This window comes from Canis lupus, chromosome 13, assembly GCF_003254725.2.
Source record: "Canis lupus dingo isolate Sandy chromosome 13, ASM325472v2, whole genome shotgun sequence".
In the NCBI taxonomy this organism is placed as follows: domain Eukaryota; kingdom Metazoa; phylum Chordata; class Mammalia; order Carnivora; family Canidae; genus Canis; species Canis lupus.
This window is the reverse complement of record NC_064255.1, coordinates 37,150,413-37,204,965: the sequence shown is the minus strand read 5'-3', so window position 1 is coordinate 37,204,965 and position 54,553 is coordinate 37,150,413. Positions and strand designations below refer to the sequence as shown.

At 60.1% G+C, this 54,553-nt stretch overlaps 5 protein-coding genes and 1 long non-coding RNA gene across 9 annotated transcripts; 3 read left to right on the top strand and 3 right to left on the bottom strand.

Moving 5' to 3' along the window:
* Positions 1-7,891: 7,891 nt before the first annotated feature.
* Positions 7,892-12,773, bottom strand: LOC125752366 (glycosyl-phosphatidylinositol-anchored molecule-like protein). Its single transcript, XM_049093070.1, has 4 exons — positions 12,413-12,773; positions 10,436-10,521; positions 9,858-9,965; positions 7,892-8,259 (listed from the first exon to the last, which is right to left on the bottom strand). Exons 2-4 carry the CDS (start codon positions 10,497-10,499, stop codon positions 7,892-7,894), a joined length of 540 nt encoding a protein of 179 aa, XP_048949027.1. The 5' UTR covers positions 10,500-10,521; positions 12,413-12,773.
* Positions 12,562-19,052, top strand: LOC112662114 (lymphocyte antigen 6K-like). Of its 4 annotated transcripts, none has more exons than XM_025450477.3 (4): positions 12,562-12,699; positions 15,170-15,266; positions 16,130-16,231; positions 18,666-19,052. In XM_025450477.3, the coding sequence occupies exons 2-4, from the start codon at positions 15,188-15,190 to the stop codon at positions 18,944-18,946; spliced, it is 462 nt and encodes a 153-aa protein (XP_025306262.3). In that variant the 5' UTR covers positions 12,562-12,699; positions 15,170-15,187; the 3' UTR covers positions 18,947-19,052. The 4 variants fall into 4 exon arrangements, with proteins under 4 accessions (XP_025306262.3, XP_025306263.3, XP_025306264.3 ...); XM_025450478.3 differs by lacking the exon at positions 12,562-12,699 and adding an exon at positions 12,960-13,012; XM_025450479.3 differs by lacking the exon at positions 12,562-12,699 and adding an exon at positions 13,741-14,193.
* LOC125752348 (uncharacterized) lies at positions 18,793-21,437 on the bottom strand. Its single transcript, XR_007401628.1, has 2 exons — positions 19,624-21,437; positions 18,793-19,277 (listed from the first exon to the last, which is right to left on the bottom strand). It is a non-coding gene; the product is annotated as an uncharacterized LOC125752348 (long non-coding RNA).
* A 262-nt stretch (positions 21,438-21,699) lies between these two features.
* On the top strand, positions 21,700-24,068 carry LOC112662116 (cytochrome P450 11B1, mitochondrial-like). Its single transcript, XM_035712937.2, has 2 exons — positions 21,700-23,375; positions 23,772-24,068. Exons 1-2 carry the CDS (start codon positions 23,137-23,139, stop codon positions 24,034-24,036), a joined length of 504 nt encoding a protein of 167 aa, XP_035568830.2. The 5' UTR covers positions 21,700-23,136; the 3' UTR covers positions 24,037-24,068.
* Positions 24,069-28,358: 4,290 nt separating this feature from the next.
* On the bottom strand, positions 28,359-36,693 carry GML (glycosylphosphatidylinositol anchored molecule like). Its single transcript, XM_035712967.2, has 5 exons — positions 36,568-36,693; positions 34,863-34,957; positions 34,277-34,384; positions 34,017-34,066; positions 28,359-33,233 (listed from the first exon to the last, which is right to left on the bottom strand). The coding sequence occupies exons 2-5, from the start codon at positions 34,933-34,935 to the stop codon at positions 33,123-33,125; spliced, it is 342 nt and encodes a 113-aa protein (XP_035568860.1). The 5' UTR covers positions 34,936-34,957; positions 36,568-36,693; the 3' UTR covers positions 28,359-33,122.
* A 189-nt stretch (positions 36,694-36,882) lies between these two features.
* LY6K (lymphocyte antigen 6 family member K) lies at positions 36,883-42,323 on the top strand. Its single transcript, XM_035712957.2, has 4 exons — positions 36,883-37,167; positions 39,446-39,542; positions 40,409-40,510; positions 41,937-42,323. The coding sequence occupies exons 2-4, from the start codon at positions 39,464-39,466 to the stop codon at positions 42,215-42,217; spliced, it is 462 nt and encodes a 153-aa protein (XP_035568850.1). The 5' UTR covers positions 36,883-37,167; positions 39,446-39,463; the 3' UTR covers positions 42,218-42,323.
* Positions 42,324-54,553: the final 12,230 nt, after the last annotated feature.

The following is a 54,553-nucleotide window of genomic DNA, read 5'->3' as shown; positions in this document are numbered from 1 at the left end:
AGATTGAGCATTTGAAAGGCTGAAATTCAGTGTTGGCGAGTATATTCACAATGCTGTGCAGTCATCCCCACCATCGAATTCCAGGATATTTTGCAGCCCAAAGGGTACGCTACACGAGTAAAGAGCCACTGTGGGACCTCTCGTACTAGTAGGCGGGCAAATATTTCTGCAAGAAAGTGAAAAAACATCGACACACAGAGCGTGACGACACAATGCAGGCGGGAGGCTGTGGCACATGCCGTGTGCCCGGTGCTCCCCCAGGGCACCAGGATGGCGTGTGACACGGATCCTTCACCCCCCAGCCGCGCCTCCAGCCCGGGTATTCAGGTTCTGGCCATGTCATGAGGCCGATGAGTCTGTTTCAGTCCTTCCCCTCCTAGAAAGTACAAATCAGCACAAACATGTAGAAAAGAATTGCCTGGCGTGGCTGGCACAAAGGGCAGGACATCTTCAACCTGGAAAACGGGTAGAATGATGGGCAAGGGCGCAGCGGGCACAGCAGCCCCTAGGGGTCGGGAGGGTGGGTCCCCGTATCTGGGGGAGAGGACGCGAGGTGTAGGACCCGACGGAACGGGGACTTTGGGAGGCCATGGCCGAGGTGAAGGTGGAGCAACGTGTCCTGTGCAGCAGGAGCGGGAGAAGCCGAGGAAGCCGAGCCCGGCGAGGCCGGGCCTGAGGAGGACGCCGCTCCCACCCGACGCCGGGACAGACGCCCTAGGTCAGCTGCGGATTCCCGTCCCGGGCGTCTTCGGGGGACCCCAGGCCGGGCAGTGAACACCGGACACGGCCCTGGGCGTGGAGGGGGACCGTGCGCGGGTAAGCGGAAGAAGCCACAGAAGGGTAGGACCCTCGTAGGACGGTCCTACTTGGTGTCCGTCCCCGGAATGGCAGGAATGCTGGAAATAGGCGCGGCTCGGGGCCAAGACCCCCTTTAATGGCAGGGCGATTCCACGCTGCGCAGGTCTCCCTCACCCCAAGGTCCTTCGGTGGGGGTGGGGGTTGGGGAGGGCACGGGAGGCGGGGCGGGCCCACCCGATCGGGCGGCTCCTCTGCCCTGGACGGGCCGCGAGGCCGGGCCGAGCTCAGTGCTCCCTGCCAGGGCCGCTGGAAGAGGGGCAGAGCCGTGCACCCCGCTGCACAGAGCGACACACGCACACTCCCTGCGGGGGAGCGGCCATCCCAGGCCTGCCGGCCACCGCGTGCCACCACGGAGCAGGGCCTCCGATAAAGCAGCGACTGTCGGGCGGCGGGAGAAGCCATCCCCGTCCAGCCAGTGCCCACGCAGCCCGTGCCACCTTGCCGGGTCCTCCCCGGGGCCCGTGAGCTGGGTGTCCTCATGCGGTGAGGGGGATGAAGGGCCGGGCGCCAGTGGGGTCGGGGAGCCCCGCTCGTCTCCGTGGCTCCCCGTCCCCCTCGCCCGGGGAAGGCCACGCCGCGGGCAGCAGTTCTCCTCCAGGGCGACGGCGTGCCGAGGGCGCCAGGTCTCTTCCTCCTCCGGGGCCTCCGCGCGGGGACAGATGCTGCCCGGCTGGGTACCGAGTGCCGGCTCTCCCGGGGCCGGAGACGCCGAGCGGAGCGGCCCCCGCCCGGCCTTGCCTCGGCCCCTTCCAGCCGGGGGTGTCCGCTGTGCCAGGCCGCCTGGGACAGGCTGCTCGCTGCTGCCAGCTAGGAGACCCCAGCCGGCTCTCCGCCGTTCAAAGCCTCTTCCTGCCACCGGGTCAGGCCCGAGGGGCCGCTGTGACAGGGCGGGCGGCCACGGCACACAGAGGCCCTCTCTCAAGGGAGCGTGTGGCCGTGCCTGGCTGAGAGCGCCCCAAGCCTGCTTCTAGAGGTTTCTCTGAGGTCATCCCGCGGCCAGCCAGAGACTTCACCATCCTCCCTGCTTGGCGAGTCATCTCCACGGCCCATCGTCCCCGTGAGCGCCTGGGTCGCTGTTGTTCTAGTCAACGCGAACCTGACCCGCTCGTGCAGGCCCTCGGCGGGGGCTTCCACCATGAACCCAGAGCCCCGCAGGGCCAGGAGGAGCCCAAGTGGACTGAGCACAACGGGTGGGGGTGGGGCTGGGGCTGGGGTGGGGCGACTCCCTGCCTCGCTTGTAGCTCTCGGCTGGGCGAGAGCACTGCAGGCACAGAGTATGGCCCTTGAGATGGCACCGAGCACGACGGGGATCCGAGGTTGGCAGCTCCTCAGAGGGCAGAAGACAACAGGGGCTAACAGATTGGACAGCGAGGCGAGGCGGGGGGTGGGGGTGTGCGCATCCGAAGCCCCAGGGGCTAGTGTCGGGCTGAGGGCTCTCCCCTCGCTGCAGCCTCTCCATGCCCTCGGGCAGCATCACGTGCACCATGTGTGTCCCTCCCACATCATACCTGAGGAACAGAGACCTCAGAGCCCTGCTTGGGGCCGGGGCCTCCCTGGGGCTCCCCGTGCAGAGCCACCGGCCTGGCTCCCGTTGGCCTCTCCGTCCTCCTGGGCCGTGGACAGGGCTCGAGCTCGGGCTCCTACGCCGTCTAACCGGGGAAGCCTCTCCCTCTCGGCCGTCCGCCCTCGGCCGTCTGCCCTCTGCCTCTCGGGTCACCGTCCGGGGAGCCCTGCAGCCTCACAAGAGCCCCAGCGGGTGTCCGGGGTCAAGGGCACGGAGCAGCCACTGCTCAGCCCCCAGGCGGCCGCTGGGGACGCGCAGCGTCCTGCACCCGCAGGGACTCGGAGCCGGGAGGGACAGCCGGGCAGGGTGCTCCCAGCGAGGCGGGCAGGAAGGCTTTACCTGAAAATAGGCCCCAGCTCCTGGAAGGTGCGGTGCATCTCCAGGTGGAGGCTCTCAGAGCCCTGCTGCCTCCAGATCTGCAGCACTCGCATCCACTTGTTGCCAGGACAGCGGGGCACGGCTTCGAAGGGCAGCACCGCCCTGGTTTCGAGCGGCTCGGGTGCCCAGTGCGCGTGCCCTGCTCAGGGCCAGCCAGGGCCCGGCCCGCCACCCTCGCGCCTGTGTCCTGAAGGCCATTCCGATGCTCCCTCCGTCCCCGGTCAGCACAGTCCTTTTATCTCGCCCGGAGGCCTGGAGCGGCGACTCGATCGCGTCATGGGAGAAGCTGTCCCTGGACGAGGCCAGGAAACCCGGCTCAGGGGTCAGGGCCGGCGGAGGAGGAGGAGGAGGAGGAGGAGGAGGAGGAGGAGGAGGAGGAGGAGGAGGCCGAAAGAGATGGATGGGCACCTCACTCCCACTTGCACAAGGCCTGCTGGTGGCCGGGCGTCGAGAGCAGGTGTGGGTTGTGGCCCGGGGGCCCAGGTGGCTTGGCCAGGGTAGGGCCCATCCCCCGGCCACCCGAATACCCTGGTATTGGGGGCGCAGCAGTTTCCTCTTGGTCACAGCTGCCTGCGCTGCCCCAGGAGCAGTGGCCCTGGGCGAGGGGACCCGCCGGCACAGGGGCCCCCACAGAGCGCACTTCCCCGTTTTGACACTAGGCTGTGGGCTGCTTGCCAGCAGGGGAAGGGGGGAGGGCGAGGTGTGTGGGGGGAGAGGGGGCAGGAGGGGGGAGGAGGGGGGAGGGGGAGGAGGGGGGAGGGGGAGGAGAGGGGGAGGGGGAGGAGAGGGCGAGGGGGAGGAGAGGAGAGGATGAGGGGCAGGAGAGGATGAGGGGCAGGAGAGGGGGAGGGGCAGGAGAGGGGAGGGGGAGGGGGGCAGGAGAGGGGAGGGGGAGGGGGGCAGGAGAGGGGAGGGGGAGGGGGGCAGGAGAGGGGAGGGGGAGGGGGAGGGGGAGGGGGGCAGGAGAGGGGGAGGGGTCGGGGGAGCGGGGGGAGGGTGGGAGGGGGGAGGGGGGAGGAGGGGAAAGGGGGGAGGGGGAAAGGGGGGAGGGGGAAAGGGGGGAGGGGGAAGGGGGAGGGGGGAAGGGGGGAGGGGGAAGAGGGGGGAGGGGGCAGGGGGGAGGAGAAGGGGAGGAGAGGGAGGGGAGGGGTAGGAGGGGGAAGGGAAAGGGAGGAGGCGGAGTGGAGGGGGAGGAGGGGGAGGAGGGGGAGGAGGGGGAGGAGCGGGGGAGGAGCGGGGGGAGGGGGGAGGGGGACGGGGTGGGTGAGGGGGACGAGGAGGGCAAGGAGGGGGGGCAGGCGGAAAGAGATGGATGGGTGCTTCACTCCCACTTGCCCAAGGCCTTTTGGCGGCACGGCATTGAGAGCAGGTGGGGCATGTGGCCCGGGGGCCCAGGTGGCTTGGCCGGAGGTAAGGCCCTTGCCCCCTCCCGGGTGTGGGAAGGAACAAGATTGATGGGTCCTTATCTTTTCAAGAGATGACAGGGGCCTGGGCTACTTTCCTCTCCCTCTACGAGGACCAGGGCAGGAAGGAGCGGAGCGCGTCATCCCATCGACCCACAGGGTTACAGCACTGGGGCATTTCCAGCCTCTGTACCTTTGTGTTTCCCGCTTCCTCCCCGGGACTGTCTCCTACCCCTGTGACTTGTGTTTCCTTCGTGGAGACGGACCCCTCCTCAGCCAGGTGCAATGGCAGGGTGCAGGGGCCCACTACCTCAGCTTGGCATCTCTACCCATAGGCAGCTTACCCCCCCGCCCCGGCCAAGTGGTGCCTCCTAGAAATGGGGACCAATCTTTGCAAGATAGTTCCTCACTGGGGTGCCCCACCTCAATTCTGATTCCCCCAGAAAGCTGGACTCACAATCCAAACAAGTGCCCCAGGTGCCTTCCCCCACCTCAACCTGGTTCCCCGCCAAGCAGGGTTGCCACCTCCTCAGTTGTTCCCACAGACAGGTGGTCACCCCAATAAAACAACTGATTTTACCCAGACAGATGGACTCCCTCAGGCAGGTGTTCCCCCCTCAGGCTTCCACCCACGTCAACCAGGTGGTCCACCCCAGACAGGTAGCCTGAAATAGAATTGCTTACAACCCACAGGATCACATAGTCCCAAAGTGGAGTGGACCCAGAAGTATGGCCCTCACCTGATTTTCTCCAGGTGGAGTGGCCCCTCTAGGACAGGCTCTTGACTGGGCCCCTCTCTCAGCTATGTGTTCTCCCACTCAGTCCAGGCAGGCCACTTCAGCCAGGCGCCCCCTAATTCAGCAGGTGCCCCTCCCTCAGCCAAGGACCCTCCTGCACATATCATCCCTGTGTGAGCCTGGAAGCATGGAGTCCAGGTGGCCCAGGTGCCGGGGGCCTGAGCGCAGCTGGGACTGCTCTTTCAGCTGACACGCACACTGTCCTGTCACTCTCGCGCTGTTCATTAGGAGACTGCGTGTCTGTCTGCTACAGTGACAGGATGCTTTGGTCTACTTGTGAGACGATGTCTATAGAGGAACTGTTCAAATACTAAAACCGCCAAGAAATCTCCCAATCTCCCAGTGAGCGGTACCCAACACCCAACAACAATGTTCTTTATTCTTTTCTTGAAATAAGCTGGAAAGGGGTTAGCCACCAACGGGGAGCCCGGTGGGTCAGTGTCCCTGGCTCACAGGGAGGAAGAGGAGTGAACTTGCTCTGAGGAATGGGGGAGAGACCAGACCCCCCCCCCCCCAAGAGGGCCTCTCATGTCAGTGTGTTGCTGACTAGGATGGAAGCAACAGTCAGATAAAACCTGTACTCCCCCCAGTGCACAATTCCCGATAAAGGCTCTTCAATTGGCTTCTGAAGGACTATATCATTATCCAGACTTAAAGGTCCACCTTCATTGCAATTAATAGTATTACAACAACGAACAAAATAGTAACTATTAGTTTTGAAATACTTTGCTCTTGGGGCTTCAGGAGGTACTTCAGATGGGTATACAAACGTGCAGTTGTATGTACAGTTCTTGTAAACAATTATTTCACGTTCATTCAAACCTAGAAAAATAGAGATGAAAACCATTGATTTCAGGGTTTCTGCTTGCAAACATTCAAGCACCCTCCACCCAGTACCACCTCCCTGCCCACCGTCTACATCAGCAAACGCATCTACGTTGCCTGGGACTCCTCGCTGGTAACACCCGAGTTCGTCCGTGAACAACTTCTCCTGGAGGTGTTTTTCTGTCTACACCGCCACCTCATCGCTGGCCCCGGCGCTGCCTACGTAGTGTGACGGCACCTTGGCGCATGCTGTACACAGGAATTCCCCATTCGTTATCTGGCCTAAGAATTCCAGGGCTCTAGAAATAGAATTGCTTATGACCCACGGGATCACGCAGTCCCTGAAGTGGAGTGGCCCCGTAAGTGTGGCCCTCACCTGATTTTCTGCATGTGCAGCGGCCCCTCGAGGACGAGCTCCTGCCTGGGCCCCTCAGCCAGGTGTTCCCGGCTCCTGGCACAATATACGTGTGGATGCACCCTTAATGCCATCCTGCTCCCCAGCGCAGGCGGGACGCCCTGTCGCAAGCAGGATCGCACAGCCACTGTGACCGCCTTCACTGGTGGGCACACCCAACAGCCCCGGCCAACGAAGGCCACCTGAGTGAGGATCCACGTGAGGCCTCTTTGAGAGGCCTGGAGTTGAAATTCCTCCGCCCTCATTCACGAGTCCTGCTCCCCCGGTGACCCCAGTGTTGACTCGATTCTTTCTCCCTGGAACTTGCCACAGTTGACGTATCAGTTCACGGCTCTGGGGTTAAAGAGGAGGAACCAACATGTGGCTCCAGGCACTTGCTTTGCTTTACGCGCCACGCAAAGGCTTTAGAGAGGCCAACGCTCTACAGAAGAGCGCATGATCACAGGGCGACTGCTGGATGCATTTTCATGAAGTGCCCGTGACCGTATAACCAGCATCGAGTTCCAGAAACAGAACTGGATGAAAACCCTCGTTTCTTGCCTCTGTCCCTCCATCAGGCACCATAAGGAGCCAAGGCCAAAGAGAAGTGGTGTCCGGGTTTGTAAGCCTCCGTGTTAGTTTTACCTGCTTTGGAACTTGGTGAATATGAAATCCTGCATGTCTGCTTTGGCGTCTGGCTTCTTGTCTCTACTCTGTGCTTGGGAGATCCCCCCCTGCTGTGGCCCACTGTCGTGCGTGCTTCGCTCTCATAGTCGTATACTTGCCTACTGACGAATAGTCCACACTTGACGCTTGATGGACATCAGGGCTCTTTCTGGCGGTTGTCTACCCCCGGAGAGCACTGCGGGGAAGAGTCTGTCCTCTTGAGGTGAGAGTGCGTCGGTTCTAGGTGGTAACGCGGCATCCTACGATGCAGATGTTTGGCTTTCACAGATGTTGCTGAAGAATTTTCCAGGCCACTAGTACCTGTTTATCCTCCAAAGGAGTGTGTGCACTTCAAAACCTTTGCCACCACATGAGTGGTCACCTGTGAATGTTCAGTGGTGCCTTTTGGTGTTACTGCGTCGTGGTTTCGTGTTGCATTTCCACCGATACAACGATGTTGGGCATCTTTCCAAATATTTATTAGCCACTGGGATATCGTTTTCTGGTAAACAGCCTTCAAGTGTTTTGCTCACATTTCCACCCAATGATCTGCTAGTTCAGTTACTGATTTGTAGGACGAAGTTCACTCTATTTCACAGTCGTTATCAGTATCGTCTCAGGGGCAAAGGTTGTGAATTTCTAAGGAATCCCATTTACAAGTCTTCCCACATATGACGACCACTGAATTGTTCAGTTTTCTTAAATTTGTCATTACCCACGGATACAAAGATATTCTCCTACATTCCCTTCGAAAAGAGAAAAAACACTCCCTATTTTGTTATATTTTTATTTTGCAAAGTGTTTCCAACTATCTTCTTTAAGAAGTGTTTACTTTAAGTTCAACTTAGGTAACATATACCGTATGTAGTTTCAGAAATAGAATGCAATGATTTTCTGATGCATGTGACAACCGGTGCTCATTACAGCAAGCGTGCTCCTCATTGCCCATCACCCAGCAAGCATGCGTCTTGAAGCCCTCGGGGATGAGTTATTAAACGCAGGTGTTTTAGCTTCCATGAGTGCGGGAGGAGCTGAGAGACGGACGAGTCTCAACGGCAGGCTGGTGATCAGAAGGCCAGTCCGGAACCAGGTCTACCCGAAGCTCAGGCCTGGGGGGCGAGGGAAAGAGCCCACGGGGCAGGAAAATACGGACGCCACGCTTCTCTGCCCTCCCGTTCCGGCCCACCCAGAGGAACTCCTCTGGAGACTCTCTGAAGTGCTCGTCCACACACCTGTCGCCTATGCAGGCCAGCAGCCAAGCAACTACCGCGCTCTTAGGAACCGCTCCTGGTCTAGAGGCCCAGCAACGGGGATGGTGGGCTGGATACGGAGCAGGACGAAGCGAGGAAGGCTGGAGTCCCCTGGCGTCCACCACTGCGTGAGACCACAACGAGCTCCCAGAGCATCGGCCTCTCTTCCCTGAGCCCTGCCGGCCTCAGGCGAGCTCTCTCTGGGCCAAGCATACCCCAGAGCCATAGAGGGTGAGGTGCGGGGAAAGAGAGTCCCCAGCCCCCGGGAGCAGTCATCCCACCTCGGCCACGCACGACTCCCCGGGTCTCCCAGACAGGCCGCCGTAGCGCGGCCCTGGTGGTGGTCCTTCTCCTTCTGTGATGCAAGGGCCTGACAAGCCGTGGGTGCCAAGCCCCCTGCTGCAAAGCCAGTTTACTTTTACCCGGAGTAAACCAACCCCCAGGCGCTGACCAGGTGAAGAGCCAGCACCCACACACCCACGCCACCCGAGGCTCCTCTGCTTTCGAGATCTTGGTTGGGTCCGGAGGTGATCACTCGGGTCTCCTGGTTTTCCTCTCCCGCGTTCTCAACTCCTCTCCTTCTGGTTTAGCTGCGCCGGTGAATGATGTGTCCGAGAATCCCTAGGTCCCCCGCCTCGACCCCAAGAAAAGCAGAACCCCAAGCCCGTGCGGTCCCTCTGCTCCCCAGGACTTGGACGTGCGCCTCCAGGCCGCCCTGCCAGCTCTAGGACTTGTAAGCGCCGGGCCCTAGCGTTCCGAGGTTTCCCGATGGCCCCCGCTGAGGGCGCCCTGCAATCCCGTTAAGAACCATGGGGCCGTTCCGGCCACGTCACCACCCATTCACAGGCCGAGACCCGCACAGGACAGGTGCCCGGTGCAGGGACAGAGGCCGGATTCGAGCTCCTACCTGAGTCCCCAGTGGGCAGATGCCCGCGAGGTACGGCAGTTGGCACAACCCTGAGGGAGCAGCAAGAGGACTGTTCTGCAGGAGGCTCGGGACACAGAAGGGCAGGGGATGATGTGGAGGGACGCTGGGGGGCACAGGGCCTGGGGACACGCCCTGAGCAGGGCCACACACCTGGCCTCCACCTCCTTCTCAGGCTCAGCCCTCCGGGTCGAGTGGTCACTGACTTCTGGCTGTTCGTGTTCTTCAGGTTAGAGCCCTGGATGTGGGACCCCTGCTCAGGGCACGGGAGCCTCTCAGTTAGAGGAGGGTGCCCTGTAAGGCCACACTCTCAGTGTCCTCTGAGCCTGTGCCTACAACTGTCCGTGACTTCTACGAGAGGGGCATCCTGAGAGTGCGTCTGCTTCTAGGGTCTGCGTAGCTGGAAGCCTTTGCCAAGTCGGCCACAATCAAATGGGAAACAAGTAATCCCCCAGGTTACACCCGGGTGCCAACAGACATGACCGAGGGCTGTCGTGGGGTGGACCCCTGAGATGCAATAAGCCCGCAGACCCCTGGAGACATCTCAGGATGTCTCAGGGCCGTCGGGGGAGGGGACTGCAGCCCAACATCGTGGGTCATGTGGCTGTTGGAGACGGTACACACTGCCTTTTTCTGGGGCTCAGCCTAGTTCCTGGGATGTGCTCCCATGACAGGGACAGGGCAGGCCTAGCTACGGGACCCGAGGCAGAGAAAGAACCAATTGGATCCTCTCCCTGAAACTGCTCAGGCAGCGGTGGCTAAACCACAAGGTGCAGGAAAGACAAAGTGATACTTACGAACAGAGATTGTCAGGCAGCGCCTCCGATCCTCCTCACACGCCCTAGTTGTGGCACAATAGAAATTGTTGACAACTGCACAATCATAACATCTCATATTATAGGGCCCTGGAAGAGACTCAGCAGCATCAGGTTCAGGCTCCACGTGCAACTTCCCCCGACCCCAACCCCGGACCCCGGACCCCGGACCCCTACCCCCTGCCTGAGAGGACGTCTGCTCTGGCAGGGATTAGCTTTCAGCAGGGGCCAGGCGGTGTTCCTGTCCCCAGAGGCCGGGACACGCAACCCTGTGCTCTGCACACAGGCTTCGTCTGTCCCAGAGGCCTGACAGTCACAAGAGGCCGTGTGCCCCCAGCCCCCCATGTGCCTGGACTCAGCCACCTCCGCCGGCTCTGGCTAGAATCGCCCCCCTGACCCTCTGGAGCTCAGGGGCACTCAGTCCACCCCGTGCCACCGAGGGCATGACGAAGGACCTCCCTGCTGGCTAAGGTGACAAGGTCCTCTCGAATCCTTTCCCTGACTCTGGAGGACAGTAAATTCTTGTCGCCTCCAACACCGGCAGAGGCTCTGATACTCACAATGTTCAATTCCATGGGTGACCTCGGGCCACCCGACAGCGAGGAGCAAGGCCCAGAAGAGCATCGTTTCCTGCAGGGACTGGAACCTACGACGAGGAGACAGTGCACGTGTGGGCAGCTCCGCGGGGGCCGAGAGCACCTCCCGGGGTGCGTGTGTGCAGGGTGCAGGGCTCCCGGGAGGGTCAGCAGCCGGCAGCAGCACCAGCCACCTGCGCGCAGTTCTCCGCCGCCTCCCCACCTGCACCTGCCTCCCTGCAGACCCACAGCACTGCCTCTCCCCACTGCCGGGCCCTCCAGGGGACGCCCCCTCCCCTCCACCTGCAGAGCTGAGCCCACGCAGCCCGCTTCTGGTGCTGCCCCTGCCCCGGGCTCCCCGAGGCCCCCGATGATTCCCCTTCTGTCCCGTCACCCTCGGGAGCACCATGGGCACCGGCGGGGCGCCGTGCACCCAGCTATTTCCTGTTCTGCCAGCATGCGCACACCCAAGGGACGGGAGGTGAGTGCAGCGTGGACAGCGCAGGCCTCACTTGCATAGGATCAGCAGTGCGCCCCGGGAACCTCCTGCCACTCCAGTGCCTGCACACGATCAGCGGACCCCGAGGTGCACATTGGGGACGGCTGAGCCCCCACAGCAGAGCCTCAGGGGCAAGGGTGCTGGTCGGGAATCACTGACCTACAGCGGGGCGGGGGGCATAAGCTGTGGGGGTGACCCTGAGTCATGTGGGGGCACGTGACTAGATTAGGACCCGTCCGTCGGGGGAGGTCGCCCGGCAGCTGGGGCCCATCAGGGGAGGGCACAGGGGGGTGGGGCCCGTCGGGGTATGGAAGCCAGAACTGGGAGGTGGGGCCCGCTGGGGGAGGCGACCCTGGGGATGGGGCCGTCCGGGGAGGGGACCCGGGGTGTGGGGCCCGTCGCGGGAAGTGACCCGGGGGGGGTGGGGCCCGTCGGGGTAGGGGACCCGGGGGGTGGGGCCCGTCGGAGGAATGGATCCGGGGGGTGGGTCCCGTCAGGGTAGGGGACCCGTGGGTGGGGACCCGTGGGTGGGGCCGTCGGGGCAGGGTACCCTGGGGGTGGGGCCGTCGGGGGAGGAGACCCGGGGGTTGGGGCCCGTCTGGGGAGGCGACCCGGGGGGTGGGGCCCGTCGAGGGAGGGGTCCCGGGGGGTGGGGTCCGTCAGGGGAGGGGACCCGGGGTGTGCGGTCCATCGGGGTAGGGGACCCGGGGGGTGGGTCCCGTCGGGGTAGGGGACCCGGGGGGTGGGGCCCGTCAGGGGAGGAGACCCGGGGGGGTGAGGCCGTAAGGTGAGGGGACCCGGGGGTGGGGCCGTCGGGGGAGGGGCTCAGGGGGGTGGGTCCCGTCGAGGGAGGGGCTCAGGGGGGTGGGTCCCGTCGGGGGAGGGTACCGGAGGGTGGGACCCTCGGGGGAGGCGACACGGGGGGTGGGGCCGTCGGGGAAGGGTACCCGGGGGGCGGAACCGTCGGGGGAGTGGATCCGGGGGGTGGGGCCCGTCGGGGGAGGGGACCCGAGGTGTGGGGCCGTCGGGGGAGGGGAACCGGGGTGTGGGGCCGTCGGAGGAGGGGACCGGGGAGTGGGGAGGGGACCCGGGGGAGGGGACCCGGGGGTGGGGCCGTCGGGGGAGGGGCTCCGGGGGGTGGGGCCCGTCGGGGGGAGGGGACCCGGGGGTGGGGCCGTCGGGGGAGGGGACCGGGGGGGTGGGGAGGGGACCCGGGGGTGGGGCCGTCGGGCTCGGGGACCGGGAGTGGGGCCGTCGGAGGGGACCGGGGAGTGGGGAGGGGACCCGGGGGTGGGGCCGTCGGGGGAGGGGACCGGGGGGTGGGGAGGGGACCCGGGGGTGGGGCCGTCGGGGGAGGGCGCCCGGTAGGTTGGCGCGCTCCGTGGACCCTCAAGACCGTCCCGCCGTCCCCCCCGCCCCCCGCAGCCCCTGCTCCTCCCGCGCACACGCGGCCCCAAGGCGACCTTCCAGAACCTTCGGAGGCTCGGCCGCCACCCGCGAGCGCGACGACGCTCAGGCCCACACTGCGCTCCCCCGGCGGCGCGTCCCCTCGGGGTCTCCGGCCGCTCGAGTCCCGCCAGGCCCTGCGCCGCTGCGCACGCGCCCTGGGCCGAGGCCTTCTAGAAGGGTCCGCGGGCAGGACGCCCCGCCCCCGCCCCCGCCCCCGCCCCCGGCAGGTTCCGTTCCAGAAGGTTCCCGGAGGTCCTGGGCTGAGCCCCCGGGGCTGGCAGCGCGACGTCCCTGACAGCAGGTGCGGTGCGGGCGGCGCGGCCGCGGGTTCCAGAAGGTTCTGGCGTGGGCGGGGCTCCGCGGCGGCGTGCACCCGCCCCCGGCCCTGGCCTGCTTCCGCGTGTCGTGCTCTGGGCCGTGGCGCTCGCGCTCCGGGCCGTGCTGTGCGCCCGCTCCCGGGGCCGCCCCTGCGCCGCCTCCGCCGGGCTCTGCTAGGAAGGCGGGGCCGCCGTCCCGCCCGGGCTGGGGACACGCACGACCGCGGGGCCGCCGTCCCGCCCGGGCGGCGCTGCCCAGACCCCGTCGTGCGGCGCGTGGAGGGTCCGTTCCTGCAGGTGCAGGTTCCAGGGGCGCACGCCTTGGCTACGAGCCTCGCCGCGGGTCACCGCGCCGGGGCTTGCGGGCTGCCTGACGCGAGGGGCAGCGCGGCTCCCCTTCCCGGGTCCTCGCCGTCCTCTGCCTGGGTCTGGGCGCCGCGTTCCTTCACGTTTGCACCTCGACTCGCTGCCGTGTGCAGGTGCCGGGCTGGGTGCCGGCGCGTGTGCGGGCCTCTCGGTGTCGGTTTCGGCCGCGGCACCCGGCGTGGTGGCTCGGCTTCCACCGTCGTCAGGGTCGTGTCGCTCAGGAGGAGCGCTGGAAAGCCCTTGGCGGTTGACGTGCCGCTAGGACTACAGGGGGTTCTTCTGGGCCCTTCTCTGCTCCTCCCCGGGCCTTGCAACGGCCCTGTGTTGCTCAGGAGCACGGGCCCGCACGCGTGGGGTGATCTGTGTTCTCAATTTCCGTCTTGGGGTCGCTCTGGGGAGATGGCTGTGACGTGGCTTCAGGCTCCCCGGGTCCCCGTGGCTGTGAGTCCACTGAGGCGCCGTGGGCAGCGTTGCTCGTGTCCGCCACGGTGGTTGTGGGCTCCAGACCTCGCTGTGACTCGCAGACCTTCCGTCTGCACACCCACGGTACACGGGTTCTCACGCATCGTCTGCTTTCTTTTCTTTGGCGCTCTGCGGGTCCCGATCCTGGTCCCTTCCCGTCGCTTGTCCCGTGACGGGGACGTCTCTGTTGTAGAGGTCTTGTCCTCCCGCTGCCTTGGCCTCTGGAAGCTGTTTCCTTGGCTCCGGGCTCGCCTGGTCTTCCGGCTGACAGTGGGCCCGCGGTGGGCGTTAATAGGCCGTGGGGGAGACGGGCCCTGAGCGTGAGGCTTCGCGTGCAGGGCCCTGGGACCGGGACTCTGTGGGATGTCAGCTGTAGCTCTAGTGCCTTTAGGTGTCACGTCCCCGAGCGAGCCAGTTTGTGCGTCCGGGGCCTCGCTCCCAGGACGGAGGGTGTGCTCTGTGGCACTCGCAGCTGCTGTCCTTTCAAAAGAAGAAGAAAGGGCTTGGTGGCCAAGTGCCCGAGGCTGGTCGTGGGCTCTTGGGCGCGGGGGACTCCCGGGCACTGCTGTTCACAGCCCGCCTCCAGCACTTGGGCACAATTGCATGTGAGCGCTGCTCCCGGCCTCAGGCTCCGGCAGCTTCTGCTGCAGGTAAGGGGCTTTCGGGGCTCGTCGCGGGCTGCACCTCGCTCACGGGATTGGGCGCTGTCAGTTCTGTGACCCCAGTTCTCCGAGGGGCCTAGAGCTGTGTTTGGTTTTCGGTTCGGCCAGTGTTTTCTTCTGGGAACGATGGTGCCCAGCTCCCAACGGGTAGGGCTCCATGCTTCCGGCTGCCGCCTCCTGGGGGGCGGGGGGGGGAGAGATCATGGAAGTAAGGAAGGGACCCGGAGACAGGAGAGGGGGACAGGCTCACTGCCTGCAAACGGCCATGATTCATCGGGTGACCAGGAAGGACACGGCTCCATGGGGAAGTGACAAACGGGGAGTAGAGTCAGTCGGGCAACAGGGAGAAGGAAAGTTGCTTCAAAAGATCTACGTGTGAAGGTAAAACCGCACCAAAAGTACAGAATTGAGCTATCAAAAGAAACGTTCAAAAGAACAGGGACAGGGACGCCTGGGTGGCTCTTCGGTTGGACATCCTGCCTTAGGCTCAGGTCGTGATCCCAGGTCTGGGGATCGAGGCCCGCGTCGGGCTCCCTGCAGGACCTGCTTCTCCCCCTGCCTGTGTTTCTGCTTCTCTGTGTCTCTCACGGATAGATAAATAAAATCTTTAAAAAAATAAAATAAAAGAGCAGGGGCAGCGCGTCACTCACATACCCAGCCACTGCTTGTATTAGGATCAGTAGGGTGAGAGCCCCAACGTGGAGAATGTCTCTGAGGGAGTCGAAAACAAAGGACCCATCCTTTGAGGAAAGTCAGTGGCTTCACTTATGGGTGCTGCGGTTGGGCATGTGGGGCCAGACCCAGGATCTGGTTGGCATGGACGGTCGGGCATATAGGGCTTGCAGGCCACGGGATGTGCTACATGGTGCCCGCTGTCCCCAGATGACCGACCAGCCTCCCGTGGCCTTGGGGTGGACACGGAGGAAGCCAGAGGTGACCACGTGTGCCCACTCCTTGCATCCAGGCCCAGGCACCGCGGGAAATGATGATCCTCCTTGCTTTGCTCCTGCTCGTGGACCTGCCGAGGGTGGAGACCAATGTCACCGTGTCAGGAACACAGGGTAAGGCTGGGTCCCTCGGCCTCCTGCTGTGAGGAGGCAGGCCATGATGAGTCTGGGACACAGAGTGGCCACCCGGCCAGTCGCCCCCACAGCCCCAGCTGGTTCTGGACGGGAAGAGCACAGGCAGCTGGGAGCAGGACAGCGTCAGGAGAGTGGCCCACAGATAGGGACGCCTGATGGGGCAGCCTCTTAGTGTTGGGCCCCCCGCCAAGGGGGGGCAGGCGTAGTCATGGCCGGAATCCCGGTGTCCCCCACAGCACCCCGTGGTCCCCGCGGTGTCCCCTCACACTGTCTTCCTGGGAGCCATCGGGGGAGCTAAGCCCACCTGGTCCTTCTGGGACCCTCCAGCGTTGTCTTGGAGGACTGGCACCGCCGCGAGAGGTGACCAGCTCTCTCCTGGGAGTGGGTAACTGTCCTCATAGTGACCCAACAGTGGGCAACGGCATGGGGGCCAGGGTGCAGGCCCTGGGGGTCGAGGAGGGTGCAGCGGGTGCTGGAGGCGGTTAGCTGGGCCGGGAGGCCAGTGGGGAGGGCCTGCGAGAGCAGACGGCCAGTCTCGCGAGCCGCTGAGCATGAGACGCCAGGCCTGTGAGTGTGGGGAGCATGCTTGTGCGGGAAGGCGTGCGTGCGCAGGCTGCGGTGAGGCTGTGCGGGTGCAGTGCCATATGTGTGTGTGTGTGAGGCCGTACCTGGTGTCCGGGTGTGGGTCAGCCTGGGGGAGGCGGAGGGACCCCCCAGGAGAGAAGACCGAGGACTCGGGACCCACTGGTTGTGGTCACGTGGAGGAGGGAGGGGATGGTGGGCGTTCACCTCGTAGGATTGGAGACTGGAACATTCTGCTTTGTGTTTATCCCTCCTTTCAGGCCTGCTGAGGTGTCACGTTTGTGAGAAAGAGAATACATTCGCCTGCCGGAATCCAACACAATGTGCCCAGGGTGTACAGTTCTGTGCTTCCGTTGCCATGAGTGAGTATCTCTGTTCATTTTGGGGTTCACAGGCAGGTTAGCAAATGGAATCAGGGTCTGTCATGTTTTACTCCTCAAGGAATAACTAATCTCAAAGTGACCTTTCTATGAAGGCAAGGGTAACAAAAGCAAAAATGAACTGTTGGGACTCAATCAGGTAATAAAGCTTCTGCACAGCCAAGGAAACGGTCAACAAAACTATAAGACAACCTACAGGATGGGAGAAGCTATTTGCAAATGACATATCAGATCAAGGGCTAGTGTCCAAGATCTATAAAGAACTTATTAAACTCAACAGCAAAGAAGCAAGCAACCAATCATGAAATGGGCAAAACACATGAACAGAAATTTCACCAAAGAAGGCATAGACTCGGCCACCAAACACATGAGAAAACGCTCCGCATCACTGGCCATCAGGGAAACACACATCAAAACCACAAGGAGATCCCACCTCACCCCAGTGAGAATGGGGAAAATTAGCAAGACAGGAAACAACAAACGTTGGCGAGGATGTGGAGCAAGGGGAGCCCTCCTGCACTGTTGGTGGGAGTGTGAACTGGGGCAGCCACTCTGGAAAACTGTGTGGAGGTTCCTCAAAGAGTTAAAAATAGACCTGCCCTACGACCCAGCCATTGCACTGCTGGGGATTTACCCCAAAGATACGGATGCAGGGAAAGGCCGGGACACCTGCACCCCGATGTTCACAGCAGCAATGTCCACAGAAGCCACACTGTGAGAGGAGCCTCGGTGTCCATCGCAGATGAGGATGAAGAAGCTGTGGTCCGTGTATACGGTGGAACGTTCCTCAGCCAGTAGCAACGACAAATACCCACCATGTGCTTCCACGTGCTGAGTGAAGTAAGTCAGTCGGAGAAGGACAAACATTATATGGTCTCATTTGGGAAAACTAAGAAATTGTGAAAGGGATTAAAGGGGAAAGGAGAGAAAATGAGTGGGAAATATTAGGGTGACACAACATGAGAGACTCCTAACTGTGGGAAATGAATGAGGGGTAGTGGGAGGGGGGTGGGGTGACGGGCACTGAGGGGGGCACTACAGGATGAGCACTGGGTGTTATGCTATATGTTGGCAAATCAAAGTACAAGAAAAAATATACAACAAAGTAGTGATGTTTAAATAAAATTGGAGAGCAAGATCCTGCGACCAGGACTGGAAGGAAGCAGGTGGCCGAGGAGACCAGTTTGCGGAGGACCAGTGCCACCCCGGGGTCGACCCCCAGGAGTGGGACAAGAGGAAATAGTGGGTGTAGGAAGAAAGCAGCAGAGGTGTATTTGTGTCCATTTTTATTTTGCTAAGCATTTACTTAAGTACCCGAGAGAGGGAGAGGGAGAAGGAGAGGGAGAGGAAGCTCAGGTGGTGCATGCACCTGGGCAGGGGCACAGGGAGAGAGAGTCCCAAGCCGACTCTGCTGAGCCTGGAGCCCAACACGGGGCCCGACCTCTCGACGCCGAGATCAGGAGCTGAGTCGAAACAGAGTCAGACGCTCAACAGTCTGAGCCGCCAGGCGGCCTGACCTGTACTCATTTTTGAATGAACGATGTGTTAACGATGTCCCCTGTCCCTCGGAGAGTAGCTTTTACGTGAGAGCCACCGAGTAGGGCCGCGGGCTGCCGTATGTTCTGGAAGGAATGCGTGTGCTGGAAGATGTGTGGAGACCATCACTCAGTCGCGTGTGAATCCCCCAAGAGCCTCTGGCCACACGAAGCCCTTCCCCCCAAAGAGGAGTCTGGAGGCCGGCACCCCAGGGCGTGGCCAGGTCAGGGCTCCCCAGATCAGAGGCAGTCTGGCAGCCGCTTCGGGAGGGCCCGCGCACATGCCCCGCGCAGACCTCACAGGCTCCTGGGGGGACGCGATGAGCACGAGGAACTGCCGATGAGGTGAAGCCAGAAGAGGGCCCCGCGGACAGTGCCGACCCTGCTGCCCGTGCAGGTGCACGGCGACAGCGCTGGCTCCCGGGCCCTGGGTGGCGGCTCGTCCAGAGGCCAGCGCTGAGCCCCGGGCAGTGGCGAGGACGGGCAAGAGTCCGAGCTCGCACGTGCACCCGGGGTTTCAGAGGCCCGTGCACCTGGTAGTGAGAAGCTGAGGCCCAACAGCCGGTAAGGTCCCAAAAGGAGAGCCCAGGCCCAGGCTCCCGGTGGGCGTGGACAGGCCGGGGGTGGGGGCACCTCTCGAGGCCACTCTGCAGCCAAGCCTCCCCCGCCCCCCGGAAGCACTCTGATCACAGAGGCCTGAGCCGATCCGCCTGGGCGGTGGCTCCAGACTCCCCCCTGGATGGAGGGGCCTCTTTAAGCAGGAGCCTCTGAGCGGGGGCACCCCGAGTGGGTCAGGGCTGGGTGGGTACAGGCAGGAGGTGCTCTGGGGGACCTGCTTTCGATTCACGGCATTCATTTCTCTCTTTCTTATTTGCTTCTAGGAGTATATCCACGTTTCTTCTATGTTTCAAAGCAGTGCTCGAAGTATTGTCCCATGCCTGTACACATCGGTCGGATAGTCAAGTCCTTTGTTCTCCTACAGCCTATGCCTTTTCTGTATGCAAAGTGCTGCGGAGGGTCATTGTGTAATCAAGAGGTACCAGAGATCTCTGATCTAGAGTTTGAACAATCCGGGAGAGCGAGCGACGTGAGGAGCAGCAGTGCCTGGCTGGTGCCCCTCCTCATGCTGTCCCCGGGGCTAGCGGGCCTCAGGTTGCCGTGACCCACAGAGCATGGCTCGGGCCCACCTTCTGCAGGTGGCACAGATGACGTGGACTCGCTGCTCATGCTTGGAACCTGTGGCATTAAACTTGTTTTCCGCCCACTGACTCACCGTCTGCCTCTGAGGGGCCTTAGGACGGGGGGGCGGGGCCCACACCCAGTTGGTCAGAGCCCACAGCCTGCCTTGGGGTGAGTCCAAACCCTCTGACAGTGATCCCGCTGACGAGTGTGTCTCTTGGAACACCAGCCTTGTCACTCTTGATTTCTGACCCTCTTTCCTCGTCTTGGCCTTTGAGGGCGTCAGTGCTGGAGGAGGGGAGCCCGAGTGTCCCCTGTGAAGAGTAGTGGTCGCATGCTTCTGGGCTTCCTTGGGAGGGCCCAGGGCCAGGAAGACAGGATGATGTGAGCGTGAGAGCCCCAGGAGGGAAGGAGTCCCCGGCGTGGGGTGGGGCCATCATCCCGGGGACAGCCTTCCTTTGATGGGGGCGGCACCCCCTCGGCTGCTCGCACTCAGCTCCCCCACCCGGACTCCAGGAGACGGAACATAGGGAATTCCATACAATGGACCTGGACCTGATCTGGCAAGCGGTACCCGTGTGTGGGCTCACAGGGTCGCCCCCGATCATTCGTCCGACTTCTGCCCGCCAGGCAGAGGGCAGCACAGGTCATACCACTCACCTTGGGGGGCCCCTCGTGTCAGGGCAGGCAAATGAGGGCACTTCTGCCCAAAGAGCAAGAGGGGCCACAGGTCACCCATAGGAGAGTCTGCAGGGCCCCCGGCAGCGCGGCATCTCCCAAGAAAGGACGGGTGTGCGTGGTGGAACCTCACACGGAGTCCCGAAGCAGGTGTAGGGAGAGTCCTTCTGTGTGGAGCTGGCGCTGTTTGGGGACACCGTGAGGAGCACCGTCCATGACTTGGTGGGAGGCGTCAGCGGCTGCAGGATAAGGAGCTCGGAGGCCTCAGGGAACATGTGGCCCCCAGTGCGCTAGAGACTGCAGAAGAGTCACCGTGGACGGGAGGAGGTGGTGGGGTAGTGCTCGGAGGATCGGAGCCAGGGTCCGAGGAGGGTGCCCTCGGCTTGTCGTCCTCTGTCCGTGCGCCGAGTCCTCGCAGCAGAGCTGGTGAAGTGGGAGCAGGGTGGGCGTCGTGGCGCAGACGCAGACGCGCCTTTTGCGGGGCCTTCGGAGGTCCCCGGAGGGCAGCGCTGTCGGTGGTGGCCGTGTCGTACCTGCCTGTGAGCTGATGCTCAGGTTGCCAGGGCTAGAGCGGATGGCCGTGGGTTCCAAGGGGGCGATGGAGACATGACGTTCATGGCCGGGCGGGAGAGGGGAGCAGGTCCAAGGCAGGGGAAGCGCTCAGGGCCCGCAGTGCTGCTCCTGGAGAGAGCCCCGCCCTGGCGACAGCGGCAGGCAGCGCCCGGAGGGTCGGGTCGGGTCAGCGGTCCCCCGGGTACTTGCTGCAGGAGCAGCGATGGCCCCCCCACCGTGGACCAGTCCGAGGGGGCTTTGCTGGCGGGGCCACTGCGTTGCCCACCAAGAGCTTTGCTTTATGTGACAGAAAGTCCCAGACCACTGTGACTTTCCGGGGAGGAGGAGAAAAGTGTTTTTTCCTGTTCACGGGAACGGCGTGCAGAGGCCAGCAGCCCAGAGCCTAGTGTCACCACGGGCAAGTGCACTCTGTGGGGGCCCCTGGGCTGGTGGGTCCCCTCCCCCAGGGCCACTGCTCCTGGGGCAGCGCAGGCAGCTGTGACCAAGAGGAAACCGCTGCACCCCCAATACCGGGGTATTCAGGCGGCCGGGGGATGGGCCCTGGACAGAGAGCCAACAGGTGCTCCCCTGCCACGTGCTGCGCAAGCTGCCTAGAGGGACGGGGCCCCGAGTGGCCGAGGGGGCAGAGGAACGCACCGCGAGCCCCCACGCCCTCAGGGTCTCTCCCACGGCCCCGGGAATAGAGACACACCTGGTGACAGGCAGAGCGCTGCTGGCGCGTGGCCCGGGAGAGGCCTAGCCGGGAGAGCCTCGGATCCCCTCAGAGCCCGGGTCAGACCGGGACGGCCGTCAGATGGGGAAGATGCCACAACGGCCCCCCCACTGCCTCATGCCATCCCGTCTGGAACTGCTGAGCGAGCTGGGTGTCCGCCGGGCACACGTAGGAAGAGGCAGACACACGCACACACGTGCAACCTGTGAGAATGCTGGCGCCAGCCTTACCCACACCCAAGTTTGAAGGGGTGAGCTTTGCGTTTTTGAATGTGGAGAACACGGAGCCGAAGGGGAACGAGATGATGAGATGACGGAGACCCGGGGTCCCGGGGTAGGAGCCGATCCCACGGAGGAAGTGCGAAGCACACACAGATCCTGCGGAGTGTGTCGTGCGCTGGGTCCCCGTCAGTGCTGTCTGGCCACCTGGCCCTGCGATCGCAGCCGGCCTCATCACTGTGCAACCTGGACACCCACCCACCACTGCTGGGAGTCCAGCCGCGTGGCCGAAGGCAAGGGCCCTCCTGGAGCCCAACCCATCACCTGGGGGGGGGGGGTCGCCTTCAGCCCTGCGGGGGGCGGGGGGCGGGGGGCGGGGGTGGCGGGGTCCAGGCCCGCTGCAGGTGGCCTGTCGGCCTCCAGGGGACGCCCCAGGTCAGGAGGTGGGCGTGCGCCCCCACCCTCAGCTGCAGGGGGTCACAGGGCAGGTCGGGCAGCGGGAGTGTCCCGCATGGCCTGGGCCCGGGGGCAGCGGGAGTGTCCCGCATGGCCTGGGCCCGCGCCGGTGTGGCTCCCGCCTGCCTCTGTCGCCCGAGGACACATGCCCGTGCACCCTCCGGGGTGAGGCACAGCACGCCTCGGCTTGCTGCCGGGGGCCTTGGCACTTCTGACTCCTCGCCCGCCCCACCCGGGGACTCCCTCAGGGAGGGTCAGGAGCAGGGAGCCGCTGCCTTGAGGCCAATGGAAAACAGACTCAGATCCCACCGTCCCTGCTAAAACCCTCACGCGCCCTCCAACCTGCCTCCAGTCTGAGCTGGAGCGGCTGCCCCCATCGTCCGCTCCCCAAATGAGGGTCGGGGCTGCAGGCACAGCAGGGGAGCACAGAGGAGCCAGGGCAGGGGAGGAGTGGCATCTGACGCGGGGGTCGGGGGGTTGCGAGGAACCGGGGCCTGTGGGAAGTGGCAGTGGCCGGGTCTCTGTCCCCTCTCTGAAAATGGGAACCGTGACAGCGATAGCCACCTTGTGGGAATGCCGCCAGGTGTCAGGAAGATGCCCTGGCACCCCGAACTGTGGATCCACCCTCCAAGGGTCGGGAGCCCGAGCACACACCCCATCATAGAATCCATCCTTTCCCGCCTGGCCTGAGCTCACAGCCTGCAGCCCCGAGAGCACGCGTGCAGATGAGAGAGGAGGGCGTAGGCACTGAGCACAGGCCCAGGCCCGCGGGCCACGCGTGGGCCATGCCAGCTGTGCCCCCCCCGCTTCCCTGCCGAGGAGGGGCTTGCCGGGCATCCTATCAGTGACCCTCGTGTCCTGGCCACTGGCTACTCCTGAACTGAGCCTGCAGGCCAGACAGGCATATAGGGCCTTGGCCCCATCAGTGCCACCCTCAGTTGGCTCTCTGGATTTCCCCCGTTGCCCCCCCCTCCAGCCCCCATGCCCCGGCTCCGGCCCCAGGACCAAAAGCGCTCATTGGTGGGACGAGCCAGCTTAAGGTTAGTGTCGGGGTCTCCTGCACCCAGCCTGAGGCCAGGGGGAGAGCAGTCCAAGAAGGCCTGTGGGTCGATGGGATGACGCGCTCCGCTCCTTCCTGCCCTGGTCCTCGTAGAGGGAGAGGAAAGTAGCCCAGGCCCCTGTCATCTCTTGAAAAGATAAGGACCCATCCATCTTGCTCCTTCCCCCACCCGGGAGGGGGCGAGGGCCCTACCCTGGCCAAGCCACCTGGGCCCCCGGGCCACACCCCGCACCTGCTCTCAACGCCCGGCCACCAGCAGGCCTTGCGCAAGTGGGAGTGAGGCGCCCATCCATCTCTTTCGGCCTCCTCCTCCTCCTCCTCCTCCTCCTCCTCCTCCTCCGCCGGCCCTGACCCCTGAGCCGGGTTTCCTGGCCTCGTCCAGGGACAGCTTCTCCCATGACGCGATCGAGTCGTCGCTCCAGGCCTCAGGGCGAGATAAAAGGACTGTGCTGACAGGGGACGGAGGGAGCATCGGAATGGCCTTCAGGGCACAGGCGCGAGGGTGGCGGGCCGGGCCCTGGCTGGCCTTGAGCAGGGCACCCACACTGGGCACCCGAGCCGCTCCGGCCCCCAGGGCGGTGCTGCCCTTCGAAGCCGTGCCCCGCTGTCCCGGCAACAAGTGGATGCGGGTGCTGCAGATCTGGAGGCAGCAGGGCTCTGAGAGCCTCCACCTGGAGATGCACTGCACCTTCCAGGAGCTGGGGCCTATTTTCAGGTAAAGCCTTCCTGCCCGCCTCGCTGGGAGCACCCTGCCCGGCTGTCCCTCCCGGCTCCGAGTCCCTGCGGGTGCAGGGCGCTGCGCGTCCCCAGCGGCCGCCTGGGGGCTGAGCAGTGGCTGCTCCGTGCCCTTGACCCCGGACACCCGCCGGGGCTCTTGTGAGGCTGCAGGGCTCCCCGGACGGTGACCCGAGAGGCAGAGGGCAGACGGCCGAGGGCGGACGGCCGAGAGGGAGAGGCTTCCCCGGTTAGACGGCGTAGGAGCCCGAGCTCGAGCCCCGTCCACGGCCCAGGAGGACGGAGAGGCCAACGGGAGCCAGGCCAGTGGCTCTGCACGGGGAGCCCCAGGGAGGCCCCGGCCCCCCAGCAGGGCTCTGAGGTCTCTGTTCCTCAGGTATGACGTGGGAGGGACACACATGGTGCACGTGATGCTGCCCGAGGGCATGGAGAGGCTGCAGCGAGGGGAGAGCCCTCAGCCCGACACTAGCCCCTGTGGCTTCGGATGCGCACACCCCCACCCCCCGCCTCGCCTCGCTGTCCAATCTGTTAGCCCCTGTTGTCTTCTGCCCCCTGAGGAGCTGCCAACCTCGGATCCCCGTCGTGCTCGGTGCCATCTCAAGGGCCATACTCTGTGCCTGCAGTGCTCTCGCCCAGCATAGATCTGCAGGCATGGCCGGTAGTCGCCCCACCCCAGCCCCACTCCCACCCCCACCCCCACCCGTTGTGCTCAGTCCACTTGGGCTCCTCCTGGCCCTGCGGGGCTCTGGGTTCATGGTGGAAGCCCCCGCCGAGGGCCTGCACGAGCGGGTCAGGTTCGCGTTGACTAGAACAACAGCGACCCAGGCGCTCACGGGGACGATGGGCCGTGGAGACGACTCGCCAAGCAGGGAGGATGGTGAAGTCTCTGGCTGGCCGCGGGGTGACCTCGGAGAAACCTCTAGAAGCAGGCTTGGGGCGCTCTCAGCCAGGCACGGCCTCACGCTCCCTTGAGAGAGGGCCTCTGTGTGCCGTGGCCGCCCGCCCTGTCACAGCGGCCCCTCGGGCCTGACCCCGTGGCAGGAAGGGGCTTTGAACGGCGGAGAGCCGGCTGGGGTCTCCTAGCTGGCAGCAGCGAGCAGCCTGTCCCAGGCGGCCTGGCACAGCGGACACCCCCGGCTGGAAGGGGCCGAGGCAAGGCCGGGCGGGGGCCGCTCCGCTCGGCGTCTCCGGCCCCGGGAGAGCCGGCACTCGGTACCCAGCCGGGCAGTGGGAGGAGGGGCGCCCCCAGGCTGCGCCAGCCCTGCCCGTGCCCAGGGGCCCCTCGGCGGCATCTGTCCCCGCGCGGAGGCCCCGGAGGAGGAAGAGACCTGGCGCCCTCGGCACGCCGTCGCCCTGGAGGAGAACTGCTGCACGCGGCGTGGCCTTCCCCCGGGCGTGGGGGACAGGGAGCCACGGAGACGAGCGGGGCTCCCCGACCCCACTGGCGCCCGGCCCTTCATCCCCCTCACCGCACGAGGACACCCAGCTCACGGGCCCCGGGGAGGACCCGGCAAGGTGGCACGGGCTGCGTGGGCACTGGCTGGACGGGGATGGCTTCTCACGCCGCCCGACAGTCGCTGCTTTATCGGAGGCCCTGCTCCGTGGTGGCGCGCGGTGGCCGGCAGGCCTGGGATGGCCGCTCCCCCGCAGGAAGTGTGCGTGTGTCGCTCTGTGCAGCGGGGTACACGGCTCTGCCCCTCTTCCAGCGGCCCTGGCAGGGAGCACTGAGCTCGGCCCGGCCTCGCGGCCCGTCCAGGGCAGAGGAGCCGCCCGATCGGGTGGGCCCGCCCCGCCTCCCGAGCCCTCCCCGACCCCCACCCCCACCGAAGGACCTTGGGGTGAGGGAGACCTGCGCAGCGTGGAATCGCCCTGCCATTAAAGGGGGTCTTGGCCCCGAGCCCCGCCTGGTTCCAGCGTTCCTGCCGTTCCGGGGACGGACACCAAGTAGGACCGTCCTACGAGGGTCCTACCCTTCTGTGGCTTCTTCCGCTTACCCGCGCATGGTCCCCCTCCACGCCCAGGGCCGTGTGCGGTGTTCACTGCCCGGCCTGGGGGTCCCCCGAAGACGCCCGGGACAGGAATCCGCAGCTGACCTAGGGCGTCTGTCCCGGCGTCGGGTGGGAGCGGCGTCCTCCTCAGGCCCGGCCTCGCCGGGCTCGGCTTCCTCGGCTTCTCCAGCTCCTGCTGCACAGGACATGTTGCTCCACCTTCACCTCGGCCATGGCCTCCCAAACTCCCCGTTCCCTCGGGTCCTACACCTCGCGTCCTCTCCCCCAGATATGGGGACCCACCCTCCCGACCCCTAGGGGCTGCTGTGCCCGCTGCGCCCTTGCCCGTCATTCTACCCGTTTTCCAGGTTGAAGATGTCCTGCCCTTTGTGCCAGCCACGCCAGGCAATTCTCTTCTACATGTTTGTGCTGATTTGTACTTTCTAGGAGGGGAAGGACTGAAACAGACTCATCGGACTCATGACATGGCCAGAACCTGAATACCCGGGCTGGAGGCGGGGCTGGGGGGTGAAGGATCCGTGTCACACGCCATCCTGGTGCCCTGGGGGAGCACCGGGCACACGGCATGTGCCACAGCCTCCCGCCTGCATTGTGTCGTCACGCTCTGAGTGTCGATGTTTTTTCACTTTCTTGCAGAAATATTTGCCCGCCTACTAGTACGAGAGGTCCCACAGTGGCTCTTTACTCGTGTAGCGTACCCTTTGGGCTGCAAAATATCCTGGAATTCGATGGTGGGGATGACTGCACAGCATTGTGAATATACTCGCCAACACTGAATTTCAGCCTTTCAAATGCTCAATCTTAGGTTATGTCAATTCTCTGTAAGTGAGAATCAGGTATAAAAATGGAGGAGAGATGAGGGCAAAAGAAGGAGAACGTTTTGTTCCCTTCACATCTCTTTAGTGACAGCAGCCCAGAAGTCTCCGTCACGTCAAGGTGCTCGGCAGCGGCCCTGAGCTCCTTACCCTCCTCAGAGGTCAGCATCGGGGAGTCCTTCTCACACGGGTGTGAAGAAGTTGCCACTTTGAGGGAGGATTCCGATTCATACGGGACTTGTCCGGCTGACCCACGCAAAGGCACTGGGCAGTCCCTAACGTCAGGCGCTGCTGGTCCAGGTGCCACTTTATTGCCAATTCACTCTCCTGCGTCCATCGTCCCGACCTGAGCCGGGAAGCGTGGAGTCCGGGTGGCCCAGGTGCCGGGGGCCTGAGCGCAGCTGGGACTGCTCTTTCAGCTGACACGTACACTGTCCTGTCACTCTCGCGCTGTTCATTAGGAGACTGCATGTCTGTCTGCTACAGTGACAGGATGCTTTGGTCTACTTGTGAGACGATGTCTATAGAGGAACTGTTCAAATACTAAAACCGCCAAGAAATCTCCCAATCTCCCAGTGAGCGGTACCCAACACCCAACAACAATGTTCTTTATTCTTTTCTTGAAATAAGCTGGAAAGGGGTTAGCCACCAACGGGGAGCCCGGTGGGTCAGTGTCCCTGGCTCACAGGGAGGAAGAGGAGTGAACTTGCTCTGAGGAATGGGGGAGAGACCAGACCCCCCCCCCCAAGAGGGCCTCTCATGTCAGTGTGTTGCTGACGAGGATGGAAGCAACGCTCAGGAAAAATGTGGACTCCCCCAAGCGCACGGCTCCTTCTAACTCTTCCTCAATTGGGTAATCCGGGATGATATCCCTCTCCAAATTGGTAGGTCCCCCCTCATTGCAAGTCATAGCATTACAACAACGAACAAAATAGAAACTATTAGTTTTCATAATTCTAATGGCTTCAGGAGGTTCTTCAGATCGGTATACAAACGTGCAGTTGTATGTACAGTTCTTGTAAACGAAGAGTTCCCGAACATTCAAACCTACAAAAGTAGAGATGAAAACCACTGATTTCAGGGTTTCTGCTTGCAAACATTCAAGCACCCTCCACCCAGTACCACCTCCCTGCCCACCGTCTACGTCTGCAAACGCTTCTACGTTGCCTGGGACTCCTCGCTGGTAACACCCGAGTTCGTCCGTGAACAACTTCTCCTGGAGGTGTTTTTCTGTCTACATCGCCACCTCATCGCTGGCCCCGGCGCTGCCTACGTAGTGTGACGGCACCTTGGCGCATGCTGTACACAGGAATTCCCCATTCGTTATCTGGCCTAAGAATTCCAGGGCTCTAGAAATAGAATTGCTTATGACCCACGGGATCACGCAGTCCCTGAAGTGGAGTGGCCCCGTTAAGTGTGGCCCTCACCTGAATTTCTGCATGTGCAGCGGCCCCTCGAGGACGAGCTCCTGCCTGGGCCCCTCAGCCAGGTGTTCCCGGCTCCTGGCACAATATACGTGTGGATGCACCCTTAATGCCATCCTGCTCCCCAGCGCAGGCGGGACGCCCTGTCGCAAGCAGGATCGCACAGCCACTGTGACCGCCTTCACTGGTGGGCACACCCAACAGCCCCGGCCAACGAAGGCCACCTGAGTGAGGATCCACGTGAGGCCTCTTTGAGAGGCCTGGAGTTGAAATTCCTCCGCCCTCATTCACGAGTCCTGCTCCCCCGGTGACCCCAGTGTTGACTCGATTCTTTCTCCCTGGAACTTGCCACAGTTGACGTATCCGTTCACGGCTCTGGGGTTAAAGAGGAGGAACCAACATGTGGCTCCAGGCACTTGCTTTGCTTTACGCGCCACGCAAAGGCTTTAGAGAGGCCAACGCTCTACAGAAGAGCGCATGATCACAGGGCGACTGCTGGATGCATTTTCATGAAGTGCCCGTGACCGTATAACCAGCATCGAGTTCCAGAAACAGAACTGGATGAAAACCCTCGTTTCCTGCCTCTGTCCCTCCATCAGGCACCATAAGGAGCCAAGGCCAAAGAGAAGTGGTGTCCGGGTTTGTAAGCCTCCGTGTTAGTTTTACCTGCTTTGGAACTTGGTGAATATGAAATCCTGCATGTCTGCTTTGGCGTCTGGCTTCTTGTCTCTACTCTGTGCTTGGGAGATCGCCCCCTGCTGTGGCCCACTGTCGTGCGTGCTTCGCTCTCATAGTCGTATACTTGCCTACTGACGAATAGTCCACACTTGACGCTTGATGGACATCAGGGCTCTTTCTGGCGGTTGTCTACCCCCGGAGAGCACTGCGGGGAAGAGTCTGTCCTCTTGAGGTGAGAGTGCGTCAGTTCTAGGTGGTAACGCGGCGTCCTACGATGCAGATGTTTGGCTTTCACAGATGTTGCTGAAGAATTTTCCAGGCCACTAGTACCTGTTTATCCTCCAAAGGAGTGTGTGCACTTCAAAACCTTTGCCACCACATGAGTGGTCACCTGTGAATGTTCAGTGGTGCCTTTTGGTGTTACTGCGTCGTGGTTTCGTGTTGCATTTCCACCGATACAACGATGTTGGGCATCTTTCCAAATATTTATTAGCCACTGGGATATCGTTTTCTGGTAAACAGCCTTCAAGTGTTTTGCTCACATTTCCACCCAATGATCTGCTAGTTCAGTTACTGATTTGTAGGATGAAGTTCACTCTATAAAGTGAACACAAGCCCCTCGGCACACAGTGTGGGAAGTGGTTGGTCTTCACCTGCCGTTTCCAGTTTCACAGTCGTATCGGTATCGTCTCGGGGCAGAGGTTGTGAATTTCTAAGGAATCCCATTTACAAGTCTTCCCACATGTGACGGCCACTAAATTGTTCAGTTTTCTTAAATTTGTCATTACCCACGGATACAAAGATATTCTACCTTTCCCTTTGAAAAGAATAAAAAAAACCCGTCTCTTCTGTTATCTACATATTTATTGTATTATTATTTTTAAAAGATTTTATTTACTCATGAGACACACACAGAGAGAGCGAGAGGCAGAGACCCAGGCAGAGGGAGAAGCAGACTCCATGCGGGGAGCCCGACGTGGGACTCGATCCCGCGTCTCCAGGATCTTGCCCTGGACGATGGCAGGCGTGAAACCGTTGAGCCACCCAGGGATCCCTTAGAAAGTGGTCTCAACTATCATCTTTAAAAGGTGTTTAAATTCAATTTAGGTAACATATACCGTGTGATTGGTTTCAGAGATAGAATGCAATGATTCGTCAGATGCATGTGACAACCGGTGCTCATTACAGCAAGCGTGCTCCTCAATGTCCATGACCCAGTAAGCACACGTCTCCACCCTCCTCCCCTGCAAGAACCCTCGGTCTGTTTCCTTCATTCAAAGTCCCTTATGGTTTTGTTTTCATCTTATTGTGTTCTTCCTTCCCTTTCCCTATGTTCATGTGTTTTGTTTCTTAAATTCCACAAATGAAGGAGATCCTATGGCATTTGTCTTTCTCGGACTTATTTCGCTCAGCATGATACCCTCTAGTTGCATCCGCGCCCTGGCCAATGGCAAGAGTTCGTTCTTTCTGATGGCTGAGTAACACTCCACTCTGTATAGCGACCACATCCTCTTTATCCATCCCATCTGGGCTCTTTCCATAGTTCGGGTCTTGTGGACACTGCTGCTCTAAACACTGGGGTCCACGTGCCCCTTCAAATCACTGTTCGTATTCTTTGCGCAAGTAGGTACCTAGTAGCCCCTTGTTCTTTTGAGTTTTACGTGGAGATCTACAAAGCGAGAGAGAGAGAAAGAGAGGCAGAGACACAGGCAGAGGGAGAAGCAGGCTCCATGCGCCGGGAGCCCGACGTGGGATTCGATCCCGGGTCTCCAGGATCGCGCCCTGGGCCAAAGGCAGGCGCTAAACCGCTGCGCCACCCAGGGAATCCCTTTTTTTTTTTTTTTTTTTTTAAGATTTTATTTAGTTATTCATGAGAGGCACAGAGAGAGAGAGAGAGAGAGAGAGAGAGAGAGAGACAGGCAGAGGGAGAAGGAGGCTCCATGCAGAGAGCCTGACGTGGGACTCGATCCTGGCACACGCCAAACTGCTGAGCCACCCAGGGGGCCCCCATTCCTCGTTTGTGAACGGCTTTATGCATATCTTCTGTAGCAGAGTTCACAAACAAGAGCCCGCAGGACAACCCAGTCCACCAGCTGTATCTATCAGTAAAGATTTGTTGGAACAAAGGAACCATGGGTATGTTTACTCGTCCTCTCTGGCTGCTTCCATGGCCTCAGAGGCAGTGCTGGGTACTTGCAACGAAGACCAGGTGGCTTTCCAAGCTGACACGTTTGCTCTCTGATCCTTTACAGAGACTTCGTCCAGCTCGGGTGTAGAGCTGTAGCAAGCTTTGTCACTTTGCTGCAGCACCTAGACTCTATGGCGAGAGATGTGTTAAGGACAATCACACTGTGACTGTGGATCTACTTACAGATCTACTTACAGTTCCCAAATCCTATGGAGGATTTTCTGTTACTTCATCCTGTTACGGGGCACGTGTGCATCTACACAGAGGTTTTATCCAGGTTTTCTTACCCCTTCCTCTCTGTGCAGTGTTGCCCATCACACCTGTAACGCTCTCGTATTAATGTTCGCCTTGCTTCTGTGTGGGCTTAAGAGCTTTCCCCTGCCAATATTTAAGTTGTACACTGTGTTTATATATGTTTTGCAAACTTTTTTACATTCTCATTTTAAAGTACATCTCTAGGGGCAGCCCGGGTGGCTCAGCGGTTTGGCGCTGCCTTCAGCCCAGGGCGTGATCCTGGAGACCCGGGATCGAGTCCCACGTCGGGCTCCCTGCATGGAGCCTGCTTTTTCCCTCTGCCTGTGTCTCCTCCTCTCTCTCTCTGTCATGAAAAAATAAAATATTTTTCTAAAAGCACATCTGTATGAAGCAGAATATCTTTTGCTGATTCTGAAACTCTTGGGTTTTTAATTGTATCTATTTTATTATTAACATAAATAATAACAGGTTAGATTCTAAATTGCTTTTCCATTCAACATTATACTTTTGATAATGTAGATTCCTAGCACTTGCAGGAAATACCTAAAGATCCCGTGTAGCTTTACTCAGTCACTTCCATGGTAACATCTTGCAAGACCACAGTGCAGTATCCCAAGCAGGACACTGGCTTCCAAAATAGTAAAGAAAAAAGACCGTTTTATCACCACACTCGTCCCTCATATGAACGCACTGACGTCTTTCCCAGCAAGATGCCCCGCCAGGGACTCCCCTACCCACGTGCACAAGACGCTGGTCTCAGTTGGTCATTTCTAGAATGGTCTCTAACAGGGAACATGGATTGTCACCTCTGTAGGTGGCTGCTTCTCCTTCAGTGTCATCCTCCAGACACGCATTCAGGTTGATGGATCGATACCCGCTTTTTACTGCCGAGGAACACCCTCGGGGTGGATGTACCATGGTTTCTTTACCCTTTAGGCACTGAAGAGCAGCCAGGATGTTTCCAGGGGTGACATGTTACCGATAAAGCAGTTGCGAGAAACCATGTGTTGTTTTATTTAATTACTCCGGGGAAAATACTCAGAAGTGCAACCTGGGAGAATGTATGGAGCTGCAGATTTAGTTTTTAAGAAACAAGACTGCGCTCCCCACCTTGGCTGCCCCATTTTTCACTGCCACTGGCAATGTATGAAAACCACGTTTCTTTACCACCCTGGCCAGCATTTGCTGTGGTCACTATTTTTCACTTTGGCCACTCTGATGCCCAACCTCGAATTGTGGTTTTCAATGGTCATCTCCCTACCGGCCAAAGATGTTGAAACCCTGCTCGTGGGTTCATCTGCGACGCGCGAACCCACGTCGGTGAAACGTCTCTTCATCTCTTTGCCCTTGCTCTCGGGAGGCTGTCTGCATTTCTGCTGTTGAGTTGTGAGACTTCTGTATACACCCAAGACCTGTGTTTCGTCAGGTACGTCGTTTGCATACTTTCCCTCCCGGTCCGTAGCTTTGCCTTTCCCTCCTCTGAACAGGACCTCCTTCCACACAGAAGTATCTACAGTTGGTGACATCTCACGTCCCCAGGTCCCTGTTTGTAGGTCATCCTTTGCATCAAGGTTACCCACGCTTTGAGTAGCCGGAGAGGCCAAAGGTTCTCTCCTATGCGCTGTCTTTTTCTTGTGGTTTTAGATATCTGCATTTTACATTTAGCTCATGCAGCCCTTTGAGGTATTTGTTGTATGATTTGAGATTTAGGGCAAGGTTCACTTTTGCCAGATCGAGCTGAAAGGCTCTATTTCCCCAGCATCCGTGTCTGCGTCGTTGCGCGATATCATGTGGGTAAATCTGTGTGGAACTCGTTCTGGGGTCTCTCGGTTGGGTTCTGTAGACTGGTCATTCCAGCCACGGATACACCGATGAGTCTGAGTGTGGGGCCATCTCAGTGTCTGAGGTTCGGAAGTGTTCTGTAGAGGTCTTTGGTTTACTTGCACAACCCCGAAGTCAGAAAGTCACATGAAGGAGAAAATATCCGAGCGTTGCAGCCCTCTGAAGGCTCTCGTAAATTCTCTGCGTTGGCGTCCACCAGGGTCACGTAGGACGAGCGAGCCCCCGAAGCCCTCGGGGATGAGTTATTAAACGCAGGTGTTTTAGCTTCCATGAGTGCGGGAGGAGCTGAGAGACGGACGAGTCTCAACGGCAGGCTGGTGATCAGAAGGCCAGTCCGGAACCAGGTCTACCCAAAGCTCAGGCTGGGGGGCGAGGGAAAGAGCCCACGGGGCAGGAAAATACGGACGCCACGCTTCTCTGCCCTCCCGTTCCGGCCCACCCAGAGGAACTCCTCTGGAGACTCTCTGAAGTGCTCGTCCACACACCTGTCGCCTATGCAGGCCAGCAGCCAAGCAACTACCGCGCTCTTAGGAACCGCTCCTGGTCTAGAGGCCCAGCAACGGGGATGGTGGGCTGGATACGGAGCAGGACGAAGCGAGGAAGGCTGGAGTCCCCTGGCGTCCACCACTGCGTGAGACCACAACGAGCTCCCAGAGCATCGGCCTCTCTTCCCTGAGCCCTGCCGGCCTCAGGCGAGCTCTCTCTGGGCCAAGCATACCCCAGAGCCATAGAGGGTGAGGTGCGGGGAAAGAGAGTCCCCAGCCCCCGGGAGCAGTCATCCCACCTCGGCCACGCACGACTCCCCGGGTCTCCCAGACAGGCCGCCGTAGCGCGGCCCTGGTGGTGGTCCTTCTCCTTCTGTGATGCAAGGGCCTGACAAGCCGTGGGTGCCAAGCCCCCTGCTGCAAAGCCAGTTTACTTTTACCCGGAGTAAACCAACCCCCAGGCGCTGACCAGGTGAAGAGCCAGCACCCACACACCCACGCCACCCGAGGCTCCTCTGCTTTCGAGATCTTGGTTGGGTCCGGAGGTGATCACTCGGGTCTCCTGGTTTTCCTCTCCCGCGTTCTCAACTCCTCTCCTTCTGGTTTAGCTGCGCCGGTGAATGATGTGCCCGAGAATCCCTAGGTCCCCCGCCTCGACCCCAAGAAAAGCAGAACCCCAAGCCCGTGCGGTTCCTCTGCTCCCCAGGACTTGGACGTGCGCCTCCAGGCCGCCCTGCCAGCTCTAGGACTTGTAAGCGCCGGGCCCTAGCGTTCCGAGGTTTCCCGATGGCTCCCGCTGAGGGCGCCCTGCAATCCCGTTAAGAACCATGGGGCCGTTCCGGCCACGTCACCACCCATTCACAGGCCGAGACCCGCACAGGACAGGTGCCCGGTGCAGGGACAGAGGCCGGATTCGAGCTCCTACCTGAGTCCCCAGTGGGCAGATGCCCGCGAGGTACGGCAGTTGGCACAACCCTGAGGGAGCAGCAAGAGGACTGTTCTGCAGGAGGCTCGGGACACAAAGGGCAGGGGATGATGTGGAGGGACGCTGGGGGGCACAGGGCCTGGGGACACGCCCTGAGCAGGGCCACACACTAGGCCTCTAGGCCCGGTGCAGAGACAGAACCGATTGGTTCCCGGGGCTCAAACTGACAAAATCAGAAGGCGTGAGAAAGCAGTACTTACGGATAGAGATGGTCAAACAGCGCCGGATGTGATAGGGACACGTCCTAATTTGAGGACAGTTGAAATTGTTGATATCCCAGCAATCGTGGCATTTCAAACTATAGGTCCCTGGAAGAGACTCAGCAGCATCAGGCTCAGGCTCCACGTACAACTTCCCCCGACCCCAACCCCGGGCCCCGGACCCCGTACCCCGGACCCCTACCCCCTGCCTGAGAGGACGTCTGCTCTGGCAGGGATTAGCTTCCAGCAGGGGCCAGGCGGTGTTCCTGTCCCCAGAGGCCGGGACACGCAACCCTGTGCTCTGCACACAGGCTTCGTCTGTCCCAGGAGGCCTGACAGTCACAAGAGGCCGTGTGCCCCCAGCCCCCCATGTGCCTGGACTCAGCCACCTCCGCCGGCTCTGGCTAGAATCGCCCCCCTGACCCTCTGGAGCTCAGGGGCACTCAGTCCACCCCGTGCCACCGAGGGCATGACGAAGGACCTCCCTGCTGGCTAAGGTGACAAGGTCCTCTCGAATCCTTTCCCTGACTCTGGAGGACACTAAATTCTTGTCGCCTCCAACCCCGCAAGAGGCTCTGACACTCACAAGCGGACACGGATTCGTTTTGATTGCTGACCAAGGGCAACCCGACGGCGAGGAGCAAGGTCCAGAAGAGCATCGTTTCCTGCAGGGACTGGAACCTACGACGAGGAGACAGTGCACGTGTGGGCAGCTCCGCGGGGGCCGAGAGCACCTCCCGGGGTGCGTGTGTGCAGGGTGCAGGGTGCAGGGCTCCCGGGAGGGTCAGCAGCCGGCAGCAGCACCAGCCACCTGCGCGCAGCTCTCCGCCGCCTCCCCACCTGCACCTGCCTCCCTGCAGACCCACAGCACTGCCTCTCCCCACTGCCGGGCCCTCCAGGGGACGCCCCCTCCCCTCCACCCGCAGAGCTGAGCCCACGCAGCCCGCTTCTGGTGCTGCCCCTGCCCCGGGCTCCCTGAGGCCCCCGATGATTCCCCTTCTGTCCCGTCACCCTCGGGAGCACCATGGGCACCGGCGGGGCGCCGTGCACCCAGCTATTTCCTGTTCTGCCAGCATGCGCACACCCAAGGGATGGGAGGTGAGTGCAGCGTGGACAGCGCAGGCCTCACTTGCATAGGATCAGCAGTGCGCCCCGGGAACCTCCTGCCACTCCAGTGCCTGCACACGATCAGCGGACCCCGAGGTGCACATTGGGGACGGCTGAGCCCCCACAGCAGAGCCTCAGGGGCAAGGGTGCTGGTCGGGAATCACTGACCTCCAGCGGGGGGGGGGGGGGGGGGGGGGCCTAAGTCTCTGGGAGTGACCCTGAGTCATGTGGGGGCACGTGACTAGGTTAGGACCTGCCCATCGGAGGAGGGCGCCCGGCAGCTGGGGCCCATCAGGGGAGGGCACAGGGGGGTGGGGCCCGTCGGGGTATGGGAGCCAGAACTGGGAGGTGGGGCCCGTCGGGGGAGGCGACACGGGGGGTGGGGTCCGGTCGTGGGAGGCGACCCGGGCGTTGGGGCCCGTCGTGGGAGTCCACCCGTGGGTTGGGGCCCGTCGGGGGAGGGTACCGGGGGGTGGGGCGGTGGGGGGAGGCGACCCGGGGGTGGGGCCGTCGGGGGAGGGGCTCCGGGGGGTGGGGCCCGTCGGGGGGAGGGGACCAGGGGGTGGGGCCATCGGGGGAGGGTACGGGGGTCGGGCCCGTCGGGGGAGGGTACCGGGGGGTGGGGCCGACGGGGGAGGCGACCCGGGGGGTGGGGCCAGTCGGGGGAGGCGACCCTCGGGGTGGGGCCAGTCAGTGGAGGGGACCCGGGGGGTTGGGCCGTCGGGCCCGGGGACCGGGAGTGGGGCCGTCGGAGGAGGGGACCGGGGAGTGGGGAGGGGACCCGGGGGTGGGGCCGTCGGGCTCGGGGACCGGGAGTGGGGCCGTCGGAGGGGACCGGGGAGTGGGGAGGGGACCCGGGGGTGGGGCCGTCGGGGGAGGCGACCCGAGGGGTGGGGCCGTCGGGGGAGGGGACCGGGGGGTGGGGAGGGGACCCGGGGGTGGGGCCGTCGGGCTCGGGGACCGGGAGTGGGGCCGTCGGAGGGGACCGGGGAGTGGGGAGGGGACCCGGGGGTGGGGCCGTCGGGGGAGGGGACCGGGGGGTGGGGAGGGGACCCGGGGGTGGGGCCGTCGGGGGAGGGCGCCCGGTAGGTTGGCGCGCTCCGTGGACCCTCAAGACCGTCCCGCCGTCCCCCCCGCCCCCCGCAGCCCCTGCTCCTCCCGCGCACACGCGGCCCCAAGGCGACCTTCCAGAACCTTCGGAGGCTCGGCCGCCACCCGCGAGCGCGACGACGCTCAGGCCCACACTGCGCTCCCCCGGCGGCGCGTCCCCTCGGGGTCTCCGGCCGCTCGAGTCCCGCCAGGCCCTGCGCCGCTGCGCACGCGCCCTGGGCCGAGGCCTTCTAGAAGGGTCCGCGGGCAGGACGCCCCGCCCCCGCCCCCGCCCCCGCCCCCGGCAGGTTCCGTTCCAGAAGGTTCCCGGAGGTCCTGGGCTGAGCCCCCGGGGCTGGCAGCGCGACGTCCCTGACAGCAGGTGCGGTGCGGGCGGCGCGGCCGCGGGTTCCAGAAGGTTCTGGCGTGGGCGGGGCTCCGCGGCGGCGTGCACCCGCCCCCGGCCCTGGCCTGCTTCCGCGTGTCGTGCTCTGGGCCGTGGCGCTCGCGCTCCGGGCCGTGCTGTGCGCCCGCTCCCGGGGCCGCCCCTGCGCCGCCTCCGCCGGGCTCTGCTAGGAAGGCGGGGCCGCCGTCCCGCCCGGGCTGGGGACACGCACGACCGCGGGGCCGCCGTCCCGCCCGGGCGGCGCTGCCCAGACCCCGTCGTGCGGCGCGTGGAGGGTCCGTTCCTGCAGGTGCAGGTTCCAGGGGCGCACGCCTTGGCTACGAGCCTCGCCGCGGGTCACCGCGCCGGGGCTTGCGGGCTGCCTGACGCGAGGGGCAGCGCGGCTCCCCTTCCCGGGTCCTCGCCGTCCTCTGCCTGGGTCTGGGCGCCGCGTTCCTTCACGTTTGCACCTCGACTCGCTGCCGTGTGCACGTGCCGGGCTGGGTGCCGGCGCGTGTGCGGGCCTCTCGGTGTCGGTTTCGGCCGCGGCACCCGGCGTGGTGGCTCGGCTTCCACCGTCGTCAGGGTCGTGTCGCTCAGGAGGAGCGCTGGAAAGCCCTTGGCGGTTGACGTGCCGCTAGGACTACAGGGGGTTCTTCTGGGCCCTTCTCTGCTCCTCCCCGGGCCTTGCAACGGCCCTGTGTTGCTCAGGAGCACGGGCCCGCACGCGTGGGGTGATCTGTGTTCTCAATTTCCGTCTTGGGGTCGCTCTGGGGAGATGGCTGTGACGTGGCTTCAGGCTCCCCGGGTCCCCGTGGCTGTGAGTCCACTGAGGCGCCGTGGGCAGCGTTGCTCGTGTCCGCCACGGTGGTTGTGGGCTCCAGACCTCGCTGTGACTCGCAGACCTTCCGTCTGCACACCCACGGTACACGGGTTCTCACGCATCGTCTGCTTTCTTTTCTTTGGCGCTCTGCGGGTCCCGATCCTGGTCCCTTCCCGTCGCTTGTCCCGTGACGGGGACGTCTCTGTTGTAGAGGTCTTGTCCTCCCGCTGCCTTGGCCTCTGGAAGCTGTTTCCTTGGCTCCGGGCTCGCCTGGTCTTCCGGCTGACAGTGGGCCCGCGGTGGGCGTTAATAGGCCGTGGGGGAGACGGGCCCTGAGCGTGAGGCTTCGCGTGCCGGGCCCTGGGACCGGGACTCTGTGGGATGTCAGCTGTAGCTCTAGTGCCCTTAGGTGTCACGTCCCTGAGCGAGCCGGTTTGTGCGTCCGGTTTCGGCTCACATCTTCCCCAGGCCTCGCTCCCAGGACGGAGGGTGTGTTCTGTGGCACTCGCAGCTGCTGTCCTTTCAAAAGAAGAAGAAAGGGCTTGGTGGCCAAGTGCCCGAGGCTGGTCGTGGGCTCTTGGGCGCGGGGGACTCCCGGGCACTGCTGTTCACAGCCCGCCTCCAGCACTTGGGCACAATTGCATGTGAGCGCTGCTCCCGGCCTCAGGCTCCGGCAGCTTCTGCTGCAGGTAAGGGGCTTTCGGGGCTCGTCGCGGGCTGCACCTCGCTCACGGGATTGGGCGCTGTCAGTTCTGTGACCCCAGTTCTCCGAGGGGCCTAGAGCTGTGTTTGGTTTTCGGTTCGGCCAGTGTTTTCTTCTGGGAACGATGGTGCCCAGCTCCCAACGGGTAGGGCTCCATGCTTCCGGCTGCCGCCTCCTGGGGGGCGGGGGGGGGGGGAGATCATGGAAGTAAGGAAGGGACCCGGAGACAGGAGAGGGGGACAGGCTCACTGCCTGCAAACGGCCATGATTCATTGGGTGACCAGGAAGGATACGGCTCCATGGGGAAGTGACAAACGGGGAGTAGAGTCAGTCGGGCAACAGGGAGAAGGAAAGTTGCTTCAAAAGATCTACGTGTGAAGGTAAAACCGCACCAAAAGTACAGAATTGAGCTATCAAAAGAAACGTTCAAAAGAACAGGGACAGGGACGCCTGGGTGGCTCTTCGGTTGGACATCCTGCCTTAGGCTCAGGTCGTGATCCCAGGTCTGGGGATCGAGGCCCGCGTCGGGCTCCCTGCAGGACCTGCTTCTCCCCCTGCCTGTGTTTCTGCTTCTCTGTGTCTCTCACGAATAGATAAATAAAATCTTAAAAAAAATAAAATAAAAGAGCAGGGGCAGCGCGTCACTCACATACCCAGCCACTGCTTGTATTAGGATCAGTAGGGTGAGAACCCCAACGTGGAGAGTGTCCCTGAGGGAGTCGAAAACAAAGGACCCATCCTTTGAGGAAAGTCAGTGGCTTCACTTTCTGGTGCCGCGGTTGGGCACGTGGGGCCGGGCCTGGGTGGCTGCTGTGCTGGGGGCGGGGGTGGTGTCAGGGGGCAGGGCTGGGAGTGGTCGGGTTGGGGCCGGATCCGGGATCTGGTTGGCATGGACGGTCGGGCATATACCAGCTTGCCAGCCCAGGGGATGCGCCAGGAGGTGCCCGCCGTCCCAGGAAGACCACCCGGCCACCCGTGGCCCTGGGGTGGACACAGAGGCAGCCAAGCGTAGTAACCCTGGGACCCCAGAGCTGACCACGTGTGCCCGCTCCTTGCGTCCAGGCCCAGGCACCGCGGGAAATGATGATCCTCCTTGCTTTGCTCCTGCTCGTGGACCTGCCGAGGGTGGAGACAAATGTCACCGTGTCAGGAACACAGGGTAAGGCTGGGTCCCTCGGCCTCCTGCTGTGAGGAGGCAGGCCATGATGAGTCTGGGACACAGGGTGGCCACCCGGCCAGTCGCCCCCACAGCCCCAGCTGGTTCTGGACGGGAAGAGCACAGGCAGCTGGGAGCAGGACAGCGTCAGGAGAGTGGCCCACAGATAGGGACGCCTGATGGGGCAGCCTCTTAGTGTTGGGCCCCCCGCCAAGGGGGGGCAGGCGTAGTCATGGCCGGAATCCCGGTGTCCTCCCCAGCACCCCGTGGTCCCCGCGGTGTCCCCTCTCACTGTCTTCCTGGGAGCCATCGGGGGAGCTAAGCCCACCTGGTCCTTCTGGGACCCTCCAGCGTTGTCTCGGAGGACTGGCACCGCCGCGAGAGGTTGACCGGCTCTCTCCTGGGAGTGGGTAACTGTCCTCATAGTGACCCAACAGTGGGCAACGGCATGGGGGCCAGGGTGCAGGCCCCGGGGGTCGAGGAGGGTGCAGCGGGTGCTGGAGGCGGTTAGCTGGGCCGGGAGGCCAGTGGGGAGGGCCCGCAAGAGCAGCCGGCCAGTCTCCTGAGCCCCCGAGCTTGAGACGCCAGGCCTGTGAGTGTGGGGAGCATGCTTGTGCGGGAAGGCGTGCGTGCGCAGGCTGCGGTGAGGCTGTGCGGGTGCAGTGCTGTGTGTGTGTGCGTGTGTGTGTGGCCGTGCATGGTGTCTGGGTGTGGGTCAGCCTGGGGGAGGCGGAGTAAACCCCAGGAGAGAAGACCGAGGACTCGGACCCACTGGTTGTGGTCACGTGGAGGAGGGAGGGGATGGTGGGCGTTCACCTCGTAGGATTGGAGACTGGAACGTTCCACTTCGTGTTCATTTCCCCTTTCAGGCCTGCTGAGGTGTCATGTTTGTGAGAAGGAGCATAGTTTCAAATGCCAGAATCCAACAGAATGTCCGGAGGGAATACACTTGTGTGCCTCTATTGCCCTGAGTGAGTATCTCAGTTCATTTTGGGGTTTGCTGGCAGATCAGTAATAACCTGCAGCAACTAGGGTATGTCATGTTTTTCTTCTCAAGGAATAACTAATCAAAAGTCACGTTTAAAAAAAATTGGAGTAAAAAAAAAAACAATTGGAGAACAAGATCCTGTGACCAGGACTGGAAGGAAGCAGGTGGCCGAGGAGACCAGCTTGCGGAGGACCAGTGCCACCCCGGGGTCGACCCCCAAGAGTGGGAAAGAGGAAATAGTGGGTGTAGGAAGAAAGCAGCAGAGGTGTATTTGTGTCCATTTTTATTTTGCTAAGCATTTACTTAAGTACCCGAGAGAGGGAGAGGGAGAGGGAGAAGGAGAGGGAGAGGAAGCTCAGGTGGTGCATGCACCTGGGCAGGGGCGCAGGGAGAGAGAGTCCCAAGCCGACTCTGCTGAGCCTGGAGCCCAACACGAGGCCCGACCTCTCGACGCCGAGATCAGGAGCTGAGTCGAAACAGAGTCAGACGCTCAACAGTCTGAGCCGCCAGGCGGCCTGACCTGTACTCATTTTTGAATGAACGATGTGTTAACGATGTCCCCTGTCCCTCGGAGAGTAGCTTTTACGTGAGAGCCACCGAGTAGGGCCGCGGGCTGCCGTATGTTCTGGAAGGAATGCGTGTGCTGGAAGATGTGTGGAGACCATCACTCAGTCGCGTGTGAATCCCCCAAGAGCCTCTGGCCACACGAAGCCCTTCCCCCCAAAGAGGAGTCTGGAGGCCGGCACCCCAGGGCGTGGCCAGGTCAGGGCTCCCCAGATCAGAGGCAGTCTGGCAGCCGCTTCGGGAGGGCCCGCGCACATGCCCCGCGCAGACCTCACAGGCTCCTGGGGGGACGCGATGAGCACGAGGAACTGCCGATGAGGTGAAGCCAGAAGAGGGCCCCGCGGACAGTGCCGACCCTGCTGCCCGTGCAGGTGCACGGCGACAGCGCTGGCTCCCGGGCCCTGGGTGGCGGCTCGTCCAGAGGCCAGCGCTGAGCCCCGGGCAGTGGCGAGGACGGGCAAGAGTCCGAGCTCGCACGTGCGCCCGGGGTTTCAGAGGCCCGTGCACCTGGTAGTGAGAAGCTGAGGCCCAGGAGCCGGTAAGGTCCCAAAGGGAGAGCCCAGGCCCAGGCTCCCGGTGGGCGTGGACAGGCCGGGGGTGGGGGCACCTCTCGAGGCCACTCTGCAGCCAAGCCTCCCGGAAGCACTCTGATCACAGAGGCTGAGCCGATCCGCCTGGGCGGTGGCTCCAGATTCCCCCCTGGATGGAGGGGCCTCTTTAACCAGGAGCCTCTGAGCGGGGGCACCCCGAGTGGGTCAGGGCTGGGTGGGTACAGGCAGGAGGTGCTCTGGGGGACCTGCTTTCGATTCACGGCATTCATTTCTCTCTTTCTTATTTGCTTCTAGGAGTATATCCACGTTTCTTCTATGTTTCAAAGCAGTGCTCGAAGAAATGTCCAACAGTTGAACAGCTCGGTCGTATAGTCAAGTCCTTTGTCCTCATAAAGCCTATGCCTTTTCTGTATACGAGATGCTGCTCAGACATGTTATGTAATACAGAAGCACCGGAGATCCGGGATCCAGATTTTAGACAATCTGGGAGAGCGAGCGACGTGAGGAGCAGCAGTGCCTGGCTGGTGCCCCTCCTCATGCTGTCCCCGGGGCTCGCGGGCCTCAGGTTGCCGTGACCCACAGAGCATGGCTCGGGCCCACCTTCTGCAGGTGGCACAGATGACGTGGACCTGCTGCTCATGCTTGGAACCTGTGGCATTAAACTTGTTTTCCACCCACTGACTCACCGTCTGCCTCTGAGGGGCCTTAGGACCGGGGGCGGGGCCCACAGCCTGCCTTGGGGTGAGTCCAAAGCCTCTGACATGATCCCACTGTGAGTGTGTCTTTTTTTTTAATTTTATTTATTTTTAAAAAAGATTTTATTTATTCATGAGCGACAGAGAGAGAGAGAGAGAGAGAGGCAGAGACACAGGCAGAGGGGGATGCAGGCTCCATGCAGTGAGCCGGACGTGGGACTCGATCCCGGGTCTCCAGGATCATGCCCTGGGCCGAAGGCAGACTCCCAGTGGCTGAGCCACCCAGGTGTCCTTGTGTGGAGCCTTCAACCACGGAGGGAAAGAGAAGTTGCGGGTCCCCTTGGAGTGTAGGAAGCCATCTTTTAGGTGGAACTAGTTTCTTGAGGCACCATGAGCTGGTTGCCAGGCCCTCTCCTCTGATGTTTGAACTGGATGGGTCACCACAGGTCCCACGGGAGGTGCTAGGGAGGAGAGAGGCTGCAGACCTTGCCTGTGGTGAGCTGCCCGGCACTCCCCAGTCCTGACTGACGCACAGGGAGCTGCTGTCACGTTCCTGAACACACAGGTTAGCAGCAGCCTCTGCAGATTGGAACAAGCATGTCTGCTGTCTGAAACGTCATCCTGTCCCCAGTACTCAGCAGCCCCCTACTAACTCCTCCTGTTACAGTTTGGATACAGCCACAAGACATAATGGCCCACGAATGCTGGGATGAGCATAATTGCGAACAAAAGATAAATATTAGCTAATTGAGCCCAGGGCAAATCAAAGTTGTGGATAGGTTGTGACTGAGCGCAGCTTACTTCGGAAAGGTGAGAATGCTTCAATCTTACACAAAGACGTCGCTCACTCTCATCAGAGGATTCAGGGTAGGGATGTATGATCTTCAACATTCATCTAATGTGCTTTTGTAAAAATTGTGGAAGGGAAGGAAATACCAATAATTTATTAGAAGTTACCTACCTGAAACCTAAAACAAACATTCTTAATGGTGACACATTGAATGTCCATTTAAACTGGAAAACGGGGATCCCTGGGTGGCTCAGCGGTTTAGCCTCTGCCTTCGGCCCGGGGCATGATCTTGGAGTGCTGGGGTCGAGTCCCACATCGGGTTTCCTGCATGGAGCCTGCTTCTCCCTCTGCCTGTGTCTCTGCCTCGCTCTGTCTCTCATGGATGGATGAATAAAATCTTAAAAAAAAAAAAAAAAACTGGAAAACTTGGTTAGTATATAGTCTACACTATTTTGAGTACAATCAGACATTATTAGCATGGAGGGCTAAGCCATATAATAAAACACGAAAAATAAGCAGTATCGAAAGGTTTTACCTGGCCATATGCCTCAGTAGATAGCCTAAATTCCTGCTATTATAATACACTTTAAAATGTTGAATAAAATATATTTTAAGTACGTTTCAACTCTATGTGATGTCAATTTGAACATATCAGAGACAAAATTAAGAAAAAAGGAAGAGAAAAAAGAAACTGGATCATGACAATACATAATTAGCAAGTCCTGGAGCTGGCATCTGCCCGCAGGATACTTGCTTTTCTCTGGTCACCTAGAGTCAGTTGTGAGGGAGTGACTAATGTACTGGGTCAGCATTAGATAGGACATGAAAGTGAGAACCACAAGTGAGGAGCTTCAGAGGAGAGAGAGAGACCTCAAATTCAACTAGAATTAGAAACTAGAAAAACCTAGCTGCACACGGAAACATGTCAGTACTAAGTCTGCATTGAGAGAAACATATACAGAGACTTTCCTCTGAAAATCGAAAGCCCTCATGTAACTTTGGGGTTTGTGTTTCCAGTTCTGGTTTATTCCGTGAAGTCCAATACAAGAAATAAGTATGAAGTGGTAAGCCACCGTTGTTCTAGGTCTCTACTGTGTAAAAACAAAGGAAAATCCTCTCTGAGGGAGTATACTCGGTGAAAGTAAATGAAGGACACCTCACTAAAATCGTGTCAGGGAGGCCAGCAGGAGGCACTCTCACACCTGACTAGTCCAGAGGAATTAAAATTATTACAGATTCGAGAGGCATCCTCAGGCGGAGATAGTCCTGAGTTGCAGCCCCGGAGGGAATGATGGGGCTCCCCAAGAGATCAACCGCACCCCTGCAGCTCTGCGCCAGATCCCAGCGTCAGCCCAAAGCCCGGCTTTTCTCCAGTGGACTGTCCTTCAAAACCACCCTCCCAGCTTCTTCCTCCTTCACCTGGACAGAAAGTTCCTCCTCTGAGGTTGGGGGACCAGCCTGAGGTACATGCTTGTCGTGGCTGCAGTTCTCCGAATACACCCATTTTGCCAGCAACATCACTTTTATTTTGAAGGTCAACAGCCCTCACCTCAGAAGTCATAGAATCTCTCCGGTATCACATCATTAATACCTGCTAAAATAACAAAATTTACAAAAGAAATGTGTACATAATGTGAAAACTAGAAACAATATAAGTAGGGCACCCAACATTGGAAATAATACAGAATATAAAACAGATTTCCTTAAAGATATTTAAGAGCATTTTAAAAAGATCTAGGGATCCCTGGGTGGCGCAGCGGTTTGGCGCCTGCCTTTGGCCCAGGGCGCGATCCTGGACACCCGGGATCGAATCCCACGTCGGGCTCCCGGTGCATGGAGCCTGCTTCTCCCTCTGCCTGTGTCTCTGCTTCTCTCTCTCTCTCTGTGACTATCATAAATAAAAAATAAAAAAAAAATAAAAAGATCTAAAAGAGCCTTCAATGAAAAAATATTAGGTGGGCCTCACACACACAAGAAAGAAATAAGGAAGGAAGGATGGAAGGGAAGGAGGGAGAGGGGGAGGAAACCTAAAGAGAAATTTCTAGAAATGAGAACTATAACCAGAGAATATAAAAACACGAGGGATAACAACAGGTTACACATCCATGGAGAGTAAAACAGTGGAATTTGACATTAACAGATTATTACAATGCAGCCTAGAAATAAAAAAGAGATCAAAGATACGCAGAACAGCCTAGAAGAGCCGGAAGAGGAGATAGTCTGAGGCAGGAGGCGGGACCCCAGAAAGGATCGGAGAGAATGGAACCCAGGCCATATTAAAAGAGCAATGGGTGAGTTTTCCAAATTGATGTAAGACAGAAATGCTCAGAACGAGCAATCACAACTGATCTGCGCTGAGACACATTTAGGGTAGAGCTTCGGGATTTCAAAGCCCAGGGGAAGTAGTAGAGGCTGCCTGGGAGAAAAGATCTAGGACAGATGAGCAGTTACACTTTGCGTAGCTCCCAGCTTCAGTATGGAAGTCGGAATATGAGGCATTCTTCCCTCCAAAGTGCTGAGGGAAAATAACCAAAAATTAGCCTGGAATTGAATACTTAAAAAGTATTTTCTGATTAAAAAATAAATAAACCAACAAACCTCAAATGGTTCACCATTGATCCTTACTAAAGAAACACCAAATAGGGATCCCTGGGTGGCACAGCGGTTTAGCGCCTGCCTTTGGCCCAGGGCGCGATCCTGGAGACCCGGGATCGAATCCCACATCAGGCTCCTGGTGCATGGAGCCTGCTTCTCCCTCTGCCTGTGTCTCTGCCTCTCTCTCTCTCTCTCTGTGACTATCATAAAAAAAAAAAAAAAAAAAGAAACACCAAATAAACATTCTTTAAGGGGAGTGACAATAATCCCAGAGGGACAGAATCACGAAGAGTGATGTTAATATGTGGTGTGTATGGGCTGAGCTATGGTGCCTGGAAATTCCTTCGTTGACATCCTAATGTCAAGTGTGACTGGATTAAGGAATTAAGGTTGCCCGAGGCCCTAAGGTGATGCCCTGAGCCAAAGGAATCCGTATCCTTGAAGGGGAGACACCAGAGAGTGGTGTCCCCGCCCCAGGGAGAAGGGGGCACAGGCCAGGAAGCAGGTCCTCGCCAGGACCCGAAGCAGCTGGCATCTAGACTCGACCCGCCGGCCTCCAGGCCTGGGGGGAAGCTGTCGTTCAGCCCACTTGGGCCTCATTTTGTGGCAGGAACAAGAGGGGCCCAACGTGCAGAGAAATCAAGGCAAACCTCAGGGGCAGCGGCACAACCGTCGTTCCTTACCGGGAAGTCAAAGACGGCACCCCAGGCGGGAGGGGGTTGAGGAAGACCAAAGGCGTCCTGGTTTTCCCATGGCTTACAAAGTGGTTCGAGATCTGGATAGGATACAAGAGAATTTCACACAACTTCCACGAAAGACTCTTCCTCTCTCCCAACAGTGAATATGTAAAAAACGATTTTTGGCTCTCAGGTCCTATAAAAACAAGTTGCTAGACTGGCCTTCAGGCTGCCAGCCCTGCAGGAAGGGAACACGATTAGCCCATTAGCCCAGTGGCTTCACTCCTGGTGCTGACTTAGAGTGAGCAAGTCCGGATTCATAAAAATTAAAGCCCCACGGAACGTGCAATCCTGCGGAGGGGTGAGGCCGAGGCCGGGGGAGGGCTGGGGGGACCCTGACCCCCGGAGGGGTGAGGCCGGGGCCTGGGTCTCGGGGGTGCTACTGTACTAGCTGCGACGACGGAGAAGCCGCAACCGGGTCTGCAGGTGCGCAGGGCAGCGCCCCCCTCCCCCGCCCCCCGCCCCCCCCCCCCCCCCCCCGCCACCTACTCCGTCTGGTGCCCCCAGCAGCCTGCAGGCAGTCCCTGCCACAGAGAGGGCTGCAGGGGGTGTGTGGGGGGGGGGGGGCTCGCCGAGCTCTGCTTGGGGCCTGGCACAGGACACAAAAGTACCCAGAGGAAGTCGGCTAGCCCTTCTAGTGTGAGGGTGAGGCAGCACCTGGGCGTTGCTATAATGCACAGCTTTTCATAAGAGCAAAAGGGCACACGCAACAGGCCGACCATATAATTCTACATTTGTATGCAGCTATTCAGAGCCTCAAAACCTATCAAGCAAACATCAACAGAAATAAAAGATGAAATGGTAGATTTCAGTATATTTCTCTGTGATGAAACAAGCCAGCAAATTAATAAAGAGGTAGAATATTTGAACATCAGGATTAACAACCTTGGCCCAATGACATATAGAGAGCGCTGCATTCAACAGCTGAAAACTCCGGTTTTTCAAGCAGATATGGAGTATTTACCAAAAATTTCCCTATATGCTGGATATAAAGCAATTCTCGACAATTTCAATGGATTGAAATAATCTCGAGTGTGTTCTGACCATCGTGATATTAAGTAGAAAACCAGTAACAAAAATTTAAATATTCCCAATGTTTGGTAATGAACATTTCTAACTATCCTAAAACTCAAAACAATGACAATGGAAGTTTGAACATATTTATATTAAATGTGTACATAATGTGAAATGAAAAAAAGGAAATTTTGTTTAGATGCAGAGGGGAGGCCAGCAGGGGAGCTCTCGCTTCCCGCCTGCCCTGGTCAACTGCAGGTGCTTCCGCAGGCCCTGCGCCTTGCACCCCGAGACTCTCCAGCGGAGGAGGGAGGAAAGTCGCCAAGCAACAGCCCAGCCAATGAGAAATCGCTTTACTTCCAGCTCCCAGTTTCGTTCGATGGGCTTTCAGTTTACAACAGCTCCTCCTTTCCCGGCTAAAAGAAGCTGCTGGTCCTGCCTTGCAATATTTTCCTGTCCTCCAATAACCGCATTTTTTGCTGGTAAAGTAACCGGTACATTTATTTTTAAAATGAACAGTAATACATTATTATTTGTGGTTTACTGCTAATGACTGCTCATAAGGAGAAATTTATTATCTAAAATCATGTATTGGGATGCCCCAGGGGCTCAGTGGTTGAGCGCCTGCCTCCAGCCCAGGGCGTGACCCCGGGGTCCTGGGATGGAGTCCTGCTTCGGGCTTCTTGCAGGGAGCCTGCTTCTCCCTCTGCCTGTGTCTCTGCCTCTCTCTCTCTCTAGGTCTATCGTAAATCAATCAATCAATCAATCAATCTTTAAAAAAAAAAAAAAAAGAAAGAAAGAAAATGGAGCAGAGGAGCAGAGGCCTGCCTGGAGGGCTCAGCGGTTGATCGTCTGCCTTCAGCCCAGGTCATGAACCCCAGGTCCCGGAATCAAGTCCTGCATCAGGCTCCCCGCAGGGAGCCTGCTTCTCCCTCTGCCTGTGTCTCTGTGCCTCTCTCTGGGTTTCTCATGAATAAATAAAATCTTAAAAAAAAAACAAAAACGGGAAACAAGTTAAATACCGTCCAGTGGGCAAGTGGTCAGACCAGCTGGGGTCCATCCACGCTGCGGAACACTTCTCAGCAATGAAAGGGATGAGCCAGTGATACAGGCAACAACCTGAATGGAACTCAAAGGAGCGATGCTAGTGCAAAAGTCGAGCCCCGTGCGTGCTGCAAGGTTCCATTTGAATAAGAGTCTCCCCGATGACACAGACTTTGTTAAACCACCCAGAACCCAGCGCTTGTTACGGGGAACCCCCTGAGACGGGAGGCAGCCACTTCTTCGGGGCCAATGATGAATAGATGAGTGCTGTGGGGTGAGCTCTCATTCCTCACTCAGCCCTGCATCTCACGGGTGAGGAGAGGAAGGCCGCACGGTTGCACGCGTGTTTCAAACTTGCCATGAGGGTAAAAGCCCAGCTGGAGACCTCCCTTCCCTTTGGGACACTTTAATAGAAAAAAGAAATGGTTCGATCAGCCCATTTGACAGGCTCTGGTGCCTCCCTGCTGGGCAGCTCCTTATCTCATTAGATATATTGGAAACTGGTCCAGGGCTCCAGAAGGAGCGGAGATAGGCGGAAAGTTCTGTGGTGGGTCTGCTCACTCACAGTCAAAGCCTCCACCTGCTCTTGGTCGTCGTTGTCGTATTCTTATTCTTATTCTTATTCTAAAGATTTTTATTTATTTATTCAGGAGAAACACAGAGAGAGGCAGAGACACAAGCAGAGGGAGAAGCAGGCTCCAAACAGGGAGCCCTATGGACTCGATCCCAGGACCCCGGGATCACACCCTAAGCCGAAGGCAGCTGCTCAACTACTGAGCCCCCCAGGCGTCCCTGCTCTTGGTCTTCTTTATGGCAGAGGACGATGGGGTTCTGGTCACCCCACGGGGCCACTTAGATGAGGGGAACTTAAGAGGCATGTTTGGTTTTCAAGTAAAGGAATCGTTGTCCCTGCCACATCAGACACCCTAAGCATTAGTGTTGGTTTGTGTGGAGTTGGGGAGACAGGAAGCCAAGGGAAGCTTTTGTGATCTGAAGCCACACCCCCGAGACTTGGCCGCACCCCACATCACCTGGGGTTGCCTGGGGCGCTGAGAGCCCCCAAAACTGGCTATCTGGTGCTCAGTGCTCGAAAGGTTGTTAGTGTGGCGGATGCACTGAATTTTAAGTGTGACGTAATTTGAGTGAGCGGGACTTTGAGTACTCACACTCACTTTAGGTGATGTCAGGGCACAGCTCTCAGACCTTTTTGGCCACATCTTGCGATTTCTTATATATCTCTCTCCCTCTGCCCCTTCCCACTGCTCCCTCCCTCCCTCTCTCTCTCTCTCTCAAATAAATTATCTATCTATATAGATATATAAAATATTTTTAAAAAAAGGAAAAAGAAAGAAAATACGTTCAAGTCCAGAGTCCGGCAGCTGAATTCATCGTACAGCTTGTGGTCTTTTGCGCCTGTGCTGTCTCAGCAGCCTCCGTGTGGTTGGGGGACCCCGGCCACAGTCCCCACGGTGCCAACGGCCCCAGGTGCCGCCGGCCTGCCCTCTCCATAGACCACACCGTGGACCTCGCCTCTAGGCCACCCCGGCCCCTGGCGCCACCCTGCCCTTGTGCCTCCCCTTCCACATTACTTTCCTGCTTGGTGTTCTCTCCGCCTGCTTTCTTCCCTTACCCCATCCTCCGCCACCGGCTGCCTCCCCTCCTCTCCCCCCACCACTGCAGGGACACGCAGCGACAGCAGTGCTGTGCTCCGGAGCCAGCTGTTTAATTTTCTTTTTTTTTTTTTTAAATTTTTTTTTTTAAATTTATTTATGTATGATAGGCACAGAGAGAGAGAGAGGCAGAGACACAGGCAGAGGGAGAAGCAGGCTCCATGCACCGGGAGCTTTGGGATGCCTGGGTGGCTCAGCGGTTGAGTGTCTGCCTTCAGCCCAGGGCGTGATCCAGGGGTCCCGGGATGGAGTCCCGCGTGGGCTCCCCTCAGGAAGCCTGCTCCTCCCTCTGCCTGGGTCTCTGCCTCTCTCTGTGTCTCTCCTGTATTTAACATAAAAATCTTAAATAAAAAAAGAATTTGGGGAGCTTTCGTGAAGGATGGTCATATGTCAAATTGACCTAGATCACCTTAAAATTTAATAAATTATGTCACAACAGAGGTGATACTCAGAACTTGCTACCTCTGATTCTTTTGCCACCCGTGACCGTCACCTGCCCTCCTGAGGTGGCTCTGCCTGCTGTGCTTGGCGGCGGGCATGGGGGGCTGGTGACGCCCCTTCCCGGCTCAGCGCCCGGGTGTGCGCACCGGCAGCAGGGGGAACCTGGGGGGACGGTGGGCACCACGCAAGTCTGCAGGCCATCAGAGGAAGCCACGTCTCCACGGATCGTCTTCTCAATTATTTCCGCTGAAGAAAGTGGTAGAGAAACGCTGATCGTGCAGACCTGGTGCTCTGCGGCTGTTAGCACTGCGAGTGGCACAAAAGTGGTGGGAAATCTTCCCGGATTTGAAAACCATCACAGAGACCTTGGGGCAGCGTTGAGAGGTGAGCCCCCCACCCCCCACCCCCATGTGACGTGTCTGTGGCTCCGCTGGCCTCGCACCTTTCCATATGGACAGAAACACCAGTTCGGCCTTCGAGTCAGGATGGGTGCTCCTGTCGTGTGGCAAGAAGACCCAGCAAGGCCCCCTGGCACCTCTGTGGGTGTGGAATGTACCCCGAGGACTATTGTGTATTATTCTCTGTGACTGGTGTGCTGCGCATCTTCTATAGGCATATAATTTGTAGTGAACTCAATCACACATCGGCTGCCCTTTTGTGGGTGAGCTGCTCCTTAACCCTGCACCAGTGTCCCTGAGGGGCTCCCCTCTGCCCACTGTGATTCTTGTTTTGTCGATGCCCCTCCCTTCTTCCCCCCTTTCTCTCTCATATCCCCCCCCCCCATACGATTCCTTTTTGCTTCAAGTGGCGTAGGCCCTCCGAAGTCCTGGATCAATCCTTCTAGTTAGTGGCACTGAAGGTCATGGTCTTCATGACCTTTCCTTGCTTTCCCAGAGGTCATGATGCCTGTGTAGACACACCTTTCCTGGAGGATCCTGGGCTCCCAGAGCTCTAGGATGATGGCCAGACTTTAAGGCAATGGAGCATTTTGCACCCAAACACTATTGATCCTCGGGGCCAGCCTGGAGGACACCCCCCAAACCCAGCTCCGGAGACCGAGGCTCTAAGCCTGTGTGCCACGCTCGGGCCTCCAGCTACAAAACTGCCCAGCCAGGCCTTGGACCAGACCCTAGGTTCCCAACCCAGGTCTGCCTACCTGCGGCTGCTTCCTGAGACAGGGCTCCCTTGCTGGGGAGGTATCTGGCTCGGCTGCTGCTTGGTGACGTGTTCCTGGACTCAGCGGCCCAGGGTAGATCAAGCTACAGTTTCCTGGATCGTAGGCCACATGCAGACAGGTGTCTGGTCTACTGTGTGGACGCCTGCGGCCTCCCCAAGGGTGCCCGGTACTACTGGGGTGCTCATCGTTATTGCCGTAGCTGCTGGCGGACCAACCGTGCGCCGGCCACTGAAGGCACCAAGTTTGAGCTCCCCTTGACGCAGACCCTGAGGTGAAGGTCGGAGAGCCAGTGATTCATTCAGGACAGAAAGGGACATCTCTAGGGGAGACGAAGAAAAGGCATCGCTCAGCCAGTTACCGCTGCAGGCTCCTCACAGGAGAACCCCGTGGTGATTGTGTGGCGCCCTGACCTCTGACTGTCCAGTTGGGTGAGGGAGGGGAGGGCGCTCAGGGGCTGAGGGCCCATCCATTTCTCCAGCATTGCTGGCCCACCTCGCTGAGATCCCAGGATCAAGTTCAGGAGCAGGCCCCAGGCCAAGAAGTGTGGTGCCAGCCCTGGGAGCCAGGCATGGGCACAGGGTGGCAAGGCGGAGGTGCAGGCGGACACTCCTGCTGTCTGCTGGCATCGTCTCCTTGGGTCTGCACCAGTGCCCTCCCAGCGCGGCCACCCCGGGGGCCCTGTGGTAAAGACGAGGCAAGCCAGGAGGAAGCTTGCCCGAGGACTCGTGGCAGGGAGGACACAGCCAGGTGGGGGGCCCGGTGCCCCTGAAGCCTGAGCCCAGGGGTGTCTTGAATAGGTCTTCTCTACTGCCTGGGGCTGTGGGAAGCACACACAGAAGCCATTCCCTCGGGGCGCCTGCGTGGCTCTGTCGGTAAAGTGTCTGCCTTTAGCTCGGGTCGTGATCTCGGGGTCCTGGGGCCGAGCCCCACGTCGGGCTCCCTGCTCCGTGGAGAGTCTACTTCTCCCTCTCCCGCTTCCCCTCTCCCTGCTCGAGCTCACTTTCAAATAAATAAATAAATAATCTTAAAAACCAACCAACCAACCAACCAACCAAAAGGAGCTGTTCCCTGCTGGCAGCCAGCACTCAGCACCCCCAGGGCGCTCCTTCCCGGGAGCACCTTGCCTGTGTCCTGTTTGCACACTGGTATCTGCCAGGGTCCAGGTGCCGAGGTGCCAAGCCACCCCGCTTCTGTAGCACGACCAATGAGGCGCGCCCCCCGCGGGGCGTTGCCGCCTCCAGGCAGCCAGCCGGCTTCCCCAGGGCCCAGCGGCCGTCCTGCGGGAGGCACCACAGTGACACAGGGCCCGCGGCTGGGGGACTCCAAGCTGCCCCGCAGGCACTGGAAGGTGTGCCCTTTGTGTGCAGCGGGCCCCATGCAGGTGTGAACGGGGCACGTGGGGCGGAAGCTAAGGAACAGGGGGGGTTCCCGAGGCCGGGGTGCATGGCCGGAGACCAGCCCCTGGCTTCCCCCTGGTCAGCTGACTGGGCACCTGAGCGCACCTGTGCAGGGCTTTGGGAAGCCTCTGCAGAGCCACCTTTGCTGCCATCCTCCAGCTGGGCGGAGATGGCCGTGTCAGTCCCTCCCCGACCCTGCCCCTACCTGGCGAAAGGGCGTGAGCTCCAGGGCTGGGCCCAGCAGGGAACGGCTGATCCCCCGCTGTCTTCCCATGAGGACTGTGGCCCCAAAGCCGCCCTGCTGGACGCCCTCGGCGCCCTTGCCCTCTGGAGCCCTAGGAGCTTTCTGGGCCCCCTCTCCTGTTGCATGGGCCCTCCCAGGCCCCTCTGCAACGTGTCCCTCTCCCTCTGCCTTCCCGACGACTTGAAGAGAACCCCACGCCTTGGAGCCCCAAAGTCACCGCCCTTCTCTTCACCATCGCACAGCCTCCTGCCTCCCGGCTGGGCCAGGCATAGTGCACCCCCGTTAGCCCCTTCTCTCCATCCCACTGACAGAATTTAAAGCTGCAGGAGGAGCGGCCGCACAGTCAAGGCGGGATCAAACAGTCTGGGGCCACCAAAGCTTGGCTGCCCTGACACAGTGCTGCCATGTGGGCAAGGTCTCCAGGGTGTCCTCCTAGGACACGGAGGCTGCCTCCCCCTGCCCTCCCGTGCTGCTCTCAGCCGGCCCTGGGACGCACCAGGCACCGGGTCCCCCAGAGGAGAGCCTGCCACCCGCTCGCCTGGCCTCCCCAGGCCTCAGAGGCCACATTTCCGCTTTGCCAGCAGGAGGCGCTGAAGGGAACCTGATGCCGGCGGCAGGAACCACACCTGTGCGGGGCCAGCTGTAGGGAGCAAGGTGGAGTCACTCTGTCCAGCAGTGGCTTGTGTCAAGTGATGATGCAGTTAAGGACATTGCAGCTAAGACCGGACGTTGCTGAGACCAGAACTGCCGACGATGCCCCAGAACTGACAACCAGCAGAAGCGGAGGGGGCTTGCAGGGGGTCGAGGCCAATTAAACCTTTTTAAAAAGGGAAGATTAGGGAAGGAGTTAAAAATGACTGAGGAGTAGGGGACCCTAATTTCGTGAATTCAGTTAAAGAGCCGTCAAATCATCCTGAGCACCTGCGAAATCAACCGGAGATCTGAGAAAAGAATTGCTGCAATTCTACAAATAGAAAAGAGACCACTTTTTGCAAGGTAGGGGGTGTGGAGACGTGAATCCGGGGTGATATATTGGAAGATAAACCCCGGGAGCAGGGAGCCTCCGTTAGCTGGCTACCGGAAAGTGACAGAGCAGCAGAGCACAAA

What these genes read in the sequence shown, in the direction of transcription:
- LOC125752366 (XM_049093070.1), bottom strand. Translation starts at nt 10,499, where the DNA reads ATGCTCTTCTGGGCCTTGCTCCTCGCTGTCGGGTGGCCCGAGGTCACC. An exon ending in CACCCATGGAATTGAACATT is followed by an intron (nt 9,966 to 10,435) that starts GTGAGTATCAGA and finishes AGTCTCTTCCAG; the next exon opens with GGCCCTATAATATGAGATGT. An exon ending in CTGCCTGACAATCTCTGTTC is followed by an intron (nt 8,260 to 9,857) that starts GTAAGTATCACT and finishes GGTCTCACGCAG; the next exon opens with TGGTGGACGCCAGGGGACTC.
- LOC112662114 (XM_025450477.3), top strand. Translation starts at nt 15,188, where the DNA reads ATGATGATCCTCCTTGCTTTGCTCCTGCTCGTGGACCTGCCGAGGGTG. An exon ending in CACCGTGTCAGGAACACAGG is followed by an intron (nt 15,267 to 16,129) that starts GTAAGGCTGGGT and finishes CCCTCCTTTCAG; the next exon opens with GCCTGCTGAGGTGTCACGTT. An exon ending in CTGTGCTTCCGTTGCCATGA is followed by an intron (nt 16,232 to 18,665) that starts GTGAGTATCTCT and finishes ATTTGCTTCTAG; the next exon opens with GAGTATATCCACGTTTCTTC.
- LOC112662116 (XM_035712937.2), top strand. Translation starts at nt 23,137, where the DNA reads ATGGCCTTCAGGGCACAGGCGCGAGGGTGGCGGGCCGGGCCCTGGCTG. An exon ending in GAGCTGGGGCCTATTTTCAG is followed by an intron (nt 23,376 to 23,771) that starts GTAAAGCCTTCC and finishes TCTGTTCCTCAG; the next exon opens with GTATGACGTGGGAGGGACAC.
- GML (XM_035712967.2), bottom strand. Translation starts at nt 34,935, where the DNA reads ATGCTCTTCTGGACCTTGCTCCTCGCCGTCGGGTTGCCCTTGGTCAGC. An exon ending in AAACGAATCCGTGTCCGCTT is followed by an intron (nt 34,385 to 34,862) that starts GTGAGTGTCAGA and finishes AGTCTCTTCCAG; the next exon opens with GGACCTATAGTTTGAAATGC. An exon ending in CTGTTTGACCATCTCTATCC is followed by an intron (nt 34,067 to 34,276) that starts GTAAGTACTGCT and finishes CTGCTCCCTCAG; the next exon opens with GGTTGTGCCAACTGCCGTAC.
- LY6K (XM_035712957.2), top strand. Translation starts at nt 39,464, where the DNA reads ATGATGATCCTCCTTGCTTTGCTCCTGCTCGTGGACCTGCCGAGGGTG. An exon ending in CACCGTGTCAGGAACACAGG is followed by an intron (nt 39,543 to 40,408) that starts GTAAGGCTGGGT and finishes TTCCCCTTTCAG; the next exon opens with GCCTGCTGAGGTGTCATGTT. An exon ending in GTGTGCCTCTATTGCCCTGA is followed by an intron (nt 40,511 to 41,936) that starts GTGAGTATCTCA and finishes ATTTGCTTCTAG; the next exon opens with GAGTATATCCACGTTTCTTC.